We start from the raw sequence: 72,089 nt of genomic DNA, 5'->3' as shown, positions 1-72,089 counted from the left end.
TAATTAGATCCAATCGAGGAACTTCATATGCAAATTTGGCGCAGCGTGACAAATAATGGATATAAATTGATAATAATTAATAAAGAATGATGAAACTGTAATTCACTAAAAAGTATGAGAAAATCTCAAAGTTCATGATAAAAATTATGAAATAAACAAGCCTAGCATGCAACCTGAAAGTGGTATTTATAATACCTCTTAGTCTTAATATACTTTTCAGGAGTTCAAATCGGAAAAGTATTAAAAAATAACAGAATACTGAAACGTCCTAAAATCTTAGAATCCTAATAAGACATTATAAACAATAGATTTTGACCGAAAAATCCCATATGTCACGGCATAGTGAACTCATGATACTCTTTTCTTTAGAAAGGTGGGTCATTGACCTAAATCAAACACTAGATTCCAAATCCACAGAGTTTTATTAATAGTGCCGGATTTGCGCCTTTCAACTTGATATTCAATCCATTCTACCATATATTTACAACAAGATCAAATCAAAGAACTTTCTTTTGTATGATATTAATTCATCATAACACAAAGTTAAAAACAAATATGAATTCCGTACCAACATATGTCAATGAATAATCTTGTCGAAGAGACATGGAAGACGATCCAAGAAAGTTGTTAAAATGTGTCAAATGTGTGTTTATACTATGAAATCGTTATGTTTATAATCTATGTCAGTTTTGCATTTAGTTAAAGTAGAAATATTATAGTTACTCGTTACGTTGATCGTTAGAGAATCACTTAGTACTGCAGTTTAGTAATATTTTTTTTCAATTGTAAGTAAAATATTTAAATTCAATTTTTGTCGAAACCGATTTTGAACCAAATATTATGGTTGGACATTCATTAGAAAATGCGACGTAGCTTATGAAATGATTAGCATGGTCTTTACTTCAAATCTAGTATGATCAGATTGCAGTATAAAACTTCATATGTAACATATTTTGGCCATTTTACTTTGATATCTACTAGTACCATTTTTGGGTGGCAACCTTCCAATAAATGGGGCCTGCCTATATATCGTTTCTGATGTAGGAATTCATCGTTGATAGGAGAGAGGCCTATATATGTATAAAAAAATTGACTAGTTGTTATTAGCTACCTGATATATGCTCATTGGTATAAGATCCCCATCCCCTCCTTAAATGGTGATCCATAATCCATGATTGGCTTACTGGTCTTGATATGCTTAGTTCATACCTTACCAGCCATCTCTCTCTATCTCGGTCTCGAATTAGCACAATATATCAATCTGAAGAACATTTTTATTGGTTGTAGTGCGGATTAAGGAGGCGCTCCCCCATGCTGCGGCTGCGGTGGTGGGGGTTGCCGCCTCCCTTCGTTTTTGGGGGAAGTATCCCAATTATAATATTTGATATATTATATTATACACATACATACATATAGGATTAGAAAGAAAAAAAAAAACTAATTATCTGTCCATCTAAAAAAATTTATAATTTTTCACTTAGTACTACGGTTTAGTGGTATTCCTCTTCACTTTAGGTTTGAATCTCGTGATTGACGAATTCAATACAAAATTTCGTTGCCCATTGTGTAGCTAAGCTGAACTTCTCCTCCCTTAGTGTAAAAATATCATTATATGGGATTCCCCAAGTTATTAATAGTGATAACAGAAATGAAGAGTCACAGAAAATGAACCAATGTTGTAGAGAAAACAAGAAAGAAGAACAAATTTTAGAGAGAGAAAGAAGAGAGAAGGAAGAGAATTCTCAATTGTATTTTTTGTATTGTATTTCCATTGTTTGTTTGATGCTATTACATTTGCTTATATAGCCACACATGGCTTACACTCTAAGCAATATGTTTTTAACAGAACCAACTACTTAACAACCTTTCTGTTAACCTTTTTAACAGCTACTAATAGTTTTCCTATTGGCCTACATTATTCATCATCCCCCCTCAATCTCAACTGGGTTTCCAAGTTTGAGATTGAAGCAATGCTTAACAAAGGTAGGACTGTGAAGACCTTTAGTAAGCACATCTACTCAACCTTGCAGCAAATGAATTTGAAAATGCATTAACTGGAATTTTGAACAAATCCCCACCATCACTCATTCCTTGATATAAAATCACCTTTGTGGCCTTGTCCTTCCCCATTGCCGATGATAATCTTCTCATTTCCATTGTATGGTGCAGCTTGATTAATGTTGGTAGCATTGGCCATCATGTGGTGTGTTGCACCAGTGTCTAGAATCCAAGTTTCAGCAGCATTGAATCCATTGTCATTGACAGCATTTGTATTTGGTTGCCTCAAATTGGTTTGTGCAGACAAAGAAGTGAGGGAAGGTGGTGGTGGATTACCTTGGTATGAGAAATTGTTCATGTGATAACATTCAAGGGCAATGTGACCCTTCTTTCCACAGATTTGGCACACAACAAAATTTGAAGGTTGTCCATTGTTATCAGCCCGGTAATAACAATTTGGTGCAGTGTGTCCTTTCTTTGAACAGATTTGACACTCAAGTGAGATAACATTCTTATAGTTGGTATTGCCATTCCAAGATCCTCCTTTAAAGTTTGAGCTAGTGTCACCCCCTTGGGAATTTGAACTTTCTCCATGCTCATAACTCTGGTTTCCTCCTTAAAATATGCTAGAACTTGCCCCATCGCCTTATATATACATTGCAGACATGGAGTTGGAAAGAATCTGCATCCGAGCCTCAATACTAGCTTCTGCACCCAACAATTGTGCTCGAAAATCTTTAAGTGACATTATGGAATCCCTTGCAAGAATCACCGTCTTGATTACTTCAAAATCAGTAGGCAGTCCAGATAAAATAGCAATGATATAATCATCATCTGATATCTTTTCACCAGCAGAAATTAATTGATCTCGAATCCCCTTAAGTCTAAGCATGAATTTGTCCACATAGTCTCCTCCTTTTTGTGCAGTATGAAATTCCGTCTTCAGTTGATTCACACGAACCATTGATACAGATGCAAAACCTTTCTTGTAGATAATTCCAAGCTTCTTGTGAAGTTTTGCACCCAAAGACATGTTCCATGGCATCATTAGACAGGGTGGCAATGAGCAGACTTAGCAATGCAAGATCATTCTTCACCCAATCTTTATATGCCGTAGTAATTTCTGTAGTAACTCCAGTGTCTATATTGATTACATACTTTGGTGGACATGGCGAATCTCCAATGAAGAAATCAAACAGATCATAGCCTCTCAAAACAGACTGAAATTGAAAGCTCCATTTCACACAATTATCATCTTGAAGCCTATCTGTAAGCATTCCCAGCAACCCCTCAATCTTCACGGACTCAGACATGATATTTCAAGGAACTTGTAATGAAAGAACGTAGATGATATGGAGTACCCAACAATACACTTCGGCTATCAGCCTTACAGAAGTGCAAGAATCAAGAAATGGCTATTGGCCTTGTTGAAATTCACTAGAAATGGCTATTGGCCTTATCAACAACACACTCTTTGGCTATCGGCCTTAACAATTCTCTACTGCAAAGACTTAATTTATGGCTATCAGCCTTGAATTTTCAAGTAAAACACCATGCAAAACAATGTTCATTGACGCATTGAAACAAATAGGTGATGTGCATTTCAGCAACCATGAAAAGAACAAGCTTGATGATTGTCGAAATCGTTACCCAAATCACAGAGAAACACCATAAATCTTCAACAATGTCAGCGGAAGAACAACACCAAGAATCGTTTAGCAATTGATACCATGATAACAGAAATGAAGAGTCGCAGAAAATGAACCAATGTTGTAGAGAAAACAAGAAAGAAGAACAATCCTTAAAGAGGGAAAGAAGAGAGAAGGAAGAGAATTCTCAATTGTATTTTCTATATTGTATTTCCATTGTTTGTTTGATGCTATTACATTTGCTTATGTAGCCACACATGGTTTACACTCTAAGCAATCTGTTTTTAACAGAACCAACTACCTAACAACCTTTCTGTTAACCGTTTTAATAGCTACTAACAGTACTAACTGCTACTAACAGTTTTCCTATCAGCCTACATTATTCATCAAATAGAAGACATGACCCGAACAATTGAAGAATTACAGACACATGTACAAAAAGAACTTAATTGTGTAAACTGAAAACTCAACATTGCTATTACAAGAATTGCAAATCCTTACGGGCACCCCAATATTCTTGCAGAATTTATAGCTGGACAATTAAAGAATAGAGTTCATTTCGCAAAGCAATGAAAAAAGCTATTGAATTAACTGAACATGATGTACTAAATTTTTTTATAATTTAGGCCAAATTATTTTGGTGGTCTAGGTGGTGAAACTCATATTGTAAGTTGACCCATGTTGATGGAGTTTTGATGAAAATTTCGAATTGGGCTATGATTACTAAAAAACTTGACCACGGAGTTATGATTAACAACTTTTATACTACAATGGTCAATTGAAACTATGAGTCAACCATAGAAACTCATAATGCATTTAAAGACCCGAAACTTAGAGTCTCGTAATTACCTCCTTCACCGACGTCTCTCAAGTCAAAAGACTAATTGACTTGATTAGAGGGATAATAGTTCATAACGGAACCAATGACAACACACTACATAGACCTCTATAAAGCTATCATTGTACTCACTCTTACCGCTATAAAAAAAAAAAAAAAAAAAGAACAAAGAACAAAGAAAAAAAAAAAGATAACCTTTCACTATGGAACGTAATCATTCATCCACCAATAAACACTATTGATCACCATCTAAGTTTAATTTAAACATCTAACAATCATTGACTCACACCTCATTTATGTATCATCAATGTGACCAGATCTTACCTATCATTTTTCTCGATTGCAGAGAGGCAACAAACACTTTACAGCTTATTTTGAATTTATCCCCCAAAATAATTTACAACAATTTAGTAGATATAAAATATGAACTACGCTACTTATATTTAATAAGAAGTAAAATACTTTATTAGTAGTGACCAGTAAAAGGCAGGAGAGCAATAACCTAACCAGTTATGGAAGGAAGTTCTACTTGGCCCACGTGAACATCTATACGCTTTAGGAAACCTTCAGCATCTGAATGCATAAGCTTTCACGACCTTCATTTGCTTGCTAGGGCATTGTTTTTTGTGCCGCCTCTTTCTTGTCTCTCGCCACTTATGATGAAAACGACATGCACTCGTATGAGATATTTTACTTTGCTTCGAAGCAGGCGTTGACAAATTTTTGCTCGTTAATTTGACACGAAAATAATATGTTTTGGATCAACTTGTTAACGAGTTAGGTCGTTATTGATCAAATGTTAAGAACCCGTTAACGAGTTGGGTCGTTACCGGTCATCCATTAAGAATCCGATAAGATATCATTTGTCAAATTTAGGCATAACAATTTCTTGCAGACTTGATAATCTGACACAAAATGACACTCTGTAACTAACCAAGTTGTTATCGAGTCACATATTAAGAACCCGTTAATTTAACAAATTTGACAGGGCAACGACAAGAACACGACAAACATGACTTGTTTGCTAGGCTTACTTCGGTGTCAGACACTTCGGATTTTTTAGCTGTTAATTTTTTTGTTAAAATCACAAAAATCAAGATCTAACAATTATAAAATCCAGAATATCTTTGAAGTGTTTTTAACTAATTGAGTTATAAGTATTTTGCAAAAATAACGGAGTTACAATATTTTTACAAATTTTTTATCCTTTATTCGACGTGGGTTAAGCTTTTCTCTTCTACTTTGTTTTTCTTTTCAAGTATTCTGACTTTGAATAGTGTAAACTGGGAATTGTTGTCTGACTTTGTCATATATCTTTAGTAGCTAGACAGTTACCGGACCGGACTGTCGATTTCTTTGCTGGCCGGTTCGGTTTGTCCGGTTTGGTATGATGGTTTTGGTCTGTCCGGTTTGGTATGATGGTTTCTTTGCTGGCCGGTTCGGTCTGTCCATTAGTTTGAAATGTTTTATGGTATCTAGGCTTGCAATTAACATCCAAAGTAAACGGAATTGCATTGACATTAGAAACTTGTCAATGAATCATTTTATTAAATAGCTCGCTATGTTGCGTAAACGGCGCACACTAGGTGACCGGAAATCTGCGATGAGGCGTCGGGATTTCGCAAGTCTCAAAATGCATATAAAATTTACGCAGTTTGGTGCACACAATTATCATAAATCCGAATGTAGCGAAGATTGAATTAAAAGCTAGTTCTACCCTCATCCCCACCCAAACCCGGCCCCCGAACAAGAGCAGTAACATAATTCTTCGTATACAAATGATTCGAACCTGGCCCTGAATTCCCGCTATCAATTACGTGTTCTTTAGAATCTACGCATAACACTGATAACCAACATAAAATATTTACTGTTACCCAGCAACAAATAGACAATAGAAGAAAGACGATAGCCTAACAAGAAAACTAAAAGGTTGTCGTCAAGATGGAGCTTAATACAACAGAGAATTATCCGAAATCAATCTGAAAATTAATCACTACTAAGATGGTTGCGCTTCATAAGTAATTTCTATCGCGGGTAATGCCCACAAAAAACAGGTGCAGGTTTCCAATCAGTCTCAGAATCGAACACCCGGCTTCCTATAAGGCCGTTATTGTCTTCAACTAATATGGGACTCACGTACAAAAACGGAAAAATCTGGACGATGGATCAACCCCAAAACTCTTATCTCATTACGATAGCGAGCCATCGACCCTTGGGAGAAAAGCTCTTCATGCTAATTGTGAAGCATAGTTATCAAGAGTTGTAGATATTACATCAAATCAATCTGCTTTATTCTTCACTGCTTTTCTTCTATTTTTCTTTGCACCCCCTAAGAAACTTTGTGGTCAACAATGCACTCAAAACCAAGAGGGTGGACTTTCTAACAACCTATGTATTCCTTGAACAGTTCCTTCTAAATCGGAAACAATCTTAACATTCTCACTCCCCACACTTCTCCACTCAAGAAGCTAAACACCTTTACGATAGAGGATGTTCAACTGATTCCCTGCCATGCAACATCAGTTTACAATAACCTGCCGTCTCTTTAAAACCCAAACCCTACTTATACAACAACTCACTGTCACATGCTTTATGCCTATCAGTAGCCATATTGTAGACCAGATAAATGGAAAAGACATTTCAAAAGAACATCAGCGTGCAACATGCCAAAAGCAAACCACTCTACCATTACAGCATTACCCACTTTAAAAGACATAAATCTAGAAACATCTTCTCATCCCTCTCAAAATTCCATCCCACTGAAGGTCTCTAACCAAAAGGGTTTAGAAAGAGACTATCAACAGCTCCAGAAATCCCAGAGTGCAAAAGCATACCAACGACTTTAGTGCCACATACGAGTTTACGACACAATTGACAAGAGAAAGAAATAACTTCAATTCACAAAAATATTCCGTTGCATGATATTTCATAATGCCAAACATCACCAGTAGCTATCACCAGAAACTTTTCCTTTACCTAGATTACAATGATCCATGAGGTTATCGCGTTCAGCCCCAATTGACATTGTTATTACTGCGATTTTAGTAAAAAAGCATACCCCTCGATAGTAATTGCTCTACATAGCACACAACAGAATCAATTCAGACTATTCCGCGCAAGCTTATTTTCATGCTACCCCTAGATTTGACAAATCACCTTGATTCTGTATTTGAAGATTCACCATCTACGACACTCATCCATCCATGACATCCTGACCTAGACTTGCTCATGTTTTTGTATAATCAAAAGAGAACATCCTCAAATGTTCCAACCATTGATGGTCGTACGTACTCATGCAACACTCGAAACGTTTTTATATCCTTTGTTCATATATCTTCTATCTAATATAGGAATAAACGTTCTGAATTCTTCTTCGCAAATGCAGGTTGACAGAAAAAATAAAAATCACATTGCTCTATAATTGTCAGTAGTACTCATCATGTTCAACTAATTAACCTAGCAAAGTTAAATCATAGTACCATCACCACATCTATCTGTAAATCAAAAGTTTTAGAGTAAAAAATACAAGTTAAACGGTGTTGAACACATCAAGATCACTAGATATTCGACGTTCGACCAATTAAAGCTGCAATTCACAAGATAAAACCAGATCTGAGACTAGCCATTGTATTTGTGTGGTATTATCTTCCTTTCCATACATTAGTAAATAGAAAAAGGCATCAAAAGAAGATTACAGAATAAAAATATGGATTAATTTCCCAATAAACACGATAAAGGCTGCTACCTACAACCACACAATGATATCATGATCTTGTAAAATGTACAAACCAACCAACCTGGAGGGTGGATGGATCCATTCTGCCATATATTTACAACAAGATCTAATCAAAGAACTTTCTGTGGTATAGTATTAGCTCATCATAACACAAAGTAAAAACAAATATCAATTTCGTACCAGCATATGTCAATGAATAATCTTGTCGAAGAGACATGGAAGATGATCCAAGAAAGTTGTTAAAACATGTCAGATGTGTCCTTATACTATGAAATCATCATGTTTAGAATTTATGTCAGCTTTGCATTTTGGTTAAAGTGGAAATATTATAGTTACCCCATTATGTTGATCATTAGAGGATCACTTAATACAATAATTTAATTTTTTTTTCCAGTTGTAATTAAAACAATTTAAATTCAATTCTTGTTGAAACCGAATTTCAACTAAATATTGTGGTTGGACATTCATTAGAAAATGCAACGTAGCTTCTGAAATGGTTATCGTGGTCTTTACGTCAAATCTAGTATGATCTGATTGCAGTATAAAATTCAATATATTTTGGCCATTTTAGTTTGATATATGTTAGTACCATTTTTGGCTGCAACCTTCCAGTAACTGGGGTCTGCCTATATATCGTTTATGATATAGGAATTCATCGGTGATAGGAGATCAGAGACCTATATATGTATAACAAAATTGACTAGTTATTATTAGCTAGCTGATATATGCTCATTGGTATAAGATCCCTATCCCCTCCTTAAATGGTGATCCATAATACATGATTGGCTTACTGGGTCTTGATATGCTTACTTCATACCTTCTAATTTTTGATATATTATTACACACACACACACACACACATACATACAGGACTAAAAAAAAAAAAAACTAATTATCTGTCCATAAAAAAAAAAATTATAATTTAGGCCAAATTATTTTTGTGGTCCAGGTGATGAGGTTCATATTTTAAGTTGACCCAAGTGGACGGAGTTTTGATAGAAATTTGGAATTGGGCTAAGATTACTGAAAATCTTGATCACGGAGTTATGATCAACAACGTTTATACTACAATGGCCAACTTAAGCTATGAGTCAACCACAGAAACTCATAATGTATTTAAAAAGTCGAAACTCAAAGGCTCGTAATTACCTCCTTCACCCCGTCTCTCAAATATAAAGACTAATTGACTTGATGAGAAGGATAACAGTTCATAAAGGAACCAATGACAACACACGACATAGACCTCTCTCTATAAGTTATTCATCATGCTCATCTCTACTGCTATAAAAAAAGATAGCATTTCACTAATGGAATGTAACCATTCATCCACCAAGAAACACTATTCACCATCTAAGTTTAATTTAGACGTCGAAAAATCATTGACTCACACCTTATTTGTGTATCACCGATGTGACAAGTTCTTACTTACCATTTTTCTTGATTGCAAAGATGCAACAAACACTTCGCTGCTTATTTTGAATTTATCCCCCATTTTACAATAATTTAATAGATATAAAATATGAACTACGACACTTACATATAATATGAAGCAAAATACTTTATTATTAGTGACCAGTAAAGGCAGGAGAGCAATAGCCTAACCTGTTATGGAAGGAAGTTCTATTTGGGCCACGTGAAATCTATACGCTTTAGGAAACCTACGGCATCTGAATGCATAGAGCTTTCACGACCTGCATTTGCTTGCTAGGGCATCGTTTTTTGTGCCTCCTCTTTCTTCTCTCTTGCCACTTATGATGAAAACGACGTGCACTCATTTGAGATCTAATGTGCTTCAGAGTAGGTCTGACAATTTTTCACACGACTCGTTAATTTGTCATGAAACAACATTAAAATAATAGATTTCGGGTCAATTTGTTAACGAGTTGGATTGTTATTGGGTTACTTGTTAAGAACACATTAACGAGTTGAGTCGTTATCGGGTTATTCGTTAGAACCCGATAAGATATCATTTGCCAAATCTAGGCATGACAATTTCTTGCAGACTTGTTAATTCGACACAAGATGACAAGAACCATATCGAACATGATTGTTATCGAGTCACATGTTAAGAACTCATTAAGATAATAAATTTGACAGGACAACGACACAAATACGACAAACACGACTTGTTTGCTAGGTTGGCTTTGAGTATCAGATACTTCGAACTTTTTAACTGTTAAATTTTTTGTTAAAATCACAAAAATCAAAATCTAACAGTTATAAAATCCTAAATATCTTAGAAGTGTTTTTAACTAACTGAGCTACAAGTATTTTGCAAAAATAACGAAGTTACAATTCTGGTACAAAATTTTTATCCTTAATTCAACTTTGGTTATGCATTTTTCTTCTACTTTGTTTTTCTTTTCAAGTATTCTAATTTTGAATAGAGAAGTAATCGTCAAGCCTAGTGTGTGGGCTTGTAATTAAATGTCTAGCACCAGTAGCCGAAAGGTAGCATATCCATCATGTATAGTGTAAATTGGAAATTGTTGTCTTTTTTCCCTTCTATTGATTTTGACTTGATGTTGACTTTGTCATATATCTATGGGAAAGAGAAGTGATTTTTTTTTTTTTAATGAAGATTAGTTGTGGGTTCACATCATATCGAATTTTAACGATCCAAACCATCTATTTTTCAAATTACACCTCATAGATCATTTTTGCAAAATATTAGTCAAATTGAAAATATTTAAGACATCGAATTGGGTTAAAAAAAAAACGAATATTTTGTTATATAAGAAACAATGAAATTTAATCTTGATAATTAAATAGACAATTGATTTTGGATTGAATTAAAATTTTGAAAGGATGATCTATGAATCGAGACTTATAAAATAGACGGTTCCGATCGTTGAAGTTCGATGTGAAATGGATCCCATATCTAATTCCCATTTTTTGAAAAAAAAATGAGGATCCCTTTGCATAAAAGGGCTGTATTTTAGTAGACAGTTACTAGACCGGACTGTCGGTTTCTTTGCTGGCCGGTTCGGTCTGTCCGATTTGGTATGATGATTTCAGGCTAAGGATCACAAAACCGAACATCCATTAGTTTGAAATGTTTTAAGGTACCGAGGCTAGCAATTAGCATCCAAAGTAAATGGAATTGCATCCACATTAGAAACTTGTCAATGAATCATACTATTAAGTAGCTCGCTATGCTGCGTAATACGGCGCACGATCTAATGAGGCGACTGGAAATCTGCGATGAGACGTCGGGATTTTGCAAGGAGTCCCAAAATGCATCCACAACTTACGCAGTTTGGTACACACAATTATCCTAAATCCGAATACACCGGAGGTTGAATTGAAAGCCAACTCTACCCTCATCCCTACCCAAACCCCACGAACAAGAGCAGCAACATAATTCTTCGAATACGAATGATTTGAACCTGGCTCCGAGTTTCCACTATCAATTACGTATTCTTCTTGTCTAGAATCTACGCATCAACACTGATAACCAACATAAAATATTTACTGTTATCCGGCACCGAAAATAGACAACAGAAGAAAGACGATAGCCTAACAAGAAAACAAATAGGTAGTTGTCAAGATGGTGCTTAATACAACAGAGAATTTCATGAAATCAATCTGAAAATTAATCACTATTAAGATGGTTGCACTTCATAAGAAATTTCTATCGTGTGTAAAGCTCACAAAAAACGGGTATTACATCAAATCAATCTGCTTTATTCTTCACTGCTTTTCTTCTTTTTTTCTTTGCACCCCTTAATTGTCAACAATGCACTCAAAACCGAGAAGGTGGACTTCCTAACTGTTGGTTTTGAAAAGTTTACTAACTCAATACCAAAATATGTGGGTGATAAGTTTACAAACTCTATCACACCTCTCACTTTCACTCTCAATAAAATTGGACAAAAATTGAGAAATGAGGGAAGCTACAAGCTTTGGCAAACAAGGCACTTTGATATTAAAAAACAGATTGCAAATACACTTCTAGAATTGAATGACAAATCAGATGGGATTAATTTCTAAAGCCTTACGAGAGGCTTCCTTAAATACAACACAACCTACACCTTTACACCATCAATTGACAGCACACAGACAGCAGCATATCTGCTGTCTTTAACACATGGGAACGTGAAAAATGAAAAGACCAAATGTATTCCAGGTTATCTACATTCGGCTAGCACATGGCAACACACTGCTGTCTTCCTGCTAGCACATCACATGGCAGCACACTTGCTGTCTTTCATCACCATTCGGCTGAATAATGAAGGAGCAATGATGATTATATTTTGATGGAAACAATCTGTAAAGAAAGGTTAGCATCACATGGACAGATCACATGACTTTTAATTTGAATTTCCAACATGCCCCCTCAAATTAAAACGCCTTCATGCCTAGCATTTCACGTAACAGCCGGAATGATTCAACTGGTAATGGCTTAGTGAAGATGTCTGCCACTTGTTCCTTCGTGTGACAATAGACAAGCTCAATTGTCTTTTACTTCACATGGTCCCTTAGAAAATGGAACCTGGTATCAATGTGCTTGCTCCTTCCATGTTGAACAGGATTCTTTGCAAGCTTGATTGCAGACATGTTATCCACATGAATCACAGTCGATTCCACTTGTGGATGACACACTGACTTCAATAGATTTCTTAACCAAATTGCTTCACATACTGTTGAGGGTACAACAACATACTCGGCTTCACATGATGACAAAGCAACAATTGATTGCTTCTTTGAAGTCTATGAGAAAGCTGTTGATCCTAGAAAAAACACATAGCCAGTTGTGCTTTTCCTTTCATCTTGGTCACCTCCCCAATCACTATCTGAATAACCAAATAATTTTGCATTTTCACCAAAATTATAAAACAGACCATAGGTTAGAGTACCTTTTATGTACCTCAAAATTCTCTTAGCAGCCAGCCAATGAGACTCCCTTGGTGTTTCCATGTATTGACTCACGAGTCCAACACCATAAACTATATCAGGTCTTGTGATTGTAAGGTACCTTAGACTTCCAACCAAGCTTTTGTACACGGTTGAGTTTACAAACTCACATTCTCCTTCCTTCGACAGCTTCAATCCAGTTGCAATTGGAGTGTTGACAATATTGCACTTATCCATATTGAATTTCTCCAATATATCTCTCATGTACTTTTGAAACTGCTCACATGAATGAAGGAGAGAGCATCTCCGACTATCACTCAAGGCTCATTGTGATAGTAAATCAGATGAGGAGAAATGGCGAGAGACTCGATGAAGTACGAGTTGTGGAGAAGATACTCCGGTCACTCACATCTAAGTTTGAGTATGTGGTGACTGCCATTGAGGAATCCAAGGATTTGGAGGCGATGAGCGCAGAGGAGCTACTAGGATCCCTCATAGTTCACGAGCAAGGCATTTAGAAGAATGCAAGCCCCACAACGCTAGAGCAAGCTTTGGAGTCAAAGTTGAATATTGACAAACCAAATAAAGGTCGTGGGCATTGGAACTCACGTCGTGGGAGTTCATCCAACCGTAGCCGAGGACGAGCCCGAGGAAGAGGTCGAGGCTATGCACAAAATCTAGGTCAGTCTCAGGAGTGGAGATCTACTCGAGGAAATGCGCATATCCAGTGTCACAGTTGCAAGCAGTATGGATATTATGCAAATGAATGTTCATATAAAAATGGTGAGCATGTCAACATGGCAGAATCAAGTGGAAATGCTGGTGAAAAACTTACAATCTTACTAGCACACCATGATATTAGTAGCCAACAAGATGTCTGGTATTTAGACTCTGGTGCAAGCAACCACATGTGTGGAAAGAAAGTTTTTTGCCGAACTCAAAGATGGGCCTTATGGATCTGTGAGTCTTGGTGACTCCTCAAAGTTGTCAGTTGAAGGCAAAGGAAAGATCAAAATCATCCAGAATGATGGTAAAGAAGAATACATATCCGATACCTACTACATACCAGGTATGAAGAGCAACATTTTGAGCATTGGTCAACTGCTCCAGAAAGGGTATGTTATACATATGGAGGATATGTTTCTCACTCTCAGGAATGCAAGAAGAAAACTTATTGCACGTGTTCAAATGTCAAAAAACCGAATGTTCCCGTTGAAGTTGAACACAAAGATTGGGAGTTGCAACATCGGTGTAATGGAAGATGGGTCATGGAAATGGCATCTTCGGTATGACCATCTTCATTTCAATGGCCTAAAGTTGCTGTCAAATGAAGGAATGGTTCGTGGTCTACCCCAGATTGAAGCCACACGCCAAGTATGTGAAGGTTGTGTGCTTGGCAAGCAAGCACGACTATCATTCCCTGTTGGTGATACATGGAGAGCAAGGGCACCACTGCAGTTGGTGCACACAGATATATGTGGTCCATTGGATCTCATGTCTTATGGAGATAATATGTATTTTATTACTTTCATTGATGATTTTAGTAGGAAGACTTGGGCTTATTTTCTCAAGGAGAAGTTGGCTGCCCTAAAAATCTTCAAGGAGTTCAAGGCACTCACAGAGGCTGAAAGCAACCACAAGCTTGTGGTTGTGAGATCAGATAGAGGTGGAGAGTACACCTCCAATGCTTTCCAAGCCTACTGCAAGGAGCAAGGAATTAGGCATCAACTGACTGCTGCCTATACACCACAGCAAAATGGGATAGCCGAAAGAAAGAATCGAACCATCCTTGACATGATAAGGTCCATGCTTAAGGAGAAGAATTTGCCAAAAGAATTGTGGGCAGAAGCTGTAGCTTGTTCGATTTATTTGTTGAATCGATGTCCAACAAAGAGTGTCAAGAGGATGACACCACAAGAGGCTTGGAGTGGGTACAAGCCGAATGTTGCACACCTAAGAGTTTTTGGGTGTGTTGCATATGCTCAGGTTCCAGAAGCCAAGAGGAGAAAGCTCGATGATCGAGGTGAAAAGTGTGTGTTTGTGGGATATAATGAAGAGTCCAAGGCATACAAGCTCTACAACCCACTAACTGGCAAATTAGTGGTTAGTAGAGATGTCATCTTCAGTGAGGAAGAGGCATGGAAGTGGAATAACAAATAAGTCAGTAAAGAGAAGATCGTTTCCACTGATTTTGAAGAACCAGAAGTTGTACCACCTGTTGAGCAACAACCTGCTCAAACAACCACAACAACTCAATTGCACAGAACTGCAAGGAGTGGTCCGACATCTAGTGAAGAAAGCAGCTCCTCAACTCCAGTAAGGCTAAGAAGTCTCACCGAGATATATGGACAAGAAGAAGAAGAAGAAACCAACCTTTTCTGTTTGTATGCAGATCATGAGCCTCTCTCATTCAATAAAGCTGTGGAAGAAGATCGTTGGAGAATAGCCATGGAGGAAGAAATCCATGCTATCGAGAAAAATGACACTTGGAAGTTGACAAAGCTTCCACCAAATCAGAAGGCTATTGGTGTTAAGTGGGTGTACAAGATCAAACGCACTGCAGATGGGAGTGTAGATCGGTACAAATCAAGGCTTGTAGCAAAGGGCTACAAACAGAAGTATGGAGTGGACTATGATGAAGTCTATGCTCCAGTTGCAAGACTTGACACGGTAAGATTGCTAATCTCTCTTGCCGCTCATCATAAATGGAAAATTTATTAACTAGATGTCAAGTCAGCCTTCCTTAATGGAGTTCTTGAGGAAGAAGTGTACGTGGAACAACCAGAAGACTTCCAAGTACAAGGAGAAGAAGAAAAGGTGTATCGTTTGAAGAAGGCTTTGTATGGCCTCAAGCAAGCACCACGAGCTTGGAACTCAAGGATTGATAACTATCTTCACCAAAATGGATTTCAGAAATGTCCATACGAGCATTCAGTTTATATGAAGAATGGTGCAAAAGGGGAGTTCTTAATTATTTGTTCCCACGACGTTAATCCATTGTCAGTCATCTCGAATTCACTGAACATGAATTGCTTGAACTCACAGAACATTGCTTCATTATTTTTTGTAAACAACAAGTCATCTACATAGAGATAAATAATTAAGAACTCCCCTTTTGCACCATTCTTCATGTAAACTGAATGCTCGTATGGACATTTCTGAAATCCATTTTGGTGAAGGTAGTTATCAATCCTTGAGTTCCAAGCTCGTGGTGCTTGCTTGAGGCCATACAAAGCCTTCTTCAAACGATACACCTTTTCTTCCTCTCCTTGTACTTGGAAGCCTTCCGGTTGTTCCACGTACACTTCTTCCTCAAGAACTCCATTAAGGAAGGCTGACTTGACATCTAGTTGATAAATTTTCCATTTATGATGAGCGGCAAGAGAGATTAGCAATCTTACCGCGTCAAGTCTTGCAACTGGAGCATAGACTTCATCATAGTCCACTCCATACTTCTGTTTGTAGCCCTTTGCTACAAGCCTTGATTTGTACCGATCTACACTCCCATCTGCAGTGCGTTTGATCTTGTACACCCACTTAACACCAATAGCCTTCTGATTTGGTGAAAACTTTGTCAACTTCCAAGTGTCATTTTTCTCGATAGCATGGATTTCTTCCTCCATGGCTATTCTCCAACGATCTTCTTCCACAGCTTCATTGAATAAGAGAGGCTCGTGGTCTGCATACAAGTAGAAAAGGTTGGTTTCTTCTTCTTCTTCTTGTCCATATATCTCGGTGAGACTTCTTAGCCTTACTGGAGTTGAGGAGCTGCTTTCTTCACTAGATGTCGGACCACTCCTTGCAGTTCTGTGCAATGGAGTTGTTGTGGTTGTTTGAGCAGGTTGTTGCTCAACAGGTGGTACAACTTCTGGTTCTTCAAAATCAGTGGAAACGATCTTCTCTTTACTGACTTATTTGTTATTCCACTTCCATGCCTCTTCCTCACTGAAGATGACATCTCTACTAACCACTAATTTGTCAGTTAGTGGGTTGTAGAGCTTGTATGCCTTGGACTCTTCATTATATCCCACAAACACACACTTTTCACCTCGATCATCGAGCTTTCTCCTCTTGGCTTCTGGAACCTGAGCATATGCAACACACCCAAAAACTCTTAGGTGTGCAACATTCGGCTTGTACCTACTCCAAGCCTCTTGTGGTGTCATCCTCTTGACACTCTTTGTTGGACATCGATTCAACAAATAAATCGAACAAGCTACAGCTTCTGCCCACAATTCTTTTGGCAAATTCTTCTCCTTAAGCATGGACCTTATCATGTCAAGGATGGTTCGATTCTTTCTTTCGGCTATCCCATTTTGCTGTGGTGTATAGGCAGCAGTCAGTTGATGCCTAATTCCTTGCTCCTTGCAGTAGGCTTGGAAAGCATTGGAGGTGTACTCTCCACCTCTATCTGATCTCACAACCACAAGCTTGTGGTTGCTTTCAGCCTCTGTGAGTGCCTTGAACTCCTTGAAGATTTTTAGGGCAGCCGACTTCTCCTTGAGAAAATAAACCCAAGTCTTCCTACTAAAATCATCAATGAAAGTAATAAAATACATATTATCTCCATAAGACATGAGATCCAATGGACCACATATATCTGTGTGCACCAACTGCAGTGGTGCCCTTGCTCTCCATGTATCACCAACAGGGAATGATAGTCGTGCTTGCTTGCCAAGCACACAACCTTCACATACTTGGCGTGTGGCTTCAATCTGGGGTAGACCACGAACCATTCCTTCATTTGACAGCAACTTTAGGCCATTGAAATGAAGATGGTCATACCGAAGATGCCATTTCCATGACCCATCTTCCATTACACCGATGTTGCAACTCCCAATCTTTGTGTTCAACTTCAACGAGAACATTCGGTTTTTTGACATTTGAACACGTGCAATAAGTTTTCTTCTTACATTCCTGAGAGTGAGAAACATATCCTCCATATGTATAACATACCCTTTCTGGAGCAGTTGACCAATGCTCAAAATGTTGCTCTTCATACCTGGTATGTAGTAGGTATCGGATATGTATTCTTCTTTACCATCATTCTGGATGATTTTGATCTTTCCTTTGCCTTCAACTGACAACTTTGAGGAGTCACCAAGACTCACAGATCCATAAGGCCCATCTTTGAGTTCGGCAAAAAACTTTCTTTCCACACATGTGGTTGCTTGCACCAGAGTCTAAATACCAGACATCTTGTTGGCTACTAATATCATGGTGTGCTAGTAAGATTGTAAGTTTTTCACCAGCATTTCCACTTGATTCTGCCATGTTGACATGCTCACCATTTTTATATGAACATTCATTTGCATAATATCCATACTGCTTGCAACTGTGACACTGGATATGCGCATTTCCTCGAGTAGATCTCCACTCCTGAGACTGACCTAGATTTTGTGCATAGCCTCGACCTCTTCCTCGGGCTCGTCCTCGGCTACGGTTGGATGAACTCCCACGACGTGAGTTCCAATGCCCACGACCTTTATTTGGTTTGTCAATATTCAACTTTGACTCCAAAGCTTGCTCTAGCGTTGTGGGGCTTGCATTCTTCTAAATGCCTTGCTCGTGAACTATGAGGGATCCTAGTAGCTCCTCTGCGCTCATCGCCTCCAAATCCTTGGATTCCTCAATGGCAGTCACCACATACTCAAACTTAGATGTGAGTGACCGGAGTATCTTCTCCACAACTCGTACTTCATCGAGTCTCTCGCCATTTCTCCTCATCTGATTTACTATCACAATGAGCCTTGAGTGATAGTCGGAGATGCTTTCTCCTTCATTCATGTGAGCAGTTTCAAAATCTGCTCGAAGTGACTGTAATCTCATTTTCTTGACCCAATCTACTCCTTTGTAGATTGTACTGAGTGTGTCCCATACTTGCTTGCTCGTTGTTGCTTCTGCAACCTTCTCGAACATTGAATCTTCTAATCCTTGATAAAGAAGATACAACGCCTTCTGGTCCTTCTTTCGTAAATCCTTAAGAGTGTTCCTTTGATCTGCAGTATATGTGGCTTCTTGCTCAGTAGTTGGTACAACATACTCATTACTGACAACTTCCCATAGCTCTTGTGATCCAAACAATGCTTTGAATTAGATGCACCATCTTTCATAATTTTCTTTCTTCAATGTGGGAACTTGGAGCTGCACTAAGTTGGATGCCATAACTGCTGCATCTGCCAGAATGGTATTCTGGCTCTGATACCAATTGTTGGTTTTGAAAAGTTTACTAACTTAATACCAAAATATGTGGGTGATAAGTTTACAAACTCTATCACACCTCTCACTTTCACTTTCAATAAAATTGGACAAAAATTGAGAAATGAGGGAAGCTACAAGCTTTGGCAAACAAGGCACTTTGATATTAAAAAACAGATTGCAAATACACTTCTAGAATTGAATGACAAATCAGATGGGATTAATTTCTGAAGCCTTACGAGAGGCTTCCTTAAATACAACACAACCTACACCTTTACACCATCAATTGACAGCACACAGACAGCAGCATATCTGCTGTCTTTAACACATGGGAACGTGAAAAATGAAAAGACCAAATGTATTCCAGGTTGTCTACATTCGGCTAGCACATGGCAACACACTGCTGTCTTCCTGCTAGCACATCACATGGCAGCACACTTGCTGTCTTTCATCACCATTCGGCTGAATAATGAAGGAGCAATGATGATTATATTTTGCTGGAAACAATCTGTAAAGAAAGGTTAGCATCACATGGACAGATCACATGACTTTTAATTTGAATTTCCAACACTAACAACCTATATATTCCTTGAACAGTTCCTTCTAAATCGGAAATAATATTAACATTCTCACTTCCCACACTTCTCCACTCAAGAATCTAAACACCTTTACCATAGAGGATGTTCAACTGATTCCCTGCTTGTTTACACATGCAACACCAGTTTCCAATAACCTGCCGTCTCTTAATTAAATTATCGAGTCCAGATTCTATAACGAGTGTCTAAAAAGAACAATAATATCTACACGAACAACCTCCGAACACCAGATTAGGAATACTGGTTAAATCCCACACAGAGACGAATACTAAGATTTCAAGCGAATGAATAAGGTTCCATTTAGTACCTATCCTCCAGATTCTTACATCATGACCTCTCCCACATGCTCTGGGCCTTCATAAGACCTAACAACAATAACATCTCCCATCACTAGATCCTTCATATTCTGAATGAAAATAGGATGCAACTACTTAATAATAAATCTCAAGACCCAAACCCTACCTATACAACTCACCGTCACGTGCTTTATGCTTATCAGTAGCCATATTGTAGACCAGATCAATGGAAAAGACATTTCAAAAGAACATCAGCATGCAACATGCCAAAAGCAAACCACTCTATTATGGCATTACCTACTTTAAAAGATATAAATCTAGAAGCATCTTCTCATCCCTCTCAAAATTCCATCCCAATGAAGCTCTCTAACCAAATCGTTTAACACACACAATTGTATAATAACTTCAGTTGAAACATTAAAACATTAGGGAAAAAAAACGAAAGGGTTTAGATAGAGACCATCAACAGCTCCAGAAATCCCAGAGTGCAAAAGCATACCAATAACTTTAGCATCACATACGACACAATTGACAAGAGAAAGAAATAACTTCAATTCACAAAAATATTCCATTGCATGATATTTCATAATGCCAAACATCACCGGTAGCTATCACCAGAAACTTTTTCTTTAACTAGATTACAATGATCCATGAGGTTATCGCGTTCAGCCCAATTGACATTGTTATTACGTACTGCGATTTTAGTAAAAAAGCACACAACAGAATCAATTCAGACTGTTCCGTGCAAGCTTATTTTCAATTATGCTACCTCTAGATTTGACAAATCACCTTGATTCTGTATTCGAAGATTCACAATCTACGACACTCATCCATCATGACATCCTGATGTAGACTTGATCATGTTTTTGTATAATCAAAAGATCATCCTCAAATGTTCCAACTATTGATGGTCGTACTCATGCAACACTCAAAACGTTTTTATATCCTATGTTCATATATCTTCTATCTAATATAGGATAAACTTTCTGAATTCTTCTTCACTAATGCAGGTTGACAGAAAAAATAAAAATCACATTCACGCTCTAAAATTATCAGTAGTACTCATCATGTTCAACTAATTAACCTAGCAAAGTGAAATCCATAGTACAATCGCCACATCTATCTATAAATTATCAAAACTTTAAGAGTAAAAAATACAAGTTAAATGGTGTTGAACACATCAAGATCACATAGATATTCGATGTTCAATCAATTAACGCTGAAATTCACAAGATAAAACCAGATCTGAGACTAGCCATCGTATTTGTGGGGTATTATCTTCCTTTCCATACATCAGTAAATAAAAAAAAGGGCATCAAAAGAAGATTACGGAAGAAAAATATGGATTAATTTCCCAATAAACACGATCAAGGCTGCTACCTACAACACACAATGATATTATGATCTTGTAAAATGTACAAACCAACCAACCTGGAGGGTGGGGGATAGAGTTTATTGAGATTAATCATCAATCCCTAATGCCAAGCTCAACCTCGAGTTCATCGTCGTCTTCAAAGAGCTTGAGAAGACGGGCGTGTTGCTCTTCTCTCTTCTTCTTCTGCCATATCCTGAACAAGAAGACGCAGAAGCCGACGACAGCCGCCACCCCCAGCAGCACAATCACTGCGTTGAGTGCCACCGACCCACTTGAAGCTTTGTCTCCGTTTTTGGGAGTGGGAGTTGAGGGGTCGTCTGCCGAAACTGAACCGAAGAGGAGGCTAATGGACAAGATGAGGAGAAGAGGGATTTGCAGTTGCAGACAGCCTTGGCAATGGCGGCTCCGAAATCCATTCATGTCGTCTGTCGTGTTTCTCGGGGAACCTAATAAACCAACGATGATGATGTCGTACAAGTACAAATGACAAATTGTCAAATACAATGTTTGAATTTTCAATTGCAATTTGCAAGTGGATGGGGGGAATGCTATCCCCCGTTGTTGTTGTTGTTGTTGTTGTTTTTTTTTTTTTTTTTTTTTTTTTGTTTAACTAAACCTTACGTTAGTTATGATAATGTAGTTTAAATTTGTTTTTGACGATAATTAAATTTAAAACCTCTCATTTAGAAATGAAAAGAAATATCATTAGACCGTAGTACTAAGTGATCGTTGTTTCCTTTTCACTACTTAGAAAACTCCAACACGCTCCAAACTATTGAATGTTACCCAGCCTTTTACAATTCGGATGTCTAAAATGTAGAAGATGTTGTACGCCCATTTAACTGAAGAATTATAGATAGTGCTTGCTCCAAACTAACGAATGCTACCTTGCCTTTTACAATTCGGAGATCTAAAATGTAGAAGATGTTGTACGCCTATTTAACTCAAGAATTATAGATAGTGGAAGAGGGACGACAAGCATAGAGAAAATAGAGAATTAAATGAATTTTGTGGTGTCATTTCTCACCTTATTTATAGTAGTAAGCAACGGAGAATGATACATTACAATCCAAAAGATATTATAGAATCCTATAATTAAGGATCTATAAGGATTTTTAAAATTACATTCCTAAATTGGGACTGCAACAAAAGAGAAATATCGAAATGAATTAGTTGGTAAAAACTAAAAAAAAAAGGAAAAAAAAATTGCATCGCATGGAGTCTAAGGATGTATCCCCCATGGGATCATGGGGGGACTTACTTGTCCCTCCACTTACGATTAATTAATCAAATTGGATTCTATAGGGTAGATGCGTTTTATTGATAGTTCCGCCCAAAAAAAGGCCTAGGCTAGTCTCAAAACTAGTTTTTTAAAACATTGGTGTTTTACAAGTAGATCGTTGTCTACTTGCTTCACCAACCAGAGATTCATTCATGTCAATACTAGTAGATAGCTAACACTTGGGAGCCTCAACAATATCAAATTCGCCCACATATGAAATCCAAAGGTTAAAATTCTAAACTTAATATAAGTTTATGCATGTGTTCTTAATGTTATTAGATATGAACACAAGCACATCGATAAACCAAGATCACATAGATTAATTTAATATGATTAACAGAATCCGACATTCCACTGACCATGCATATTAATTGGATTACTTAGCTTACGTCACTTGCCACGCTTCCGCACACGTGTATTGAAGTAGTTCACAACCCAACAATGTTATCACATAAGTCGTAGTTAGAACACCAACCATGGATGAAAGTTTGCTAGTGCTTCGAATATAACATTACGAGAAAATATTTGTTGGGACCAAATATGTGCACCATCATGAACGATAGTAACTCGCATGAGAACAAGAACAAAGATCATTAAAAACCTTGACACCGATGTGGTACCGGCCACAAACTCTCCAACGATCAAAGTCAATACAGAATTTTAGAACTCAAGCGGTACGTTAGGGAATAGATTGTTTGATACCTTCTACAGTCACCCTAAATGAGGCCCATATAAATGCATCATACCATATTTTGCATTGTTCATTTATCACTTGAATAGTATTGTACTCTTTCGTGTTCGTGGAGTTTGAAATGTCGACTCTGAAATTATACAAAATTAATAAATAAATAAAGAGATGGGTCAAACCAACTAGTCCACCAAGTAAACAGAAATGTGGACTACAAGAAATAAAACATTTAACCTTTAACGTCTGAAGATACGTTTCTCTTTTTCTTTTCATTTTTACCTTTGTTAATTGATTATCTTCAACTGTTCCAACCTTGAATTGTTCAAATTAATAAAAATTAGGACATATTATAGGGTAATTGCAAGTGAGAAGATATTTCAGAACAATTAACAGCAGCTAGCTAGCACATCGACGACGACGACTACTATGTCCGGCCCTCAGTGCTGCTCAAATCCACCAATTCTCAAACCGGAAAGCTACGGAGTAGACAACAGCGATGAAAAACTTGGAGGCCTTAACGTCTACGTTGCGGGCTCCCCTAACTCCAAGCTTGCCATCCTTCTTGTCTCTAATGTCTTTGGTACTTGTAAATTTCTCTAATTGGTTCTAAATCTAATGTTTTGTACCGAGTTTTCATTTCATCGTTGCTAGCTTTCGTTCGCTGAATGTTAGATGTTCGACTTGTCCTGCAGGATATAGAGTTCCAAACTTGAGGTATGGCTGATTCGAACTTTACTTTCTAGTTTCTATCCTTGATCAACGCATTTTCTGTTTTCCTCGCTCTTTAGAACGCGTTGAAGTTATTCGAGACTAATGATGTTTATGTGAATTTCGCTCATTTATGCCGCATTTGAACTTCAGCTTCATGAGGTATGGCTGATACGCTTGCTGAAAGTTTAATGTAATAATCTGGCTTATCCTTGATTAGGAAGCTTGCCGACAACATTGCAGCTGCAGGATTCTTTGTGCTAGTTCCGGACTTCTTCTATGGCGATCCATTTGTACATGATAATGACAGGCCTCTAGCAGTGTGGTTACAAGATCATGGAACGGTTAATCGCTCGCTTTAGCCTCTGTTATATGCTTTAACTGATGGCCCTAGCTACCACTGCCTGAAACTTTGCTAATTGTTTTACTAGGATAAGGGATTTGAGGATGCAAAATCAATAATTAATGCTCTTAAAGGTAAAGGAGTGTCTGCAATTGGAGCTGCCGGCTTCTGTTGGGGTGGTGAGTGGTTACTTTCACATACAACATTTTCAACTGGATGCTTAATTAGTTCCATTGCCCAAGGTAAACCTGTATATAGTTACAGACAGCTGACTAACACACAAAAAATTAACTCGATCGATATTGTTCTCAGCCAAAGTCGTGACTGAACTTGCCAAGTCCGATTTCATCCAAGCGGCTGTGCTGTTACATCCTTCATTTGTTGCTTTGGATGATATTCAGGGTATGAATTTCCACTGCTTAAATGCCAACTTTTTAAGTCTTCTGAAAAGAGAGAGAGCTATGTTCGTTGATAAACATTTTGGTGAATCAATCGGTTGCTAATTTCATCGTCATACTTAAAACGTTCTGTGCTTAAACTTGTTGACAGAGGTTAAAGTTCCCATTGCGATTCAAGGAGCTGAGATTGACGACTATTCTCCACCAGAACTCGTGAAACAGTTCGAGCAGATATTAGCTGCAAAACCCGAGGTGCAGAGATTCAATCTGCAGATGATCAAGCCATTTTCCACAAGTTTTAATTTCGTACATTTAGTTTAAAGACTAAACGAGCTTCTTTCGTTGTAGGTTGATAGCTTTGTGAAGATATTTCCGAAAGCTGAACACGGTTGGACCCTGGGTTACAATGCTGAAGATGAAGAAGCTGTAAAGCGTGCAGAGGAGGCTCATAGAAACACACTGGCGTGGTTCGTTAAGCATGTCAAGTGATTACTTTATTCTCATTCGAGATAAGAACAATATCGAATGCTTCCTGCTGTCTGTAATTTGAGAAGTACCATTGCAAAAATAACTTATCGCGCACATTTCGGTTTAATAATTCTGATACAACGGACAACGTTACATGAAAATAAAATACATGAACCTCTAACAATGTTCAATAAAAGGACTAAGATCAGAAGACATTGTTTTAGCCCTAACACAGTACATCTTCTTTTGACACCTCTCTAATCACTTGAAACATTTGGCATCCAATAAATCCTCCCCCTCGAAAGGCTCATGATCTTCAATCATTTGATTGACACGCTCTTTTTGATCCTCATCAGTGATATCAACCTTACGCCACTCGTACAGATCCATGTCGTAACACTCGTCAATTATGAATTTCGGGATTTCTTGTCCCCGGAAGAGCCACAAGCCTTTAACCTTGAAGGGAGGGGCCGAGCCAATCACCAACATCTTTCCAAACGCGTACTTACGAGCCAAATCCATCCGCTGCAAGAAACCACCCACCTTGTTCAAAGTCACAAATGAAACAGTGTTTTCATCATTGTACTTGTAATCGCAGAACCAAAGAGAGTAACCCTCAGGATCGTACATGTCCCAGAATCCTGCAGAAAGAAGTGAAATGTCATAAAGCGGTATTTAAGAAAAATAGGTACACATATTCACAGTTTCTACAACCTTTACTGAACAAAATCCTTGCCCTTAACAAGAATAGTAATCGTGAATGTCCTAAAAATGGATATCTGAAGGTAGTTAAATAGCAAGATGCCATGTGATTCTTCATCCACAACAAGCACACCTAACAGTTATCTGCCACTCCTATCTTAAAAGGTGTCAAGGTGCTTTGCACCTGACCTGCATTAATAGATACAAGCAATGCATGGCTTGCCTAGTAACTAATCAGATAGAGAAGAGTGGCGATGTTTAAGCGAAACAGTGGCAAAATGACTTAGAGAAGGTAGAGATGTCACAGAGTCAACAGCAAATGGGAGATGGTACGGACTCAACACTGATGGCTACATTATACTTCTCTACTCCATAGATTAGACTAGTTCCACATTGATACGACAGTTCCTTTTTTTTTTTTTTATAATTTTATTCTCAATTGCAAGAATCATGAATTTAGTTGAAGGATATTCCACATTTTGGTCACAAAAAACATAATGAGTCCGAATCTGCTCACCACCCCAACTAGGTGGTGAGCGTTGCCACCCCTTTCAGAACAAAATACTGAACAAGGTACTTGATAATTAAATAATAATTCTTTCCTAATTGGTTCCCTCAAAATCTTGAGATTATTTTCTGTTATCAATTGAATTACTTTCCATCATAAAGTTGATTTGTTTTGATGTTAAAAATTAAAAACAGATAAACAAAAAAGAACTAAAAAAATAAGATAAGATTCGTTTGTATATTTTAGTTGAAAGAGCAACAGCACAAACCAAAGATTTGAAAAAAAAAAAAAAAAAAAAAAAAAAAAAAAAAAAGTGAATTCGGTAATTTGAAGAAGTAATTCATATTGTTCTGTGTGAAAGAGCAATAAAAATGTCTTTTTCAAGCTAAATATTAAATGTTTCGAAGATTAAAAAAATATATCGAGGAGTATAAACCATATTGCAAAGTTTTCAATGATCTGCTTGTACCAGCCTGCTAACAGGTCATAGACAAAAGTACCAGATAACTATATACTGAATGGAAATGCATTACCACATGCAACTTATGAAGACATAGAAAATTAAAAACAAGAAAAGGGTGAAGCCATGTGTATAGTATGTGAAAAAGAATCACCTTTAACAGCAACCTCACGGAAGTTGGTCTTTGTGTTTGAGTAAAGTCTTTTCCAGTCATCCAGAATCATCTTGCTAGGCGGCAAAAGATCAAGAGGATTCTTTGCCTTGGGCTTGGGTGCCTCTTCTTTCGCAGCCTCTTCTAATTTAGGCTTTGCTGATTCTTTCTTGTCCTCTTTCTTTGGCTCATCCTTGGCCTTAGGTTTTGCAGGTTCCTTCGCCTGTGACGGCTTCTTTACTGATTGAATAGATGGAACGGATTCTGCTTGTTTAACTTCACCCAATATCTTGCGGAAATTTGGTTGATTAACTAAGGTCCAAAAGTATCTCTCAACATGAGGAAATTCAGAGGTAAAACTTTTTGTGAATAACCTGCTAAATCCCAGAGTCAAATTACATGTCAGAATGATATCAGCCAAAGTAACAGAATGCCCAACCAGGTACGTGTTGGAAGAAAGATGAGTGTTCAAAGCAGTTAGCGCTCTCTTCAATGCAGAAACCGCAGCTTCCTCAACCTTTGCGCCAAAGAAAACAAATGGTGTAAGTTGTTTTGATATACCCACTTAGATACATACAATGACAACGATGTATAACAGATCTGAATAACTAAATGCAGTAATGGCTAACCGGAGGAAGGTAAACAGAAAAACCAATACGTGGTATTAACCATCGCAAAATATTGGCGTCAATCTCCAGTGTGGCAAAATCAATCCATTGCTCCACACGAGCCTGTCAAAATCAACAATGTGTCAGTAAAAATCACAACTCTACAGAATATGATTTGCAAATCAAATCTGTATTCTAATGAAGATCTCCATCAGCGAAGACTCTAATGTACGTTATGAAGCTTCTTGATTCATATTGACTCATACAATCATAATATGTGACCCAATTATAAATCAAAGTTGCCTTACTTTGTGTGCCAGTAGTTTTGTAACATCTCGTTAACCCAAACAACATGTTCCTCTGTCCGTATCATTAAGGCATTGTATAATTAAATGGGAAGTTATACAAGTGCAAGACAGCCCTCACATCACTCACATATTCAATTAAGGAAGAGCCATAAAGAGGATTATCTGCCTTCAACCGAGTAACTGCAACAAATTATGTCATACGATTAGATTTAAAACTGCAACAAATTAAATGATACAATTAGATTTAAAACAACAACATTTCTAGATATAAAGGAACTTAAAATCTAGCCTCACCGTAGCGTGCAATGGCATTGCTCTCAAAAACAGGGCCATCAGGTGTTTCTAACACAGGAACCTACACAACCAAAAACCAATTCAGGAAAACAAAACCCAGTAAACACACTTCAATAAACATATATTAACTACGCCCAAAAAGAAATAAAGTCCACCTTCCCAATGGGGTTCATTTCGAGAAACTTTGGACTTTTGTTGGACACACCCATCTCAAAATTCTTGACCAGTTCAACCTTGGCACCACTAAACTCAGCAGCAATAAGTGCCTTGAAACCATTTTTGTTGGTGCTTCCGGCGTGCAGCACCTAAAAGAAGAAGATCAAGCACACATAAACATTCCGTTCAGCCGATAAAATTACCCACATCACCTAACCAGTCTTGTGTCCATTTTGCTGTTTTTCCCGGCACCAATGAGCGGTTTTGAGTAAAAGCAACAATCAAAAACAGAGAAAAAGGAAGATCTAAATCGAAAACGAAGTACATTGAGTGCATTGATCATGTTACTGTATGTGTTGGAATCATTTACCATGGAACAAGGGGATCACAGAGTTCAAAGAGTGTAGGTAAAAATCAATGGTAAAAAGTAAGAGAGCACCTCATCAACTCAAGCTCATGTGAAAATTAATCAGTGGTAAAAAGTTTTAACAATGTGATTAAAGCAAGAAGAGAGTTCATCCTCAATCTTTCACAACCGGATTAAATAAATAAAATAAAATGGAGGAGGGAAGATACTTACTAAAGCCATTGGGTCAACGATGACTGTCCAATCCTTGAAAGCTAACCGTTGCAGAGTTGCACTTGCAGAGAGACAGTGAGAGAGAGAGTTCCGGTGGAGTGGATTGTAGAGGACGGATGGGTTTAGGGTTTGTGGAGGGAAATATATGTGCGGTGGTGATCGATTGATTAGGGTTTACAGATTTTTACAAAATAAAATTAAAGATAAAGAAAAAGGTGAAAAAGGTGCTTGCCGAATATGCTCGTGCTTATGCGCGGAATTTTTTTTTTTTTTTTTTTACAAAGAAACTAATGAAAATAATTTGAATGTTTTGAGTTTTAATGATAAGAATAAAATAAAAGATAAAATAAATAATACTGGATTGACTTTTTAGTGTAAAAATATGATTTTTCATTAAATTGAACAGTACCATGGCTTTTTCGTTAAAATTCTTTTTTTTTTAATGTTTTTTTTAACTTTGTTACTTGCTTTTGGGAAAATGAGCTCCTTTGCAAATAATGTATTTGATCGTACAAAGTATATAATCGAAATTGTTTAATTTATTAAATTTTATTTGAATATCGTCTTTTAAAAAATTATTTAAAGGGAAAATTTATTTAAATTCATCTAATATCTTTCTACACCCAACTTAAATTTTAAATGTTAATTGTTTATCCTATTGCATAAGTACTATTCAGTACAAGATGGAATTAATAATAAAAATCAAATTTATCAATAGATCCATATATTATAATTAAACTTTATCATCACCATTTGTTTATCCTACGTTCATTCCGACTAAAACCCTTACATCTGATAGAGAAAAACAAGTTTTTTTTTATTGATGGAAGGTGATTTTGAATTTTGTATGAATATATTGTCTAAAAAATTATTATGTTTTTAAATAAGAAGGACCTTCTAATTAAATTCTGGCCTCGAAAATGTGCTTTGAGAATAACGGCACGTGCACAAACATACCGAGTCCGTACTATTTCCCAAGGGACATGGGTGGGGGAAAGGATACTGGAGTAAGGAATGCTTATGATACGTCACACGTTCATGCCAGTGCTTACTAAACAAGACATTCGTACTCCTCATCAGTGCCGTATAAAGCTAAGATTTTCTTTTGGATGGGACTTGCTATAAGAGCTAAAACATTCTTTCTTTTAAAGGATGTTAATTACAGTACAGAGATTCAGAAAATTGCAGGTTTTCGATTTCTTTGTGTCCACATCAGGCTAGATTAACACGTGGTGCCTATCTATTGTTCATATAAGCGTCATGTAATGGGTTAACAGATATTTTAACGAAAAATTTAACGGATGTACAAAGATGTTTCATAATTCTCACTTTAAGTATGACACTTGGATAAAAAAACTTACTGTTTGAAACTTTAAAAACTACAATACTTTAGGGTACTAAATGAGAATTTTCTAAAATTTATTAGATCCAAATTAAATACATCTGCTTTAGCAGATGAAATGAATACGAAAGCTATGGTTTATTGGTAGAGAAACATTAGCCTCTTCATGGTCGATGACCATGCCCTTGTACAGTGGTAAGTTTGAACTTGAAGGTAATTTATTAGACCACGCGTGGCGTCTTATTATTGGCTTGTTTGAGACCTGTTATCTAGCCCATAAAGTCATTAACTGTTTGACTTTGGGAGATGTGACAAAGGGTGCCGATTAAGTGTTCCGTTTAAAGAGACGCTTAACCACATGATAACATGATATATCGTAACTTATGTCTGACCACGATTGTAAGGATTGTTATCCCATTTGCTGATATTGCGATATTCCTTATCCAACCTCACTAAGAACATTTTACATGAAAATGCTCTTAAAAAAATAATTTATGCCACCATGATTGTCGCTAACACTATCATCAAAACCACCAACGCACCACCATTGTTGCCACCAATTACTCCATCCTCCACCCCCACGAAATCAAGTACTCTAGCAAAAATGACGCTTGCCCTTGGTAATAAATGGGGATCCCATTGCGCATGATGAATCAAATTAAAGGATGAGACAAAAAACAAGGAAAATAATTGAACTAAAACGCATGGATGTAATCATTCGGATAAAAGTAAAATTTAATAAAAGAATGTCCAAATTATAGGCAAATGGTCGTTGGTGGTATCCGCATTGGCAGCCATCACTTCTATACCAGATGTAAAAAGACGTTATTGTCTCATGTCATAACGAAGCAGTACGAAGAAAAAACGAGTTTGTCATCCATGTATAATAAGATACGATATCTCTTGCATTAGAAAAGAAAAAAAAAACAAGATTAGGTAATTGCAAACGTCATCGAACGTATCAATAAAAAATTAGAAAAAATGATTGAAAAGTAGCCGCCCGGCCAAGCACTGCCTCTGCCACTTGTGCTAGTGCTAGTGTACCCGGTTGGAGTCAGTCACTCAGTCATCGGACTGTGCTAGTGCTAGAGCTAGTGTTGTCAACCATCCGCCTCTGCCTCCTCTCCCCACACGCATAAATAGCCAGTGTGGGAGCAGACCAAATCGAATAAAAAACCAAACACAAAAATCAGGATCAAGCTCCGAACCCAGTTGATGGCTACCACTGATGAAACTCAAGTAGGTGGTTCCACGAGCTCTCTCCTTTCTCCTTACAAACTTGGAAACTTCAATCTTTCTCATAGGTAACTTAACTCACTCACTCACTCACTCACTCGCTCAACTTTTTCTACAATATTATATTCTTCTACATTGTGCATTGATTTTGTAGTCTGCTGGAGTAGTTGAGGTTTAGGCGTTGGGTTTTGTTCGTTTGGAAACAGGGTTGCAGAAACTCCCAGTTTTCTAACAAGAAAAATGAAATTACTGGTTATAGGAGGAGCCATGGAGAGACCATGATGGTCCAGGCCCATCTTGATATTTTATTTTTTCATGCAGAAAAGTTTAGTGTTATGCTTATGATTCTCATGGTTTTTAGGTAGGCTCAAGGCCCCAGTTCAACGTTTTTAGTTTAATTTCTTTCATGAGGTTTGATTTGAGGTTGGTGACTTCAATGGAGTTCAAGTAATTCGTTGCTTGTGAGCTTTGGAGGAGGGAGCGAGGAAGAAAGTCTGATAGGCTTGGGGTTTAGATTTAAGGAAGAGGATGATGAGGATGATATCATAGCATATACCTAAACGACGATGCTCGGTTGCTCACCACACGTCAGAGTAATATTTACAAGATTAGGAGAGCATTTCAGATTGAAACTTTTGGGCCCCTTTTAGGCCAAAATCATGTCTCCGTCAAAAATTCATTGGATGGTTTGTTACTTTGTTATGTAACATTTGTATGATCAAATTACTTGTAGAATTGTAAAGCAAGGAATTGGTTTAGTTTGATTGGTTGGATAACTCGGGTTTCGTTTGCGAGTTTGAGTTATGACAGATAATGTGCTGCAACTTTTGAGTCAGTTTGTATTGATGTCTACCGCCATGAACTACTTGCTTTGTGTTCAAGATTGTCTGATTATCGAATTCCTAGACGCGCTCGTGAAGAATACACCGACTGTATCTTTGAAGTTGTAACTATATCATAGAAACTAAAGTAGTCAATCCTTAAAGAAAATAAACTAGGACAGGTGTTACTGAAATTCACTGTAAGCCCCTGATCTTGGACCAAATATATGCATAGATGATGCCTAGAACCGGCTGACATACAGTTTGACAATGTTTCCCAAGATATAAATGGTGCATCATGGGGTGTGACTGTGTGAACTCTGAAGCACTCACCACACCTGAGTTAGTACTTGACCTTGACCGGAAATTATTTAATTCATCTTTGATATTAGATGCACTTGGCTAGGAAAAGTATATCTCCTTTCTCGCTTTTTGGTCGTATTACTTAAATCGTATTCTGTTTAGCAAGATCGGATAATACTTCCTATCAAACTTGTCATAGGCTATCTAGTAGGTGTATTCTGATAATATACTTCTCCCTTGCCTTCTGCAGAGTTGTCTTAGCACCATTGACTAGACAAAGATCTTACGGAGGTGTTCCTCAGCCGCATGCGGTCTTATATTACTCTCAGAGAACATCTAACGGGGGTCTTCTCATAGCTGAAGCCACTGGAATTTCTGACACTGCTCAAGGGTAACTTCACAAAGATTAGCATTTCTCAAGTTTCTTTATGTTAAATTTTATCTTAATTTCAAAGTTTGATAACATTTTTGTTTCTTTAATATGCGAAGGTACCCAGATACTCCCGGTATATGGACAAAGGAGCAAATTGAATCATGGAAACCCATTGTTGATGCTGTTCATGCTAAAGGTGGCATCTTCTTCTGTCAGATTTGGCATGGTGGGAGGATTTCAAATACCGGTGCGTTTCTAAGATACAATTTTGTGACTTCACTTTATGTCATTGAAAGCGTTCGAATCATAAGTGAAAAGTTAGCCCATTGAAGCATCAGAAAGCTGCCTTGATATTCCTGCAACAGAAATCTTTCAGATTGTGAGTCTATCTATATTTTCTTACAGGATTTCAGCCAAATGGGCAAGCTCCAATCTCTTCTACTGACAAGGTACTAGCCCCCCAAATACGAACTAATGGCATTGATGTTGCTGTATTTTCTCCTCCAAGGCGATTAAGGACAGATGAAGTCCCACAAATAGTCGATGATTTCAGACTTGCTGCAAGGAATGCTATGGAAGCTGGTATTTTTGTTTTTACTTAAGTATGAAATAAAATTTGCAAGAACTCAAAATTGCTATCAAAATAAGCAAACGAACCATCTTTAACTTACAAATGTAGTTAAAGGCATAAATTTAATTTGCAGTTTGACTAGATGCGTCACAATAGTTCATGCTAGATTACAAATTATATTCGGTGCACTAAAATTGTTTGTCTGGTATACAGGCTTTGATGGAGTGGAAATTCATGGGGCCCATGGATACCTTATTGAACAGTTTCTGAAAGATCAAGTGAATGACCGAACAGACCAATATGGCGGATCTATGGAGAATCGTTGTCGATTTGCTCTGGAAGTCGTTGAAGCTGTTGCTAACGAGATAGGAGCGGATAAAGTTGGAATTAGGTTATCTCCATTTGCTAACTATAATGGATCAGTGGATTCAGATCCCGAAGCGTTGGGCCTTTATCTGGCCAATGCGTTGAACAAATATGGGATCCTGTACTGCCATATGGTTGAGCCGAGGATGAAGACAGTTGGAGAAAAAAGTGATTGCCCCCAGAGTCTTGTACCCATGAGAAAGGCTTTTAATGGTACATTCATTGCTGCTGGTGGTTATGAGGAGGTGGATGGGAACAATGCTGTGGCTGAGGGCCGTGCAGATCTTATCGCTTATGGTCGTTGGTTCTTGGCTAACCCAGACTTGCCGAAGAGGTTCGAGCTTAATGCTCCTCTGAACAAATACAACAGAAGCACATTCTACGTGTCTGAACCGGTTATTGGCTACACTGATTATCCGTTGCTTGACACCACTGCATAGGATTCGTGCAGCATATGGAAGCTTGTACACTCTTATGTTTCTGAAATCTGCGCATTAGTCTGCGTACGTGTTTTCGTGTTGCTTTTCTTGCACGGTTTGGATAACTAGAGAAAATAACGAATCGAGGGGCAGAAGTTGGCTGACAAGATTGTAAAATTCTCATTTGTATAATAAGTTTCTGCATTGTTCGATCTGTATCAAGTGTTGTATTGTAGCTTGTGTGGTTAACTGATGAATATGCTAACTGATTGCATGCCAAGCCAATGAGTTTAATAAAGATAGTTTGTGATGATCATCTTATTATGATTAGTGGAATTTAACGGATACCTAAGAAATAACAGTATAATTAACCTCTAAACTTTTGACTGTATCTTTGTTTAACTGGCTTTTGGATGTATCTTTGATTCGCCTTCAATTTGGAATCAACAATACCATTTAATTTCTTAATCATCATTTGAAGATCACTCCTATGGAAAATCATTCGATTTAATCATCCAAATGTATTAAATAAATGAACAATTCATCATGAATATGATACTTGGTACCTACACCTTTGATTTATTCTATACATTTGAATGACTAAATGTTGTCCGATTCAAATGAGTTTTTGTAGGGGTGATGTTCAAATGAGAATTAAGAAATTGAACGGTTCAAATTATGAAATGTGTACAGTAATATATATTTGCATGTGGGAATGAGCTCATCCCTTAAGGGGGAATGCAAGTATTATCCATATAATAAAAGTGGTAAATTATGATAATTCAACGTTTTGGATTTGAGGGTGATATGAATCTCTATCTCTAACCATCTCTCGTTAATGCTACGAATCCTTCTTAGATAATGTTACATTGGGCTCCAAACTAACCCTTTGTGTAAGAATGTGTCCCGGAATTTACGTAAGAAAATGGGTATTTTTGTATTTTTTCACTAAGTTAGGGGGATACCTTCCTTTTTAAAATTATTTTTTTAGCCTTAATTGGTGAGCCCAAGGGGCCCACCCCCTGTTTTGTCCTCGGTTCCCTTTCCCTTTTCTTTTCTTTTTCTGAAAAGTCTTCTCTTCTCTCTTCTCTCTTTCTTCCTTCGTGCTCTTTCTTTCTCCCCTAATCTCGGTGCTCATTCCTCCGACAAGAACACACACACACACACCCATGCCCACACCTATAACTCTTTTCTAACCCCGTGGTTGTGTTTTGGACGTCAAACCATGAAGAAACCACCTCGGAGACATTTCCCAGTTTTCCGGCGAACACCACCGCTTTCGAGGCAATTTCCGGCCAAACCACGGCGAGTTGGCCGGCGTGCGAGGTATCAATCTCTTCGTCTCGCTGAGTACTACAACTTTCCTTTTTGTTTCACCTAATTTCATTGAGTATTGAAGAAGTCATGCTCATTTGAATCTTACCCAGTTCCGACGGACACCCGTGGCTTCCAGGTTGTTTTCCGTCCAACTACGACCACGATGACGGGAACCAAGGGTATATTTCGATTCCTTACCTTCAGGGCTTCAATTTGGTATATTGAATGACATGTTTTGGTTGAGTTTTGAGCTCCAACGGAGCTTGGGAATTTTTCGGCCGAAAACCGGCCTTCTCCCTCCTTGGAATCCGGCGACCACCAAACCCAAAGGCCTTTGGGCCTTTCCTGCCAAGCCCAAAACCTGGGCAGCCCAACCCAAGCCTTTTATTATTTGTATTTTTTTGTTTTGTTAATTTTAAGGCCTTTGGGCCGTTTCATTTAGGGCCTTTGGCCCATTAACTCTAAACCCATTAGACCCAAACCCTTAGGCCCAAACCTGGATCCAACCCAAGTCCAAACCCTTTAACCCAATCCGGATCCAAGCCCAAACCCATTACCCTTTTTTAATTAGGCCTTTGGGCCGTGAGGTTTCAAACCCAAACCCATTTTCCTTCTAACCCAAACCCAACCCACCTAAAACCTAACCCAATTACCCTAACCCAAAACCCTAAAGCCCAAACCCGTGACCCTGACCCGTGACCCGTTGACCCGGTCAACGGTTGACTTTTTGGGTTTTCGTGCGGGACCCCTCCTAGGCTAATTTCGACATTCTGAACCCGTTTTCGATGTCCGTTTTCCCAAATTCAATCGTTTGAGTAGAGTTTGACTAAATGTACCGTTTATGTGCTTAGGGGCGTTTAATTGTGGCGTTTCCGTCTTCGCTAGTTGCGTGGCTCTTCGGCAGCTAAGTACTGTGAGTGGACCCCTTCTAAAAATGCATGTTTTAATGGTAGAATTGCATACACAGAAAAGCATGACTTTATGATTATGTTTTATGAAACGTTTTGAGATAACATGCTTACTGAGGCTAGTTTGAATTATTACTATTTTTCCTATAACCCATGTTCTTATAGAATATCTGATGGATGACGATATGATATTTAGAACATGTTTAGAACACTTCTTTATAGTATAGATGATGGATGACTTTATACTATGAAGTTGATTTTCAATATATGTATGTTCACTGGTTTTGTACTTACCTAGTGGTCCTTTCCGCTACGGGATGTAGGGATAGATCCGGTCCGTCCCGGGCGACGGTTTGGTGTTGGCATAGGGCCTGGAGTGTGTTTTCCTCTGACTGTCTGCTCAGAGACGGGGAGCCGGCAAGGGGCCTGAAGTGCATTTTCCTCTGACTGTCTGCTCAGAGACGGGGAGCCGGCATGGGGCCTGAAGTGTTATATCGGACATTCACTAGTGATTACTATTTTTATGCGAATTATGATTTGAGATATTGCACGACATGCTAGATTTCGAAAAACCTATGTTTATCATTATATTTGTGTTTTCATAAAACCTGGGGGTTAGTATGTTGATAACTATTTTATTATATATATCAACTTGGTCCACTCATGTTTGTTTTGCGCCCCCTTCAGGACTTAGAATCGAGGCATACAATCCTGACGTCCAGGCACTTCCGCATCGGCATCTTCGAGTCCTCTCGGTGTAGGACCCACTCATTTGTTTCATTCAATTTTACATTATTTTCTTTTAGTGTTATAGATTAGAGGTGTGCTCTGAACACGGTCCTTATTTGCATATTAATTATTCTTTTATATTTATAAACCTTATTTATCCCTTGTTGTCAGCATTTGCACTCAATAAATGGTTTTCGTCACCCACGGGTGTCGGCCAGCACGTGCCTATCTTGGTATTCGAGGAATATCGGGGTCGGGGCGTGTCACTTTGTAAAGGATGTCATCATACCAGTTGTAGCTTCTAAGGTTGCCTAGTTCCTATGATTCGATTTGTAATGTGATTGAGCATTCTAACGATCTTGATATCTTGTGGTACAAGAAGTTGTAGCTTCATTGAAGGGGTTTTGTCGTTTCGAACAAAGGTTGGATAAACATGTTGAGAACTCTATTGAGAGGGTATTTGCTAGCCTAAATGTAGGTTCCAATTATCCTAAATGTAGGTTCCAATTATCCTAAATCTAGTGGATTTTCTGACAGTCAAAAGACGGAAAAACTAGAAGAAGGAGGAAAAGAAATAGGATAATAAGCCCAACTTTGCTCCCAAACAGGTTGCCACTTAGGATTCAAACAACAATACTTGTAAACATTTTGACAAATTGCATTATGGGAAGTGTTGGTTTGAAGGAAAACCCAAAAGCACCATGTCAAAATGTTTGTGCTCAAATTGCCCATGGAATAGGTGCACAAAAATATTTGTGGTCAAATGCAGGAAACAAGTGCTTTTTGTTGTTCACAGACGACCGCACAAGAATGACTTGAGTCTATTTCTTGAGGCACAAGTCAGGTGCATTTGAACATTTCAAAAAGTTTAAAGCAATGACTGAGTTGCAGCGTGGATACAAGGTGAAGTGTCTTAGAAGTAACAAAGGGGGAGAATTCATGTCCACTACGTTTATTGAGTTTTGCTTACCACTTCAATTCAAGGGCAGGTAACCATGGGTTACACACCTTAGCAAAGTGGTGTTGCTAAGAGAAAGAACATGACTGTTGTTGAAATGGTGAAGGTAATGTTGCATGGAAAAGGCATGCTATATCAATTTTGGGCAGAAGTTTTGCATATAGCAGTGTATTGACTCAACATATGGCCTACTAGAGCCTTGAATAAAATGATACCTTTTGAAGCTTATAGTGGTAGAAAACCAAGGATTGCTCATCTCAAGAATTTTGGTTCTTTGTGCTATGTGCTTGTTCCTTTAAATTTGAGACACAAGATTGAAGGTAATAGCTAAAAATGCATTCATATAGGCTATGGTACAAGTGAAAAAGGGAACAGGCTGTACAATCCTAGTACAAAGAAGGTTATCTTGTTTGGAGATGTGTTGATGAAAATGGCAGATGGGATTGGAGAACAAACACTTAAGAGTATGTTACATCCCCTCTCATCTCACAAGATGAATCAACTCAAATTGTTGATGATCCTAACTCTCAAGAGGAAAGTGAACTGTCTCCGAGTTGTGATTTGAATTTGAATTTGAGCTTGAAATGGAACCTGAAATTCAAATCAATAATATAATTAGTGGAGTGATAGAACCTGAAATGGAACAAGGAATGACAAGATCTCTTGTCACTGATGCGTGGTTTTTACGCACACAAATTAAACCCTCTTTTCGTCAAATTGTAGTATATGTATAAGTAGGGATCGTTCTGGACCGGGGATTAGGAGGGATTGTTAATCACTTGGATTTGACTCAAAAACGTAAAATAACAATATGAAACACTATACTAGACTCAAAGAATGCAAAACTAAACTTTAAAACACTCAAACAAACCAAAAGACTCAAAACAACACAAACACACTCAAATCTGCCTAAAAACCACTTTCTGGGCAGATTTGAGCACAAACACAAATTTGGACGAATTTGTTTAACAAATTGAATCAAAACACTTATAAACACAAACTAAAAGTATTTCTAACTAATCTAACACTTTAAAATAAATGGGGATTGAGATTTGGACGAAAATAAACTAAATGGACAGATTCTAATTAAAACAGATTATAAAAACGAAATTGATGAAATGAAATGAATGGATGATAGAATAGCTAAAGGGTTCATCTCCACATAAGTTAAACTTACATAATAAAAAGACTTCCAATTGCATTTCAATAAATTATTAAACTCATCACCCCGGGTCAATTAGGTCCGCTTAAATTAACCGTCAAGTTTTCCTTAAGTTAATGAATTGGATGGGTTAGCGCAACGCAATTCACAACATTCTCCAAAAGTCCTTTACGTGAACAACACAATAAAGATACAATCAAAGATCATTAAGCATTATGAAAACTATAAGTGTTGACGAGGCATTCGTTACTATGATGAGCATGAAACTCGTGCCAAGAATTCATTTAACGCGATTGTTTATAAGCAACCTCCACTACTTGTGAATATAAGTTCGTAACTATTAGGTGAAACTCACTTATATTCTAGCGTCATATTCATGCATGAAAATTAAGCGTGCACTCTCAATAAACATACATAAATAAGTTATCAATCAAACGGTTAAACAAATTGAATCCATAACTTATGAAACGTAATTAGAAGTAATCAAATCAAAATGCAAGCATAAACATTTATTTCGAATCCCCCCCTAGCCAAGGGGGGTTTAGTTCCTCATGGTACAAAACAAAGAGAATCAAAGAAACACCTAAACATTCCAACAACTCAAACTTGAATTGTATGAACGTTTAGGCCCTCTTCTCTTCCATGCCTCATTCGTACAAAACAAAGAGTATTGAAATTAAACATAGAAATCAAAGAAACACCTAAACATTCCAACAACTCAAACTTGAATTGTATGAACGTTTAGGCCCTCTTATCTTCCTCTTCGTTGTAGCACAAGGTCTAGGGATAGTTTGATGGTGTGAATGGTTTGGGGAGTGGTGGAGGAATGGAAGAGGAGTTGTGGAGATGGAAGGATGGTGTTTGGATTGTAAGGGAGAGCACGGCACAAAGATGGTTTGATGGTCTACATTTCTGCAATGGATGAGTTTATGAATGGAATGGATGGACTTTGTGAAGGGCACGGTCCCAAGGGACCAATTTCTGTTGTGAATGAATGAATTGGAAGAGTGTGTGAATGAGTATTTATAGGTGAAATGGGGGGAACATGACAGCTAGGTTGCATGTGCAAATGCTGGAATGGTATGGTGAGTGAATGTGCACGGTTTTGAGTGTTGTTGGTGCTGGAATGGTATGGGTTGTGCACGGCATGAGTGGTGGATGAGTGCATGTGGAATGAATGATTTCTTAGTGAGTGGATGCATGTGTTGATTAAAGGGGGAATGCAAAGGAAAAGCTGGAAAGTGGAGGGAGAGCCACGGCAATGATGATTTCTGGTGGTGTATGTTTGAATGGTGCATGTGGGTGAATGTGTGGCTGAAATGTAAAGGGGGGAAGATGATGAATGCATGTGCACGGCATGGGTATTTTCTGGAATGTTGAATGTGCATGTGAAGTGGCTGATTAGAATCTAGGGTGCATGTGGAGTGGCTTTGTGGCTGAAATGATGAAGTGAGATGCATGTGAATGCAAAGGGAGGCCACGGCAATGAGTGGTGTGAATGATTGAATGTGCATGTGGGTTGATTATTTAAAGGGAGTGCATGTGGATTAAAGGTTGGAATGAACATGAAATGCACGGTTTTGAGAGGATTTCTGGTGGTGAATGGGTGTATGTTTGAATGATTAAAGGGTGTGGAAGATGGCTGGAAAGTGTATGAATGGTGGAGGAAAGGTGGAAGTGCATGTGGAATGTGATGGGAATGCAAGAGGGGGGAGCTGGAAATGCATGTGTGATGCACGGCTTTTGGGCAGATTTAAGGATGAAAATATGTTGATGGTTTATGGAGATGCATGTGCAATGGATAAAGAAAAGGTTTAAATGTCCTAGAACTAAAGAGAACAAGGTTCCAACACTTTGGTCTTCAATTAGGTCTTCAATTTCGTCCAACACTTTTGGCTCCAAGCATAAGCTATCCATCCTTAGCCCAAAAGTGCTCCAAAAGTCTCCAAAGTGCATCTTTTTGCTCCTTTAGCCCTTTGGACCTACAAACACACGAAAATAGCTTAAAGTACTAAAATAACTAAAGAAACATAACGTAAATGCACGAGAACAAGCCATTTAAGTCGCATGAATATGCTCCTATCAGTCACAACCCCTCTCATCTCACAAGATGAATCAACTCAAATTGTTGATGATCCTACCTCTCAAGGGGAAAGTGAACTGTCTCCGAGTTATGATTTCGCATCACAGAAATGGTTGACTGATGTGTTAGCTCAATGTAGCGTATGTATTATGGAGCCTGATAACTATGAAAAAATAGCTCATGACGACTTATGGAAAAGGGCAATGCAAGCTGAGATTGATATGATTGAGAAGAATCACACTTGGAAATTGGTAAAAAAATAACCATTCGATAAACCTGTCATTGGTGTAAAGTGAGTTTACAAGACAAAACTGAACTTGAATGACACATTACAGAAGAATAAAGCCAGATTGGTAGCAAAAGGCTATTCCTAAAACCCTGGATTATACTTCAATGAAATATTTGCTCCAGAACAATAAGAACCTTACTAACCTTGGTAGCTCAAAAAGGGGTAGAAGTTGTATCTACTAGATATAAAGTCTGTATTTCTTAATGGAGTACTTAAGCAAGAAGTTTATGTTGATCAGCCTCTAGGTTTTATAGTCCAAATGAAGAAGATAAAGTATACAAGTTCAACAAGGCTCTCTATGGTCTAAAACAAGCTCCTAGATCTTGGTATGATGAGATAAACTCTTATTGCTCCAAAGGTGGATTGCAGAAAAGTCTAAGTGAAGCTACTCTTTACACCAAAACTAATGGAAACTTAGGTATAATCATTGTATCTCTCTATGTGAATGACATTATTTATACTCGAAGTTTTCCATCAATACTTGAAGACTTCAAGAGTGACATGATGAAGCATTATGAATGACTGATTTGGGGCCTTACATTATTTTCTTGGTATGAAAATTGTCCAAACTGAAAAGAAAAAAAACATTTTCATTCACCAAAAGAAATATGCTATGAAATTACTTGAGAAATTTGGATTGAATGATTGCAAATGAGTTAGGACTCCACTTGCTATGAATGATAGATTGTGCAAAGTTGATGGTAGTAAGGCTGAAGCTGAGTATAGGAAGATAGTGGGGAGATTGCTTTACTTAACTGCTACAAGGCCATATTTCATGTTTGCTACCAGCCTTTTCTCAAGATTCATGCGTAGTCTGACTAAGAAACACATGGAAACTGCTAAAAGGGTTCTGGGATATGTTCATGGCACATTGGATTATGGCCTTTAATACATCAAATGAAAAATTGCACTTCTTATAAGCTACTGTAATAATGATTGGGATGAAAGTGAAGATGACATGAGAAGTACTTATGGATATGGATTCAATCTTGGATCTGGTGTGTTTTCTTGACCTTCAATCAAGCAAAACACAGCTGCACTCTCTACTGCAGAAGTTGAGTATGTCAGTGCAGCAGAGGCAACTTCTCAAGCCAAATGGTTGAGATTTGTGTTAGAAGATTTTGGTGAAGAACAAATTGAACATACTTAGCTGTTTTGTCACAATACCTCAACTATAGCTATGACAAACAATCTTGTCTTCCATCAGAAGACAAGGAACATCACTAGAAACTTACGTTTCATTCGAGAAGCAATCCAAGAGAATAAAATTTAAATTGTTTTATGCAAAATAGAACAACAAATGGGAGACATCTTGACCAAGGCATTGCCAAAGGACAAGCTTACATACTTCAAAGGAATGCTCCGAGCAAAATCAGCTATAGGTTTAGAAGGGAGTGTTGGAATGTAAGCTTTGAAGCTGATACTTTGAACGAATCATTTGAATTTTTGAAAATTTTAAAGTTGTTCTTAGTTTGCAAATAAAGGGCTGAAATTAGAACTAGCTCATAGGCTAGATTGCATAACAAATAAGTATTTAAGTTAGTCATGTGCACTGTACATAGGTCATGCTTGTTGTGTGAGTGGGAGTGCAACGGCTACTTAGCTTGCATCCACATCACTCTTGTGATGTAATCCAAATCTATCAATACAGAACCAACGACTTCATTCCTTCTGCCTCTCATTACTCTCTGCAATTATATGTTCTTCAATCACTCATTGATACATACTTTGTAGTACAAAAACCATAAACGAAATCTATAAACTAACACCACATGTTCACTGTTGAGAATGAATCCCACATTGATGGGAGGAGGGACTTTACATGGGTTTATAAGAGGTTGGGTTACTCCCCATATTGCTAATTGATTTTATGGTGGAACTTTAACTTTCTTCACGGTTCAGAGCAGGTATTTCCACGTGTGAAGCCAAACGGCCACACGCATTCCACGTTATCCAGTTGTGTTGTCCACGAGTTAGGCTTGAATATTCGCCACACGTGAGGGGGCGTGTTAAGAATGAATCTCACATTGATGAGATGAGAGACCTTGCATGAGCTCCCATAAATTTTAAATAGGTGGTTATAAACGGGTACCCGTTTAACGGTTTATTTTAATACATATAAAATAAAAATAAAATAAAATAAAACTAAAAACCCTAAAGTGTTCGATCTCTCTACCACGACCCAGACTCTTGCGTCAACCGCTCGTCTCTCTCTCCTTGCTACCTTCTCTCACATCTTCGTCGTTCATTTCTCTCTCCTCGCTGCTCATCTCTATGCCCATCTCGATCTCCCCCCGCCCACCCCTCAGCTTTTGTTGTTTTGAAAGGTGCAGACAAGGCTACCAATTGCGCAATCTTTCATAATGAAAAATAGTATTGTCCTGGTTTTTACATGTTTTATATGTACTTATGTAGTCAAGTTCGAGTTTTTTTTGGTTGAGTTTACATCTTTTGTAATGACTTTCAAGTTGAACACTTTGCATTTTTGTGTCTGAACCGGAAATGCATGTTCCTGTGATGCAGATTGTTATAGAAGTATATTTTAGCCAGAAGTTGGTGCATGTATCATTATTTGTTCAGAAATTGGTGCTGAAGGAGAAAAGGAAAAAAGGTCAGGCAAGCAAGTGTTATACAATTAAATTGTTTGTAAACTATTATTTTACCTTGATAACAGTTAAAAATATTGTTCGTAAACTATTATTTCAATTATTGGAATGGTATGAGGATTTAAAAGATTAAAATACATAAATGAATGCTAAACGCACCTATAACGGTAGATAATTATCCAAAAAAGAAAATTATGACAAATTTTTTTATTTTTTTTTAAAATTTTTAAGTTGTTAAAAGAACATGCAGACGAGTAAAAAAAGATAAATGGGTAACAAAAAATTGGTAAATGGGTAAGCAGGTAAACAGGTAAATAGTTATGGTTAAATGGGTACGCAGTTATGAGTATAGTTAACCGTTTATAAACGATAATGTGTTTGGGTATGAGTATAACCGTTTAACCAATTATTCAACGGGTAAACAGTTACGCGAGTAAAAACATAAACGATTATAGATAAATAACGGCATTACCTGTCCGTCATAACCATTGCTAATCCCCAATCCAACCCCTCGAAATCATTTACTCTAGCAAAAGTGAAGAATAAGTGACGAATGACGATCCCATTGCACATGAAGAGTCAAATGAAAGGTTTTGAGACAAAAAAATAAAAAATTGACCTAAAAAGCATGGATGCAATGATTTGTTCAAAAGTAAAATGCTAATAAAAGAAAGTCCATATTTATTATAATTAATCTTATCTTATCTTTTACAGAGAAAGCCAGAGGAAAAGTGCACAGTGTGAAACCCAACTTCGACAAAAATAATTGGATGAAAATACTCCTCGGCTAAAAAAATTTCAAAGCATGAAATATGAATGCATAAAATAATTGAAGGTAATTTGGTAAATTTATTTTTAAATAATTTACACAACAGTGCACATCCAGCCAAATTTTTGGTGTCACGCATGGTTGGACCAAAATGCCCCTCAGCCACAAAAAATACAACAGCAAAATTGAATGCAGTAAGGGTAATTTAGTAATTTGGCTATTATAAAAATATAATATAAATATATGTGGGAAGAGATAAAAGAATAAAAAAAATGAAGGGGAAGAAAGAAAAAAAAATAAACAAATGAAAAAAAACATTTAAAATGTATAAATCACGGGTAGCATGCTGTGATTCAAAAAATGCATTTTACACACAATTGTTTATTAAATATTATTTCTCAATCTTTAATTAAGAGGTGCATAGTGCCGGTTATAAAAAAGTTTCTTGCACATGTATAATGTAATTCAATTAATTGTCAAATGATCATTTTTTTTTATTTTTTATTTTTTAATAAAAAAAAGTCTTTCGCACGCGAATAATAATGTGATTAAATTAATGTCAAATGATTTTTTTTTTAACAAATAATATGATCTATACTAAGGGAGAGGGAATGCGCTTAGCCTTACAATGGGATAACAATAATGTAATTCAATCAATTGTTTATTAAATATCATTTTCTCTATTCCTAAAGTAAATTTTATACAAACCGATTTTATTATGTTAATTCAGCGATTTTAATTGGTTTATGAGGGGTTTGTTCTAACATGATCGAAAATTATTCATTTACTTCAAATATTTAATTTTCCTTTTGTCAATTTACATATATAAATACATTTAAAACGTGTAAATCGCACATGGCAAGCTATGTTTCAAAAAAATGCCTTTTGCACGCTCGTGAACGTGTGCGTGAAGGCTAGTTATAATAAAAGAAATAACAAGTGAAACCAAAATATTTATTATAATTAATTTACCATAAAAATATTTAATAAATATAAACATAAAAGTATATATTTATGTTTCAGCAAAGCCCAAATGTTTTCTTGGCTCTTTGTGTCACATCCCAACCCTCAGCTCCAACTATATTATCCGCTTTGGCATTCCCTGCCCGAAGACAGAGCTACCGCACGGTTTTGTTTCTGTGGACCGGTACTCAGCCGTAGCCAGCGCCTGCTCTCCCCTCAGGGAGTCCACAAAAGGCCTAGTTGAAACTTAAGGTTGGCAATGGATATATAAGGCCCAAAGACCACGCCCTCACGGGCGATGTGGGATACTACAATCCACCCCCCTTAAGGAGCCCGACGTCCTCGTCGGCACACCACGACCGTGAGTCTGGCTCTGATACCAAATTGTCACATCCCAACCCTCAGCTCCAACTATATTGTCTGCTTTGGCATTCCCTGCCCGAAGATAGAGCTACCGCACGGTTTTGTTTCTGTGGACCGGTACTCAGCCGTAGCCAGCGCCTGCTCTCCCCTCAGGGAGTCCACAAAAGGCCTAGTTGAAACTTAAGGTTGGCAATGGATATATAAGGCCCAAAGACCACGCCCTCACGGGCGATGTGGGATACTACACTTTGAAACAAAAATATTTGTTATAATTAATTTACCCAAATGGATAAATGCATAGGCAAAGAAAGAACAGAAAATTGTCTTGGAGATGAGGGCTGAATGGCTTTACAGCCTTTATTGCATGCTACATTCACAGTTGTGGGTTTGCTTTTTCAAGGGTATACACCCAGCAAAGCCCAAATGTTTGAATTATGCATCTTTCTTTATTTTATTTTATTTAATCAAATATATATTTATGTTTCAATTGTGATATGTGACGAAGAAAACCAGGTTCTTGTGGTGTGCCAGTTTGATTGGCACAAGACTTTGGTGTAAATAAAATACAATTTGGTCATGTGCTGATAGCTCACACAAGGTAAGGTGTGACATCAGGTTGTTGCGTTACATCTACCAAATTATATATTTGCTTTTGTAATAAATGATTGAAAAAGTAAGATGATGTTACAAAGAGAAGCTGTCTTATTTTGTATACATAAAAAACCTTAGTGAAAGCATCGTTGATAGAACCTTTGAAGGCAATATATCAAGTCAAAGTTCTAATACCATTTCTCTTAATCATTAATGAAAATTGAAGGGTTTTATTGTAAAAAAACGTGCAATGTTCCTCAACTTTGAAAGGCAACTCTCTTCATTTTGCATATCTTTGAACATTTTTATTCTGTAGTATGCACTAATGTTTTTTCATTAGACTCTTATTTTGGGGTATGTAAACTTGAAAGACAAATGTTTTTTTATTTTTTATGTTTTGAACTAATATTTATGTGACAATGTGGTATGTATATATTAATTTAGTATTATGTTTTACATTTTTTTGTTTTTCATTTTCATTATATTTTATTTAAATATATTTTTCTTAACGGGTAATGGGTCGGGTCATATTACCTGATAATATTAACGGATCGATTTTAGGTCAGGCCATATTACCCCGTTTATTTTACACAAGTTTTACACGACACGACCCGTTAAACTATTATGTATGACACGAAAACGACACAAACACGAAAAATACGATATGAATACCAAATCTAGTTACGCGAATAAAAACATAAACGATTATGATAAATAACCGCGTTATCCTTCTGCCATAACCATTACTCTTCCCCGATCCAACCCCTCGAAATCATTTACTCTAGCAAAAGTGAAGCTGGCCCTTGGTAATAAGTGACGAATGAGATCCCATAGCAGATGAAGAGTCAAATGAAAGGTTTTGAGTCAAAAAATAAAAAATTGAACTAAAAAGCATGGATGCAATTATTTGTTCAAAAGTAAAATACTAATAAAAGAAAGTCCATATCGTAGGCGGTCATTGGTGGTGTCCGCATGACGACTTCATAATAATGCTATTCTTGAGTTTCTCAGTCGATTCAGTATTGAACGAGTATCCTCTTTTGGATTTTCTTTGGAAGAATCTTACGAATTATTAAATTATGTTCGTTTATTTCTTTGGAAGAATCTTACGAATTATTAAATTATGTTCGTTTATTGATATTATACGGTCAATTTTTATCAATTATTATTCATATTTAGTTTTAAACAAAAATATTTAAAATGATTTCTGACTGTACGATGAACGGATACAATCTGAAGATTCTCAAGATTCTCACAAAGAAAATCCGAAAAGGATCCTCATTCTTCAATTTTGGCAAATTATTTAATGTAAGATAAATGTTAAGGAGATTGTTTTAAATCAAAATTCTTGAGTATTTTGACACATTGCAGTTTAACTTAATTTTCATACTAATACTATAAATTATTATTAAAAAATATAATGTGAGAAAAAGTACATAGAAAGTCTCAATTTTGACAGTTTTCTATTTTCCATGGACGTAGAAGCCAAAAACATGTTATCTTTTCATTTGATATCGAAACTATCGGAGGAAGAAGAAAACTTGTTTCACACATAAGATACGATACCTTTTATTTTAAAAAGAAATAAAAAGAAAGACGATTACGTAATTGCAAACGTCGTCAAAGGTATCAATCATCAAAAAAAAAAAAAAAAAAAAAAAAAAAACGGATTTGAAAACGGAGCCGCCCGGCCAACCACTGAAAATCTGCATCTGCCCCATTTTAAGGGGAAGGGGAAGGGGAAGGTGGAGGAGAAGGCGACGTGGACCCAGATGGAGTCAGTCAGTCAGTCATCCCACTGTGCTAGCCCTCTTCCGCCTCTCCCGAAACGCATAAATACCCAACGTGAGAGCAGATCAAATAAAAAAACCAAACACAAAACTCAGGGTCGAGCTCTGAACCCAGTTGAATTGAAATGGCTACCACTAATCAAGCTCAAGGAGCTGGTCCCGCAATCCCTCTCCTTTCTCCTTACAAATTTGGGAAGTTCAATCTTTCTCATAGGTAACTTAACTCACTCGCTCAGTCTTTTCTACGATTATATTCTTCTACATTCTTCTACATTCTGTATTGATTTCGTAGACTTATTCTGCTTGAGCAGTTGAGATTTGGGCTGTTGGGTTCTGTTCATTTGGAAACAGGGTTGCAGAAAATCCCGGTTTTCTTACAAGAAAAATGAAATTACTGCTTAGTTTTTGGGCAAAGTTGCAGGTTACTGGGCAGTTTTTCTGCTTGCCTACGCAAGAATCCTGAATTTTCAGAATTAAAAGCAGTAACTTTGATAGGATGGTTTGTTATTTAACATTTGGATGTTCACATTACTTGTAGAATTGTAAAGCTTGGAATTGGTTTAGTTTGATTGGTTGGATAACCCTGGTTTTGTTTGCGAGTTTGAGTTGCAACTTGCAACAGATAATGTGCTGCAACTTTTGGGTCAGTTTGTCTTGATGTTTGCCATGAATTACTTGCTTTTGTTCAAGATTGTTTGATTGTCGAATTCCTAGACGCGCTCGTGCAGTATACACCCGTTGTATCTTTGAAGTTGTGACTATATCTTAGCAACTAAAGTAGTCAACTCTTAAAGAAAATAAACTGGGATAGATGTTACTGAAATTTGCTGTAAGCCCCAGACCTTGAAACCAAATATACGCATAGATGATCCCTAGAACCGACTGACATACGATTTGATATCGTTTCCCAAGACCTAAATGGTACATCATGGGTTGTGAACTCTGAACCACTCATCACTCCTGAGTTAGTACTTGATCTTGACCGGAAATTACTTAATTCATCTTTGGTATTCAATGCAATTGGCTACGGAAAGTATATCTCCTTTCTGGATTTTTGGTCGTATTACTTAAATCGTGTTCTGTTTAGCAAGATCTGATGATATCATACATGTCATAGGCCATGTAGTAGGTGTATTCTGATGATATACTTCTTCCTTGCTTTCTGCAGAGTTGTATTAGCACCATTGACTAGACAGCGATCATACGGAAATGTTCCTCAGCCGCATGCCATCTTATATTACTCACAGAGAACATCTAAGGGGGGTCTTCTCATAGCTGAAGCCACTGGAGTTTCTGACACAGCTCAAGGGTAACTTCACAAACATTAGCTTTTTTTCAAGTTTCTTTTATGTGAAATTTTAGATGGAAAACATACATTTAGATGTGTACTTTCTTCATTTCAAAGTTTGATAACATTTTTGTTTTTTAATATGCGAAGGTACCCAGATACTCCTGGTATATGGACAAAGGAGCAAGTTGAAGCATGGAAACCCATTGTTGATGCTGTTCATGCTAAAGGTGGCATCTTCTTCTGTCAGATTTGGCATGTGGGGAGGGTTTCAAATACGGGTGCGCTTTTATGACTTCACTTTGTGTCATTGAAGGCGTTTGGATCATAAGTGAAAAGTTAGGCCATTGAAGCATCATAAAGCTGCCTTTATATTCCTGTAATAGAAATCTTTCGGATTGTGATTCTATCAATATTTTCTTACAGGGTTTCAGCCAAATGGGCAAGCTCCAATCTCTTCTACTGACAAGCCACTAACCCCCCAAATACGATCTAATGGCATTGATGTTGCTGATTTTTCTCCTCCAAGGCGATTAAGGACAGATGAAGTCCCACAAATAGTCAATGATTTTAGACTTGCTGCAAGGAACGCTATAGAAGCTGGTAATTTGTCTTTACTTAAGTACGAAATAAAATTAGTGAGAACTCAAAATTACTTTCAACAGAAGCAAACAAACCATCTCTAATCTTACAAATGTAGTTAAAGGCGTTAATTGCAGTTTAACTAGATGTGTGACAATAGTTCATGCTAGATTACAAATAATATTTGGTGCACTGAAATGGGTTGTCTGATATACAGGCTTTGATGGAGTAGAAATTCATGGGGCCCATGGATACCTTATTGATCAGTTTCTGAAAGATCAAGTGAATGATCGAACAGACCAATATGGGGGATCATTGGAGAATCGTTGTCGATTTGCTCTGGAAGTCGTTGAAGCTGTTGTTAATGAGATAGGAGCGGATAAAGTTGGAATTAGATTATCTCCATTTGCCAGCTATATGGAATCAGGGGATTCAGATCCGAAAGCGTTGGGCCTTTATCTGGCCAATTCGTTGAACAAATATGGGATCCTGTACTGCCATATGGTTGAGCCTAGGATGAAGACAGTTGGAGAAAAAAGTGATTGCCCCCACAGTCTTGTACCCATGAGAAAGGCTTTTAATGGTACCTTCATTGCTGCTGGTGGTTATGACAGGGAAGATGGGAACAATGCTGTGGCTGAGGGCCGTGCAGATCTTATTGCTTATGGTCGTTGGTTCTTGGCTAACCCAGACTTGCCGAAGAGGTTTGAGCTTAATGCTCCTCTGAACGAGTACAACAGAAACACTTTCTACGTGTCTGAACCGGTTATTGGCTACACTGATTATCCGTTCCTTGACACCACTGCATAGGATTCGTTCAGCATATGGAAGCTTATACACTCTTATCTTTCTTAAATTCTCGCATTATTCTGCGTACATGTTTTCTTGTTGCTTTTCTTGCACGGTTTGGATAACTAGAGAAAATAATAAATTGAGGGGCAGAAGTTGGCTGACGACATTGTAAAGTTCTCATTTGTATAATAAGTTTCTGCATTGTTCAATCTGTATCAAGTTCAAGTGTAGTGTTGTATAGACCTGGCAAACGGGTCGTGTCGTGTCACACCCGTTATCTTAACGGGTCCTTAACAGGTCGTGTCACTTTACCCAACGGGTAAAGTGACCCGACCCGTTATGACCCGTTAAGAAAAAAATATATTTTTTTTAAAATTTGCACATACCACACATTGCGACATAAATATTACTTGAAAACATTAAAACATTTCTCGTTCAAGTACTATATCTACACTCGAAAATGAAAGCCTAATAAAAAAAATAATACATACACTACTAATCTATTACAAATATTAAATGTGCAAGGATAAAGAGTTTTTGTTTTTAAGATTGACTAACACTTAGAGTTTATTTATACTTTTATTAAGTATAACATAAGATTTTGTGGTATCCACTTGTGTAAATATTTTAAATTGAAGATCGAATTCATTCATTGTATTCATATAGGGTCAAGGAGTGTAGTTATAAAAAATCATCAAAATCGGAGTTAAAATAACCGTTAAATCGTGATTTTTCGTTTATAACCGTTGAAAAGCTTTGTCCCGTTACTTGATCTCTGAATGTTTTTTTTTTGTGATTTTTTGCTGATGTGATCTCCAAGCATATACAAACAATTTTGACGGTTTGGATCGTTGAAATTAGTTTTGGAGAATTCGTAAAACGATAGATTGACTAACGCTTAGAGTTTATTTATACTTTTATTAAGTATAACATAAGATTTTGTGGTATCCACTTGTGTAAATATTTTAAATTGAAGATCGAATTCATTCATTGTATTCATATAGGGTCAAGGAGTGTAGTTATAAAAAATCATCAAAATCGGAGTTAAAATAACCGTTAAATCGTGATTTTTCGTTTATAACCGTTGAAAAGCTTTGTCCCGTTACCTGATCTCTGAATGTTTTTTTTTTTGTGATTTTTTGCTGATGTGATCTCCAAGCATATACAAACAATTTTGACGGTTTGGATCGTTGAAATTAGTTTTGGAGAATTTGTAAAACGATAGATTGACTAACGCTTAGAGTTTATTTATACTTTTATTAAGTATAACATAAGATTTTGTGGTATCCACTTGTGTAAATATTTTAAATTGAATATCGAATTCATTCATTGTATTCATATAGGGTCAAGGAGTGTAGTTATAAAAAATCATCAAAATCGGAGTTAAAATAACCGTTAAATCGTGATTTTTCATTTATAACCGTTGAAAAGCTTTGTCCCGTTTACTTGATCTCTGAATGTTTTTTTTTTGTGATTTTTTGCTGATGTGATCTCCAAGCATATACAAACAATTTTGACGGTTTGGATCGTTGAAATTAGTTTTGAAGAATTCGTAAAACGATAGATTGACTAACACTTAGAGTTTATTTATACTTAGATTCACCACTTCTATTAATTTTTATTTTTCCCTCTCTTTTTTGTTTCATTTTCAACTTTTTCTTATCATTTTCACTTTTCCCTCCAACATCTTTCCCTAATTGAATTCCCTCACTTTTTTGTTTTATTTTCAACTTTTCTTAACATTTTCATTTTCCCTCCATTTTTTTTTTCAAAAAGGGCGGCAAGTTGGCAAATGGCAATGGCAAGAAATTGATTATTGAAATTTGAGAATGGAAACAAATCGCATCTGAGTCCTGACGCATCAAATTTCAATGAATGCAAAATCATGCAAATATGCAATGCATGATCATGCATATTAAATTATTAATTAATAATTATTATAGTTTTTATAAAATTTAATATATATATATATAATTAGTATAGATAGACTTAATATTTTGGGGGTATAATTATTATAGTATATATAATTATTATAATTATTATAAATTTTATAGTTAATTTAATATATATATATATTTATTATAATTTTTAGGGGTATAAAATTGTAAAATTAATGTATATAATTATTACAGTATTTTTTGAGGGTTATAAAATTATAAAAATAATATTCTGCTTATCGTGTATCGTGTTTACCCACGTGTATACCCGACCCAACCCGTTATCTTAACAGGTGCTTATCGGGTTACCCGATAAGACCCGATTCGTTATCGTGTCGACCCAAACACCTATTAATTTCGTATCGTGTCGTGTCGGGTTATCGGGTCGTGTCAGAAATTGCCAGGTCTAGTGTTGTAGCTTGTGGTTACTTGAACATGCTAACTGATTGCATGCCCAATGAGTTTAATAAAGATAGTTTGTGATGATCTTATATTATGATTATTGGAAATTAACAGTATAATTAATCTCTAGACGTTTGACTGTACATCTGTTCATCTGGCTTTTGGATATATCTTTGATTCGTAAGTTTCTGCATAACATATTTTTCAATTGAAACCTGTCACTATATTCAATTGAGAATTTGAGAAAATTTAATGGATTTATAAATCCTTGGATCTTTATGGAGTTTAATTGATTTGTAGAAATTCCATATAAATTTTTATTCAATTTTCCCGAAATCTCATGAGGAGATGTGAGATTTGTGGATGCTTAAAATACATTACAAAATATCTCAAATTCCCTCAAATTCCTCATCCTTTTCAAATTATTTAAAATCAATTTCTAATTGAATACACCTGAAATGTTATAAACTTTTTAAAAATCCTAATTGAATACACTCGGATTTCTAAAGATTTTAATAAACTATCTTAAAATTTTAATTGAATACACCTTGAATTTTAGAGAATCACTTAAAATTCTGATTGAATACTTAGTTTCATTAAAAAAATTTTAAAATCCCAATTGAATACACCCCCATAAAAAAACGTAATTCATCCTTACAATGAATCTATATTCCCAAAAAAATTACGATTATAGAAAAATAGTGATCCGAAAAAAAAAAAAAAAAAAAACTTCCATGTAACAGCTTTGAATAAATCTTAACTTTATTTCTGAGAAAGTTTTACACGATAGAGAGTATGCCCATTGTGTTAAAAGCACTCGTTAGGGAACCTGCATAAAATATTTTTTGCACAAAGCTAGCAACCTTGTCATTTTCCATTGTAATCGTGCAATGCTACTTGATTGGAGCCTTTTATTTCTGGACTATTTAATTTGTCATAAATTCATTGATTAATTAAGGTTCTCATTTTGAAGATTTATGAGAACCAAATGCATATTAGCCATAATATTATATTAGTTTGTATCCAGAATCTTAAATATTTGATAATTAATAAAACAAAAGCGAAAATGAGTTTTCATGGATTTTAAGTTGGTTTTTCTTTATTAAGTTGTCAAATATTTCAAGCGATCTAAACTAATATAATTTTGTAGCTAATAAGCATTTAGTCTCACACATCCTCAAAATTATGACCTTAGGCCATCTCCAACCGAAATGATTGAACAGTATCGGGCTATACTTATATATCGTCACCGAAGTAGCTAAACATAACCCTCTCAATAATTATTTAGTTTTAAGTTTATGTATTAAATTTATTGGTTAATTTAAATTATATTTCTGTTGGATGTTTTCAAACATAGTTGTTGAATTTGACTCAAATAGTGCAGTAGAGGAGCTGGGCCCCAAAAAAGGGTTAAGAAGGGGGCTACATTTAGCCAGCCTAATGCCCATTTAGCCAAATGATGACTTGGTGAGCTCGATGGAATTATAGTCTAGCTATCCATCGGAAATTGATGGAGCTATGTTTAGCTCATTCGGTTAAGAATATTATATGGATATAATCTAACACTGTTAATTTCAAATTATGTTTTTTACAAAATTACAATTTTAGACGGAGTTATGTTTTAATCCTTCTGGTTGGGGAGGGCCTTAAGGACCTAAACAATATACTATTCAAACCATGGCCTAATAATGCAGGATGAAAAAGCAAAATCGAAATGGACATGCGGCTGGCATTACACCCGCATTCCGTGGACGTCCTTTTTCATGGGGAAAACTGGTGAATTTTCATCCCACGCAAACGTAATCACAGACCTCATCAAACCTTCCTACCTCTCTTCACCTAATCGGTTTAATTAATGCTTTGGAGAGATCCATCATCCACCCACCGACGTCCGACGCCGCCACCTCCACACAAGGGAGGGGAGATGTGGGACCCAGCCTTCTCTGACTTTTGTGGAGGAAAGCTGCAGGGCGGACTTTTAAGCTCCTACTGAACGTATAAAGACCCAATTGGGTCCTGTATTCATTCCTTCCTTCCTTCCTTCCTTCATCCCAGAATCCAGTACAAAAGGTCAAGTGCAAGATCAGGTGGCAGACGACCGACTCGAATTCTGAGATGTCTGCTGCTGCTCAACCTCCCACAATTCCTCTCCTCACTCCCCACAAATTGGGAAACTTCAATCTTTCTCATAGGTGCTTAAAACTTTCGTACATTTTTCCTATTTGTTTACTATTTTAAATTTCTCTGTCGTGTAATTGTTTAATTTAATTGATTCGGGCGTTATTTTAATAATGTTGTAAAAAACTATGAGAGGAGATCCGAACTTGGATTCGGAGAGTAGCTAGGTCTGTAGATGGCTATTGGCTAACAAGAAAAATAGAAGATGAAATTACTGCTTGTCTATATTCAAGTTTAGCGTACTGTGTAGTTTATTCATGTGTGTGTGTCAAATATAGCTATTCAAAAAAGAAGAAACATTCCTTGTCTCCTTCCCCAAATCATAGAATCCGGATCCTCTTTGTGAGGATTTCAGATCTGTAAATCTTGTTCGTTCATCGTACATGGTGAGTTAAAAATTATTTTAAATATTTTTATTTAAAATTAAACACAACCAGTTCTTTACAAAAACTGACCGATGTACGATGAACAGATCTTCAAAATCCTCATCAAAATAATCCGGAAAGTATTCTGTTGGTATAAAATAGTACAGATGTTGGGAAGGAGACAAGAAGTGTCTTTGTAACTGTATCTTCGTCTATAAAATAGTACAAATGTTACAAATTAAAGGAAAACAATAGTACATTTGAGTTATTTCATTGATTAATCGTTGAAAATAGATGCAACTGATCGTTACAAATTAAGTGTCCTTTCGCCCATGGTCTTCGTAAGACATTGCTTTGTTTAGGTTGTGTTTGGTAACGATTTCGTATTTGATTTTTAGTTTTTAATTTTAAGTGAAAGGTAGAGAAAATGCATGATATAAGAGGAGGAGAAAGGGGGAAGGGATGGATGAGGGACAAAACGTGCATGGAATGATATCAAAAATAAAGAACATAAAGCAAATTCAGATAGTCTACGATTCAGGTTTTTATTTCACACTTTTTCGTCCCAAATTCCTTCTTCCTCCCTCGTTTCTCTTTTTTAACTAAAACAAGAAAACTAAAAGCGAATTTGTTATCAAGAAAACTAAAAGCGAACATAAAGCAAACTAATGCTTCCTACAAAGTTTGAAGGTTGTATTTATGGTTTATTATATGTTTTTCCTCTTTAGAATTGTATTTTCACCGTTGACGACTAGATACAGATCTTTCGATAATGTTCCTCAGCCACATTCCGTCTTGTTCACTCTGTATTTATAATTTACAATTTCTTTTTACTTTCCAGAATTGTTTTAGCACCATTAACCAGACAGAGATCATATAACAATGTTCCTCAACCACATGCTATCTTATATTACTCTCAGAGAGCATCGAACGGGGGTCTTCTCATAGCCGAAGCCACTGGAGTTTCCGACACAGCTCAAGGGTAATTTCAACAACAGTAGATTTATAGACTAACAAACATTTGAGGGTGCTTCTTTCGTTTCAAAGTTTGATGAAATCTTTGTTTCTTTAATATACGAAGGTACCCGCACACACCTGGTATATGGACAAAGGAGCAAGTTGAAGCCTGGAAACCCATTGTTGATGCTGTTCATGCTAAAGGTGGCGTCTTCTTCTGTCAGATTTGGCATGTTGGAAGGGTTTCTAATAGCGGTGTGTTTCTGACTTAACCTTTATGACCTCACTTTTACCATAGAATGCTTTGTTAACATGAGTGAATAATTAGACCGATTAAGAAGTTCGATGTATAACATAAAGGTGTATGCATCAGAAGGAGCGAGTGATTATAATTGACAACATTGTTGCTCAAATGACGATAAAACTTGGACTTGTTAAGTTCCGAGTTGGTGTTTTTAACATAACCCATAAGAAGGCACCACTTTTATGACCTTGCTGTTTCGGAAGCATTGTTATTATTATTATTGGATGGGAAGAAGTTTGATGTTAACATAACTCAGAATTCAGAACTAGTATATATAGCACGTGTGGTTCATCAGACCAAGCGATTTTATAGTAATTTGTAACAAAGGATTCCCACTTAAAAGAGTGCTACTGTGGATGTTTGTTACTGTCGTTAGACTTCAGGTTGTAATTCTCTCTCCTTGCTTACAGGTTATCAACCAAATGGGCAAGCTCCAATATCTTCTACTGACAAGCCGATACGATTAAATGGCATTGATGATTCTGAATTCACGCCTCCAAGACGATTAAGGACAGATGAAATTCCACAAATTGTCAATGATTTTAGACTTGCTGCAAGGAATTCTATTGAAGCTGGTAATTTGTCTTTACGTTAAAATGAAACAAAATTTACAAAAACTCAATTTGCCTCAAAGCTTGTGCAAAATAAATTGTGTTTGATCAGAGAAATGTAGTTAGAGATGGGATGGGGATTCTTCAAACTCTGGCCTGGGGGAGGGGGGGGGGGGTGGGTGGAGTTAAAAGCTCACTGCCATGGAGCTGCAAGCCCCCTCACATCTTGTTATTGAACTACATATTAACTAACCATTATTTGTTTGGTAATTCAGCGACAATGCTTAAGGTTCTAATACCGTCAGTATGTTGAAATTGTTAATTTGCTATATAGGCTTCGATGGAGTTGAAATTCATGGGGCGCATGGCTACCTTCTTGATCAGTTTCTGAAAGATCATGTGAATGATCGAACAGACCAATATGGTGGATCTCTAAAGAATCGTTGCCGCCTTCCTCTGGAAGTTGTTGAAGCTGTCGCTAATGAAATAGGAGCAGATAAAGTTGGAATTAGATTATCTCCATTTGCTGACTATATGGACTCAGGGGATTCAAATCCAAAAGAATTAGGCCTCTATATGGCCAATGCCTTGAACAAATATGGAATCGTGTACTGCCACATGGTTGAGCCGAGGATGAAGACAGTTGGAGAAAAAGCTGAAACCCACCAAAGTCTTCTTCCCATGAGAAAGTCTTTCCATGGTACCTTCATTGCTGCTGGTGGTTATGACAGGGAAGATGGAAACAGTGCTGTGGCCGAGGGCCGTGCAGATCTTATTGCTTATGGCCGTATTTTCTTGGCGAATCCGGATTTGCCAAAGAGATTTGAACTTAATGCTCCTCTAAACAAGTACAACAGAGAGACATTCTACATACATGATCCCGTCATTGGTTACACTGATTATCCATTTCTTGAAGCCACCACTTAAGTTTACCGCAAAGATGGAAGCTTGAACAATAGGGCTCCTTTGATTCATCCGATTGAGTCTGTACTATCTTAGATGGATTGTTTTCAACTATATTGTATTGTACTGTTGTATCTTATTGCATTATCTAGTATTGTAGTGTCCAATGTTTGGGAGGGTTCTGGACTTAGAGGCCGGAAAGGTTATACTTTCTGTTCAGTGTTGTACCGTATAATGGCCGGAATGAATAAGTAACATTTGTGAAAGAGGAAACTCAATTCTTATCCCTATACAAAGTACAACCAATTGATCCTAGTTGTGCCTTTTATTCTCAAGATGTTGAAGCCATTGACCGCATTTTGTCAGCTGACCATTTGCCTGAGATATTTGGAGCAGATGCGACTCAAATAGGTTTCTCTTTGGCAACTCTTACCTTCCTAAACTTGGAAAGATCCTTCTTTTATGTTGGCAAACATGGGATGCTTGATCATATCAGCTTTTATCATGTTTTAGATGAAGCTAATTTTGTGGCAGATGCTTTAACAAAGATATGTCATTCTATTGAGGCGTTTATTGAGGATTAACTCGTTTCCCTTAGATATTATCACTGCATAACTATTTTTATTCTTTGAGCGAAGGTTGTTTTAGAATCTTTGTCTTTGTAATATGTAATAACTCGTCCCAGAATTTACGGAACGAAAGGGCATTTTTATAATTTCACTAAGATCGGGATGTTTATTTTGAAATTATGCTTTTGGTCTTAATTGGTGTGCCCAAGGGGCCCACCCTTGATTTTTTTCCCCTGACCCAAATCCCTCATCTTTCTCTTCCTTCACAGCTCTCTCTTCTTCTCCCTCTCCCCGGTGTCCCTGGTGTGTAACTCTAAGACCTCTCTCCATCTCTCTTCCTTGTTGCATCCCATTCCCCCGAGCGCCATACACCTACACCCACTCCCTACAATAAACACCATCACCCATCACCATTGTTGGGCCATGCTCTTTCTCTCTCTCTCTCTCACTCTCCCTCCATCCTTCCCTCCCCTTCTCTATGAAGCACAGAGGCCACCCAACGTACTTAGCACACCCACATCTCCAATGAATTTCCACCATTTCCAAGTAGGTGAGCCTCGGAATCACCTCACCCTATCTTAATTTGGATGATTGGTTTGGTTGTTAAGTATGTATACCATTTTTTGTGAAGTTTTAGCTTGAAATCAACTCAGGGTTTTAAACCCAGTGCTTCAACGTTGGGCTGCGACTTTACATGGATTTCTCAACCACTTTCTGGCCATGGCTGGACCAAAAAGTGGTATGATTCTCTTCCTCTCCCTCGTGGCTTCATTTCATAGTTTCAACATGGAGTTTAGTGTAGTTTCGAGGTTGACTGGAGCTTGGGAAGCTCCGACTTTCGTCTCCGTGAGAACCAGTCTTAAAACCAGGTCGACCTAACCTGATAGCCCTAAACCCAGATCCATAACCCTAGTTCAGCCCAACTCGTTGGGCCATGGAACCCGGTCTAATTGCCCAGCCCAACCTTGCGGCCCAATCCAACTGAACCAGCCTAAACCCAGAACCCAGTTAGCGCATGGGTCCACGAGTGAGCACTGTTTTAGCCGGCGAGTGGAGCACGCATGCCTTCACCAGAGGTATTGTGCTCTATCGCCATCCACGGTGGTGATCTTGGCATCACCGGTAACTTTTTCGGCAACCTAAATCGGCGCGTGGCCATTCGAGTCGTCGCCCCGTAACGGTGTGTGGGGTTACCTAAGGTCCCCCCTATGTTTTTTGACGTCCTGAATTTGTTTATGAAGTCCGTTTCCTGAAATTCAATCATTATGGTAGAGTTTTATTAATTGGACCCTTTATGTGCTTAGGTGTAATTGTTTATGGCGTTTTCGTCCTCTCCTGTTTGCACGGCTCTTCAACGATGAAGTATCTGTGAGTGGACCCCTTCCAAAATGCATTATTTTACTATTAGAAATGCATACAAGAAAAGCATGATTTGTTGGTTACGTTTTATGAAACATTTATGAGAAAATTGGATTTACACTTTATGATATATTATGCTTTATCGACTTTACGTTCTTTGTGGTATATATGATTGATGGCTATATACCTACTTATGAATGTGATTCTAAGATATGATGTTTTAGTTACTGAGCTCCAATTTGAGATTGATATACATATATTTTCGAAATATTATGTTCATGTTTTTATGTGCTTATTTAGTGGTTACTCATACGATATGCCTATGGGCGAATGTCCTACATACATGTGAATGATACTGCCTACGGGTGAATGATACTGTCTATGGGCGAATGGTCCTACCTACGGGCGAATGAAATCATTAATTGGCTTCGGTCGGGTGATATAGGGCTTACAGGCTAATGATACTACCTACGGGCGAATGGTCATGCTTACGGGCGAATGAAATCATTAATTTGCTTCAGTCAGGTGATGTAGGACCTACATGAAAATGATACTGCCTTATGACGAATGATATTTATATATGGCTTCGGCTGGGCGTAGGTTGGTGGCTTCGGTTGGAAGATACTTATATATGGCTTCGGCCGAGAGATGTAGTGCTTTCAGGCGAATAAAGTTATATGTGTGTGTGTGTGCGCGCCTTTGTGCTACTACTATTCAACACATTATACACGATATATGTTTTACGAAAGGTTTTATGGCACGCTAGGGGTTTTTGGAAAAACATATTACTTATTATGCTATACGAGTTTTCTAAACCTGGGCGTTAATACGTTAAAGATTAACTGTTTTAGTATTACTTATATATCAACTTAGTCCACTCATGTTTTATTTTGCGGCCCCTCAGGACTTAGAATCGAGGCATACAATCCCAGTGTCAAGGCACTCCCGCATCGATATCTTTAAGTCCTCTCAGTGTAGTTGTATGCTCTGAACAGGTTCCACAATTGCATATTCCTTATAATTAAATTTACAAGTTTTATTTATGTTAGTTATTTCTTTCTAGTTCTTGTGCATCCTAATATGGCTTTGTCACATTCCGGTGTCTGCCAGCACATGCTTACCTTGGTGTTTGGAGAATATTAGGGTCGGGCGTGTATCAGAGCGTGGTTTGTTCAGAGCACACTTAGGATCTTCTGTTACTGTAGTTGTGTGTCGGTCATGACTTTATTTGGGTGTCACGACTTCCTAATTTGGTGCCATTTAGCGTAGTTGTACAAACCTTTCTTTGTTTGAGTTGTTACCTTCTTATGAAATACAAGAATTCGTGTCGGGATTGTGCTTATTGGTGACGAAATGGATTGTTGGATGACTTTCAACATCGGATCGATACTTTGCAATATGCGTTCCTTAAGAATTGCGGGCAAAGTCGGTTTTGCATTGAAGTGTTGTGAATTAGAAATCTCAATTTGAGGAAGTCTGGTTAAGACCAGCCGAAGATCTGAGATAACGATGCAACTCTGCAACATACGTTCCTTGGGAATTACGGCATAGTCGTATCTACATAAGAGTGGTGAAACGGAAAAATCTAAGTGGTTTGAGTTTGGGAGATCTAAAATAAAGATGTTACTCTGCAACATGCGATCCCTAGGAATAGCGGGCAGAGTCATATCTTTATGGAAATTGTTTGAAACATTCGAAGTGTGTGTTGGAGAAAGCGAGTAAGCATTAGACGTTGTGTAGTTCAGTAGGTGTTAGTTAGTGGGATCGAATCAATGTCCTTGGACTCGCTTCCACTGAGGAAATTCATGTGGATCTTTAGAACAACTCTCGATGATTGTTCTATCGATAACCTTCTTGCTTACTTCAACCACAAGGTCAAGTTCACAAAACGTTGATTGTCAGCTGCACGTCAAATTCTTTGAGTTTTGTTTAGTAGATTTTTTTCTTGGGAGTTCCTTTGGTAGTATACATTATTCTCATCAATTTCCAAAAGGGGTTACGACCGTTGGAAATTGAAAATCCTTACAAGATGTTGTAAAATACAAAATGTCTTTGGTCTTGTCAAATCCTATCAGCAGTTCTTAACTATTCTTTGAGCTTAGACCTACGATGTTGACGACGAACAAAGTTTCTGACAACGAGGTATTGTTTCATCTGATCGTAGCTTTTATACTATTCGAATTTCTGTGGTGTGTATTATTAAATTTTGGCTACACATTGATGCAGTAAGATCGAGTAACATGTGTACCTCTTGACGATTGGAACTGCATGATGTGAACCAACCTATCTTTGTGCTAGAGCTGACAATGACCTTTCTCGCTGTAAAATCTGGTAACATTTTCTCTATAGTGAGAAATGTTGCGTCCTTTTTTACCAAAGAAGTTGTAGTGTGTTTTCACACAGAAATAATTGAGTTTATGACTAAAAAGGTGGATGGAACTCATTGGTGAGTTAATTGCACTTTTGAGTACCATCATGGTCGGGCAACTGTCGTATCTGATGCTCTTAATCGGAAATCCCATGGACAATTTACTTCTATCAGAACTATCCATATCCAACTATCGTTTTCTCTCTGAAGAATTAGTTTTGCTTTGGTGTTCGACCCACGGTGAGTATTGTTGGCTCACATTTCAGCGAATGCCATGCATGCTGGCAATATTAAATTGTATCACTGTTTTCATCCATTTTATTACTGGCATTGTCTGAATGGAATGTCGCTGAATATGTGAGTAGATGTCTAATTTACTAGTAAGTGGAAGTGGTGAGATGGAAGCCATTGGGCTAATCTCAATTTCCTTCTATTCTTGTTTGGAGGTGGGAAGAAATTCCCATGATTGTTCTTCTTGGGATGTCGAGGACCCACTAAGGATGTGAATAGAAATGGGTGAATGTCACCATAGATTTCCGATACAAACTATCTTGTACACGTGGAGACTATGATGATGTTTCAGTATTTGTTGATCAACTCATTCGTAATATTATTTACCCGTTCGAGAGGACTATTCTTCGACCATTTGGCAAAATTATTCATTCGAGATTACTTTAGACTACCACCCGAGTCGAGTCCACATTCAACCATCTCAACTTGCCACCACAGAATCAAGTTAGGTATTTACACGTATTCTTGCATCAAAGCTACGCTTTCACTCCAGTTATCTTATGCTTTAGATTTGTTGGACTTGTTTTGACCCTTAAATTCGTGAATGTTCACTTAGCCTTCTCGGCATAGCTATTCGCTAAATCTGAGAAAAAACTTTTCAAAGAATCAGCTTGCGTAGGTGTTGTGAATTTCATTGTTCTGGTTCTCGGTGTACGTCATTTTTGTACCCCATCGTGATGCGCGTTTCACTTCTAAGTTTTGTGAAGTTTTCATGAAGGCCTTGTGTACTAAGTTGTTTGTCTTGTATTGCATTTTTATTTGCAGACTGTTGGACAATCTGAATGAACTATATAGATCTTCAAAGATGTGTTGTGTTCTTTTGATTTATGGTCTCTGAATGATTAGATTTTGCACCGATCTCTTTTGGAGTAGTTACGACGATAGTTTTATTTTTAGTTTGTATGGCACTATTTGATACTTGGTATGCTATATTTTATTGGCAGCACTGGTTAGATAGTAAAGTTTTGCGAATTGGTTTTTAGATTTTAGATTTTATGATTTGAGAAACTGTGTGCTTATGTTGTTGTCACCTTGGTGGTTGGACAAATTGGTATGTTTGCACCCTTAGGAAATTACTACTTGCTTATCGAGACAATAATGTGTTGTCGATATCGCAGGCAGCCGACTGTGATATCGATGGCTTATTCGTTGGGTTCGTTAAGCAAGTGGACAAGTAGACCCATCTACGATAGTTGGTACTGTGTTTAGTTATTGTTGGGGCTTAACCCAAATACACATCTATTCTCGAAGTACATGACGTTACGAATGCTTGGGCGAGACCCACTTCCATTTTCGATTTTGATTTTTAGTACAAGTATTTTGTTTTACCTTATATTAGTTATATATATTGTATTTTTGATGTTACAAATGTTTGGTCGAGTCATTTCCACTTTCATTGTTAAGTTTAGTACGAGTTTTTTGACCTCTATGTTAGTACATATCTATTTTGACGTTATCGTCTTATATGTATTACATTATTATATATTATGACTTTATATCTTTATAAAGTATGTTTTTACTATTATGCTGATAGGGGGAGAAAGTAGGAGCTTAAAGGCATGAAAGAGGATTTTGCAACCTGTTTCCGACAGTGTGGCATATTCTCTTAGATGCAACCACTCTGACTTGATTTCTTATTTATACATATATTCTTTCTTATCTTCGTATTTATGTATAGTACATTATTTCAAATTTTGGGACGAAATTTTCTTAACGGGGGTATATTGTAACAACCCGTCCCGGAATTTATGGAAAAAGGGCATTTTTATAATTTCACTAAGATTGGGATATTTATTTTGAAATTATGCTTTTGGTCTTAATTAGTGTGCCCAAGGGGGCCCACCCTTGATTTTTGTCCCCCGGCCCAAATCTCTCATCTCTCTTTTTCCTCACAGCTCTCTTTCTTTTTCCTTCTCCCCGGTGTCTTCGGTGTGTAACTCTTAGACCTTTCTCCATCTTTCTCCCTCCCTGCATCGCCTTCTCTCGAGCACTACACACCTACACCCACTCCCTACGATGAACACCATCACCCACCACCCCTTGCTCTTTCTCCATCTCTCTTTTTCTCTCTCCCTTTCTCTATGAAGCACAGAGGCCACCCAATGTACTTAGCACACCTACCTCGTCATTGAATTTCCACCATTTCTGAGTAGGTGAGCCTCAGAATCACCTCACCTTATCTTAATATGGATGTTTGATTTGGTTGCTAAGTATGTATACCCTTTTCTGTGAAGTTTTAGCTTGAAATCAACTCAGGGTTTTAAACCTAGTACTCCGATGTTGGACTACAACTTTACATGGATTTCCATGGCTAGACCAAAAAGTGGTATGATTTTCTTTTTCTCCCTTGTGGCTTTATTTCCATAGTTTGAATGTCGAGTTTAGTGTAGTTTCGAGGTTGACCGAAGCTTGGAAAGCTCTAGCTTTCGTCTCTGTGAGAACTGGTCTTAAAATTGGGTTGACCCGACCTGATAGCCTTAAACCCATATCCACAACCCTAGTTTGGTCCAACTCTTTGGGCCATGTAACCCGGCCTAATTGCCTAGGCCCAACCTTGCGCCTAAAACCCTCAGCCCAACCCAACTGAACCGACCCAAACTCAGAGCCCAATCTGCGTGTAGGTGTCTGTCTTGGTTGACGCGTAGAGCTTACATGCCTCCATTGGAGGTACTGTGCTCCACTACCGTGGATGGTGGCGATCATGGAAGCGCCAATGACTTTTTTCGGCCAACTTTTCGGCAACCCAAATCGGCGTGTGTGGCGGTATGTGGGGGTACCCGAGGTCCCCCTTATGTTTTTCGACGTTCTGAATCCATTTATGACGTATGTTTCTCAAAATTGAATCGTTATGGTGTAGTTTTATTAATTGGACCCTTTATGTGCTTAGGTGCAATTATTTATGGCGTTTCCGTCCTTTTTTGTTTGCACGGCTTTTCGATGGCAAAGTATCTATGAGTGAACCCCTTCCGAAATGCATTTTTTTACAATTCGAAATGCATACATGAAAAACATGATTTGTTGGTTACGTTTTATGAAACGTTTATGAGTAAATTGGATTTACACTTTATGATATATTATGCTTTATTGACTTTACATTCTTTTTGGTATAAATGATTGATGACTATATACCTACTTATGAACGTGGTTTTACGATATCACGTTTTAGTTACTGAGCTTCGATTTGAGATTGATATACATATATTTTGGAAATATATGTTCATGTTTTTATGTGCTTATTTAGTGGTTACTCATACGATATGATTACGGGTGAATGTCTTGCCTACAGGCGAATGGTCTTGCCTATGGGCGAATGGTCCTGCCTACAGGCGAATGAAATCATTAATTGGCTTTGGTCGGGTGATGTAGGGCCTATAGGTGAATGATACTGTTTACAGGCGATCGGTCATGCCTACGGGCAAATGAAATCATTAAATGGCTTTAGTCAAGTGATGTAGGGCCTATGGGCGAATGAAATTATTAATTGGCTTCGGTCGGGTGATGTAAGGCCTACAAGCGAATGATACATATATATGGCTTCGGCCGGGCGTAGGCTGGTGGCTTCGGCCGGGCGTAGGCTGGTGGCTTCGGCCGGGCGTAGGCTGGTGGCTTCGGCCGGGAGATGTAGTGACTTCGGGCGAATAAAGTTATATATATATATATGTATATACACACACACACACACACACACCTTTGTGCTAATACTACTTAGCACATTATATATGATATGTGTTTTATGAAAGGTTTTATGGCATGCTAGGGTTTTTTGGAAAAACCTATTACTTATTATGCTATACGAGTTGTATACTCTGAACACGTTCCACAATTGCATATTCCTTATAATTAAATTTAAAAGTTTTATTTATGTTAGTTACTCTTTCTAGTTTTCATGCATCTTAATATGGCTTCGTCACCTTCGGGTGTCATCACAATCCTATCATGTGGAGAGGGATTAGAATGGATAATCCCTCATTGTAGCTTTCATTGTCTTAACATCCATTTAGGATTGATTTTCATATATATATATACATATATATATATATATATGTATGTCGTCCTTTATTCAAAAAAAAAAAAAAAAAGAAAAAAGAAGAGGGATTGATCTTCATATCATCAGCATATGTATTGTTTTCATCTTTTCCACAAGTGTGATTTGGAACAAATGTTTTTACATATAAAGGAGAATGTTTATCAGATTGGTCATTAGAAGCTTACACTTGCCAAGGGCATGAATCTGAGCCTTAACCTTGTACCAATCATTTGCGGTTAACTTGTAAGACCTGCAATTGTTATGAAAGTGTCATTTCACAGCTTCTTTGAATTCCTTGGAACTTGGAAATGTAAGAATATGTGCATGAGTATGAGTCTAGAAAATCGGTTATTCTTCTGAAGTTTGATAGAAAGTCTTAATGAGTATGGATTATCAATCCATGTTGTTCTAGGATTCAAATAGAACAAGGAATTGGTTCACCTGTTGTAAACAATTTCAGTTTTCTGTATGGATTTTAATAGGAAAATCTATATTGGTTTTGGCTAGGATTATGTTCTATATCTGTAGTGGTCTATGCTCTCATAGATATTACGCTCTGTCTCGGATTAAGACCTATTATTAGTATGAGCATTTTGAATCTGGAAAGAGGGGAAGGTTTACTACTTGTTTTGCTATTGAGATCGACTATGGCTTCTTCTTCTGGTGCATCTGCATGTAAGAACTGTATAATTGTAGATTTTCTGGTTTAAAGTTTCAATGTGTATTTCATGTATTTTTGTACAAGAGTGAGTCTGGCTATATATGAGAAAAGAGAGGGAAAAGAGATGGGAATAATGGTTGTAGCAAGCAGCCAACAGGAAAGAAGAAGGCTTGTTATCTACTTAATCTAAACCTTACATAAAGACATTACCCCAATCAGTCTCATCCCTTAAATTAAGGGAAAGGTGATTTACATACCCTTACCCTAAAGATCACAATGAGCATTACCCTAGAGATTTACCCTAGGGGTGACCTTGGTAGTAGACTCCATATGCAGCATCACAACACTCCTCCTCAAGCTGGATCGAGGAGGTTAATCGAGCCAAGCTTGCCCAGAAAATGATGGAATAGAGCAGATGCCAGAGCTTTAATAAAGAGATTTACTAGTTGATCATGGCTTCGCGTGAAGATGGTCTGGATGACTTGAGTTTGCACTTGTGCTTTAACAAAATGACAGTCCACTTCAATGTGTTTCGTTCTTTCATGGAATACAGGGTTAGTAGCAATGTGCATGGCTGCTTGATTATCACACATAAAGAGACATGAGAGTAGTACTAGTAAACCCTAACTCTGAAAGAAGCCCTTTAAGCCATATAAGTTCACATATAGTGGCTGCCATGGCTCGATATTCAACCTCTGCGCTGGAATGAGCAATGACATGTTGCTTCTTGCTCTTCCAAGTGACAATATTTCCATCAACAAATGTGCAATAGCTCGTGGTAGATTTCCTATTAAGTGCATTCCCTGCCCAATTTGCATCAGTGTAGCGACTGATGGCAGTGGAATTGTTGTTATGCATGATGATTCCTTGTCCTATCGAACCCTTAAGATAACGCAGGACTCTTTTAACCATGTTAAGATGATCAACCATAGGAGAATGCATAAATTGTCTTGCCAAGCTCACTGCATATGTGATATCAAGACGTGTGATGGTAAAATATATAAGTTTACCCACCAATCATTCATAGTAGCTCACATCATGCATGGGTTGTCCATTTGTGTTAAGCTTTAGTTTAGAGTCCACGGGAGTGATGCAATCAAGCATTTTTGCTTTATGAAGAAGATCCAATACATATTTTCGTTGATGTAGAAACAATCCCATTTGAAGAGGTTGCCATTTCGATGCCCAAAAAATACTTTAGCTTTCCCAGGTCTTTGATAGCAAAGGTTTGGTGTAGTGAGAATTTTAGTGCCTCAATTTCAGTGGCACTATCTCCTGTGATGATGAGATCATCCACATAGTTAAGCACATCCAATTTCCCACCAGTGCCAATTCTTACAAACAATGAGGAGTCAGCATTACTTCGTAGGAATCCAGCTTTCTCTAGAATTAAGTTGAGCTTGGCATACCAAGCTCTTGGGGATTGTTTCAATCCATAGATTACCTTATGTAGTTTACAACCATGTTGCCTTTAATACCATCATAACCTGGAAGAGGTTGCATGTACACTTCTTCTTGTAACTCTCCGTGACGAAAGACATTCTTCACATCCATTTGATAAAAAGTCCACCCACAATTGATTGTAACTGAGAGTAAAACCCTCATTGAATTCATCTTGGCCACAGGTGCAAATGTTTCCTTGTAATCTACCCCAAAGGTTTGACTGAACCTTTGAGCAACAAGCTTGGCCTTGTGCCTCTCGATAGAACCATCAGCCTTGAATTTAATCTTGTAAATCCAATGACTTCCAACAACCTTTTTTTCTTCTAATGGTAGTTGAACCGAGCTCCAAGTTTTATTTTCTTCTAAAGTATGAAGCTCATTTGCCATTGATTCCATTGTGGGAGGAGAGATGCCTTTTGAAAGCTTTTAGGTTCACTGTGTTTATCAATTTGATAGAGAAATGCAACATGAGATGTTGAGAACTTACCGAGGCTGATACTTTCACTGATAGGATATCGTGAGGCATAAGTAACATAGTCCTGCAGACTAGTTAGAGGTTTTCTGGTTCGAGGAGGATTTCTTCTAAGCCCTTGAGACTCTGTAGGAGATTGTGAATGATCAGAATGAGACTCCGTGTCTCCCTCATTGGCAGGGATACGATGATCAGAGATTGAGTTAGTTTGTATTTCTTCAATATCTGGTGTCACAGCAACTGAGCTTTTTTCCAACACCGGATTGTTAATGACTGGAGGAGGTGGAAACATTTCAAACAGTTCCTCCCCTTGACCTGCAAGATTCCCTTTGTGAGTAAAATAAGGGCAATTTTCTTCAAAACTCACATCCCTTGACACAACACACTTCTTAGTGGCTGGATTGTAGCACTTGTATCCCTTTTGGGTGGCAGAATACCCCACAAACACACACTTGGTTGCCCTAGTATCTAATTTGTCACGGTTCAAGGCTTGAATGTGAACAAAGCAAACACATCCAAATACCTTGAGGTGTGTCAAATCAATTTTTCTACCTTTGAGTACTTCATAGGCAGATTTAATATAGTATGCATAAATGTGATTTGACGCTGTGGACGCTCAGGTAAGTACCAGGTGAGTTGTAGATTGTTTATGTAAATTAATGATTATGTGAGATGTGTTGAGAGGTCATAAACTTGCACCCCGGTGTTAGTGCTCCCGCCTGTGGTTAGGGCACAATCCTTCACGTGATGTTCACCTCCCGCACTATACGCTCACCTTGGATCCAAGTTAGGTGCACAATCATGTCGTACAGACCACTATAGGTGGTTCCGACTCGTAAGTGACTCGCGATTATTCGCACAGTCTTCACATGATTGTAGCACTTGAGCGTATTTATTTACACCCAGTCCTATCGTACATACCACTTTAGGTGGTTCTGACTTGTGTGCAGGTATATTTGTTGAGTTGTGGATTTGAGCCTTACAAGTCATGTTAGGTGACTTCGGCTGACATATCATTTGCATTGATTGATATCACCTGGCTTACATATTTTATGCTGAGATATTTGACATGGCATATATGTGGATTTTGCTAATTCGAGTATAGTTTCGATATATGTATATGTTATATTTTCTGGGAAATTATACAGGTTTTACGGCGAGGGGTTACTACCTTTGATAATTGAAATGGTTTTTAAAAAAGCTTTGTTTTTGTCCACTCACACTTTCTATTTTGCGCCCCTCTAGGTTTTAATTGCTGAAAGTTCGTATCGACGAGGATTCTTGGCAAATCTCAGTATAGGTGGTTACTTTTGAGGGTATAATTCTTATCCACTCCACTGTACTTACTTATGCTCTAACGTTACGTGTGAAGTGCATTCATTCCTGCTCACCAGCGCACTCTGGTATTTAGGTACTCTTAGGTCTAAATTTATTCACATTTTTCCACATCATCACACTTTATGGCTTCGTCACCTCCCAGGTGT

At 37.4% G+C, this 72,089-nt stretch overlaps 5 protein-coding genes and 1 long non-coding RNA gene across 7 annotated transcripts; 5 read left to right on the top strand and 1 right to left on the bottom strand.

Moving 5' to 3' along the window:
* The first annotated feature begins 23,841 nt into the window (after positions 1–23,841).
* Positions 23,842–25,544, top strand: LOC137710066 (endo-1,3;1,4-beta-D-glucanase-like). 2 transcript variants are annotated; one of them, XM_068449025.1, is made up of 7 exons: positions 23,842–24,093; positions 24,206–24,227; positions 24,442–24,565; positions 24,653–24,806; positions 24,877–24,966; positions 25,114–25,214; positions 25,311–25,544. In XM_068449025.1, the coding sequence occupies exons 1-7, from the start codon at positions 23,940–23,942 to the stop codon at positions 25,449–25,451; spliced, it is 786 nt and encodes a 261-aa protein (XP_068305126.1). In that variant the 5' UTR covers positions 23,842–23,939; the 3' UTR covers positions 25,452–25,544. The 2 variants fall into 2 exon arrangements, with proteins under 2 accessions (XP_068305126.1, XP_068305133.1); XM_068449032.1 differs by having other exon boundaries at positions 23,844–24,093; positions 24,653–24,743.
* On the bottom strand, positions 25,503–29,370 carry LOC137710059 (elongation factor 1-gamma-like). Its single transcript, XM_068449017.1, has 7 exons — positions 29,198–29,370; positions 28,617–28,766; positions 28,462–28,522; positions 28,295–28,347; positions 27,881–27,982; positions 27,255–27,768; positions 25,503–26,071 (listed from the first exon to the last, which is right to left on the bottom strand). The coding sequence occupies exons 1-7, from the start codon at positions 29,204–29,206 to the stop codon at positions 25,692–25,694; spliced, it is 1,269 nt and encodes a 422-aa protein (XP_068305118.1). The 5' UTR covers positions 29,207–29,370; the 3' UTR covers positions 25,503–25,691.
* A 2,111-nt stretch (positions 29,371–31,481) lies between these two features.
* LOC137747226 (putative 12-oxophytodienoate reductase 11) lies at positions 31,482–34,997 on the top strand. The gene is made up of 5 exons (XM_068487298.1): positions 31,482–31,843; positions 33,150–33,290; positions 33,389–33,519; positions 33,678–33,854; positions 34,057–34,997. Exons 1-5 carry the CDS (start codon positions 31,755–31,757, stop codon positions 34,647–34,649), a joined length of 1,131 nt encoding a protein of 376 aa, XP_068343399.1. The 5' UTR covers positions 31,482–31,754; the 3' UTR covers positions 34,650–34,997.
* Positions 34,998–36,111: 1,114 nt separating this feature from the next.
* LOC137730000 (uncharacterized) lies at positions 36,112–37,706 on the top strand. Its single transcript, XR_011068075.1, has 3 exons — positions 36,112–36,124; positions 36,797–36,858; positions 37,541–37,706. It is a non-coding gene; the product is annotated as an uncharacterized lncRNA (long non-coding RNA).
* Positions 37,707–49,050: 11,344 nt separating this feature from the next.
* LOC137736098 (putative 12-oxophytodienoate reductase 11) lies at positions 49,051–52,033 on the top strand. Its single transcript, XM_068475433.1, has 5 exons — positions 49,051–49,370; positions 50,325–50,465; positions 50,595–50,725; positions 50,871–51,047; positions 51,244–52,033. The coding sequence occupies exons 1-5, from the start codon at positions 49,282–49,284 to the stop codon at positions 51,834–51,836; spliced, it is 1,131 nt and encodes a 376-aa protein (XP_068331534.1). The 5' UTR covers positions 49,051–49,281; the 3' UTR covers positions 51,837–52,033.
* Positions 52,034–55,955: 3,922 nt separating this feature from the next.
* Positions 55,956–59,701, top strand: LOC137737266 (12-oxophytodienoate reductase 2-like). The gene is made up of 5 exons (XM_068476700.1): positions 55,956–56,349; positions 57,542–57,682; positions 57,782–57,912; positions 58,372–58,536; positions 58,847–59,701. Exons 1-5 carry the CDS (start codon positions 56,273–56,275, stop codon positions 59,437–59,439), a joined length of 1,107 nt encoding a protein of 368 aa, XP_068332801.1. The 5' UTR covers positions 55,956–56,272; the 3' UTR covers positions 59,440–59,701.
* Positions 59,702–72,089: the final 12,388 nt, after the last annotated feature.

Source organism: Pyrus communis, chromosome 1 (genome assembly GCF_963583255.1).
Source record: "Pyrus communis chromosome 1, drPyrComm1.1, whole genome shotgun sequence".
Classification (NCBI taxonomy): Eukaryota; Viridiplantae; Streptophyta; class Magnoliopsida; order Rosales; family Rosaceae; genus Pyrus; species Pyrus communis.
This window is presented reverse-complemented; position numbering and strand designations above follow the sequence as displayed.

Bases quoted from the DNA above. Each gene is read 5' to 3' on its own strand.
- LOC137710059 (XM_068449017.1), bottom strand. The intron at 28,523-28,616 runs GTGGACTTTATT...TTGGTTGTGTAG, and splicing joins AAATGAACCCCATTGGGAAG to GTTCCTGTGTTAGAAACACC. The intron at 28,348-28,461 runs GTGAGGCTAGAT...AATTTGTTGCAG, and splicing joins CAATGCCATTGCACGCTACG to TTACTCGGTTGAAGGCAGAT.
- LOC137747226 (XM_068487298.1), top strand. From the start codon at position 31,755: ATGGCTACCACTGATGAAACTCAAGTAGGTGGTTCCACGAGCTCTCTC. The intron at 31,844-33,149 runs GTAACTTAACTC...TGCCTTCTGCAG, and splicing joins AACTTCAATCTTTCTCATAG to AGTTGTCTTAGCACCATTGA. The intron at 33,291-33,388 runs GTAACTTCACAA...TAATATGCGAAG, and splicing joins ATTTCTGACACTGCTCAAGG to GTACCCAGATACTCCCGGTA.
- LOC137737266 (XM_068476700.1), top strand. From the start codon at position 56,273: ATGTCTGCTGCTGCTCAACCTCCCACAATTCCTCTCCTCACTCCCCAC. The intron at 57,913-58,371 runs GTGTGTTTCTGA...CCTTGCTTACAG, and splicing joins TGGAAGGGTTTCTAATAGCG to GTTATCAACCAAATGGGCAA. The intron at 58,537-58,846 runs GTAATTTGTCTT...TTTGCTATATAG, and splicing joins AAGGAATTCTATTGAAGCTG to GCTTCGATGGAGTTGAAATT.
- LOC137736098 (XM_068475433.1), top strand. From the start codon at position 49,282: ATGGCTACCACTAATCAAGCTCAAGGAGCTGGTCCCGCAATCCCTCTC. The intron at 50,726-50,870 runs GTGCGCTTTTAT...ATTTTCTTACAG, and splicing joins GGGGAGGGTTTCAAATACGG to GGTTTCAGCCAAATGGGCAA. The intron at 51,048-51,243 runs GTAATTTGTCTT...TCTGATATACAG, and splicing joins AAGGAACGCTATAGAAGCTG to GCTTTGATGGAGTAGAAATT.
- LOC137710066 (XM_068449025.1), top strand. From the start codon at position 23,940: ATGTCCGGCCCTCAGTGCTGCTCAAATCCACCAATTCTCAAACCGGAA. The intron at 24,228-24,441 runs GTATGGCTGATT...ATCCTTGATTAG, and splicing joins TATAGAGTTCCAAACTTGAG to GAAGCTTGCCGACAACATTG. The intron at 24,967-25,113 runs GTATGAATTTCC...ACTTGTTGACAG, and splicing joins TGCTTTGGATGATATTCAGG to AGGTTAAAGTTCCCATTGCG.